The sequence below is a fragment of the Triticum urartu genome, chromosome 1A (assembly GCF_056163025.1).
Source record: "Triticum urartu cultivar PI428250 chromosome 1A, HENAU_Tu73, whole genome shotgun sequence".
In the NCBI taxonomy this organism is placed as follows: Eukaryota; Viridiplantae; Streptophyta; class Magnoliopsida; order Poales; family Poaceae; genus Triticum; species Triticum urartu.
The window spans coordinates 100,778,190-100,850,278 of NC_141873.1; the positions used below are offsets into that span (position 1 = coordinate 100,778,190).

The window sequence follows — 72,089 nt, forward strand, 5'->3', positions numbered from 1 at the left end:
ACCGGTCAACAGGGAGAGAAGGGTTGAATTCTGACCGGTTTTAAGAGTTGGGGTTGTAATTTAGATGGTATTCGAGTTCGGGGTTGTAAATTAGACAAGGGCAAGAGTTCGGGGTTGAAATATGCACTTCTCTCTTATTTTTATGTCAATATGAACTTTTGTCTTGAATCTTTCGGATTTGGATATTCATACCACAATGAAGAAGAATTACATTAAAATTATGCCAAGTAGCACTCCGCATCAAAAATTCTGTTTTTATCATTTACCTACTCGAGGATGAGCAGGAATTAAGCTTGGGGATGCTTGATACGTCTCCAACGTATCTATAATTTTTTTGATTGCTTCATGCTATATTATCTACTGTTTTGGACATTACTGGGCTTTATTATCCACTTTTATATTATTTTTGGGACTAACCTATTAACCGGAGGCCTAGCCCAGATTGTTGTTTTTTGCCTATTTTAGGGTTTCGAAGAAAAGGAATATCAAACGGAGTCCAAACGGAATGAAACCTTCGGGAACGTGATTTTCTCAATGAACAAGACCCAGGAGACTTGGACCCTACATCAAGCAACCAACAGGGAGGCCACGAGGTAGGGGGGCGCGCCAACCCCCCTCCCCCAGGAACGCCCTCCACCCTCGTGAGCCCCCTGTTGCTCCACCGACATACTCCTTCCTCCTATATATACCTACGTACCCCCAAACAATCAGATACGGAGCCAAAAGCCTAATTCCACCACCGTAATTTTCTGTATCCATGAGATCCCATCTTGGGGCCTGTTCCGGAGCTCCGCTGGAGGGGGTATCCATCATGGAGGGCTTCTACATCAACACCATAGCCTCTCCGATGAAGTGTGAGTAGTTTACCTCAGACCTTCGGGTCCATAGTTATTAGCTAGATGGCTTCTTCTCTCTTTTTGGATATCAATACAATGTTCTCCCCCTCTCTTGTGGAGATCTATTCGATGTAATCTTCTTTTTGCGGTGTGTTTGTTGAGACCGATGAATTGTGGGTTTATGATCAAGACTATCTATGAACAATATTTGAATCTTCTCTGAATTCTTTTATGTATGATTGGTTATCTTTGCAAGTCTCTTTGAATTATCAGTTTGGTTTGGCCTACTAGATTGATCTTTCTTGCAATGGGAGAAGTGCTTAGCTTTGGGTTCAATCTTGCGGTGTCCTTTCCCAGTGACAGTAGGGGCAGCAAGGCACGTATTGTATTGTTGCCATCGAGGATAACAAGATGGGGTTTTTATCATATTGCATGAATTTATCCCTCTACATCATGTCATCTTGCTTAAGGCGTTACTCTGTTTTCTTGAACTTAATACTCTAGATGCATGCTGGATAGCGGTTGATGAGTGGAGTAATAGTAGTAGATGCAGGCAGGAGTCAGTCTACTTGTCTTGGACGTGATGCCTATATACATGATCATACCTAGATATTCTCATAACTATGCTCAATTCTGTCAATTTCTCAACAGTAATTCGTTCACCCACCGTAAAATACTTATGCTCTTGAGAGAAGCCACTAGTGAAACATATGGCCCTCGGGTCTATCTTCATCATATTAATCTTCCAATACTTAGTTATTTCCTTTGCTTTTATTTTACTTTGCATATTTATCACAAATATACCAAAAAAATATTATCTTATCATATCTATCAGATCTCACTCTCATAAGTGACCGTGAAGGGATTGACAACCCCTTATCGCGTTGGTTGTGAGGAGTTATTTGTTTTGTGCAGGTACTAGGGACTTCGCGCATGACCTCCTACTGGATTGATACCTTGGTTCTCAAAAACTGAGGGAAATACTTACGCTACTTTGCTGCATCATCCTTTCCTCTTCAAGGAAACCCAACACAGTGCTCAAGAGGTAGCAGGAAGCGCCATATAATTGCTTTACTCTATCGCTATGCGATAGCAATAGTTGCAAAAGCAATAGTTGGCGAGACAACCATGTGACGACATGTTGATAGAGATCAAGATGATGGAGATCATGGTGTCATGCTGGTGACGATGGATATCATGACGGTACTTTGGAGATGGAGATCAAAGGCAGAAGATGATGATGGCCATATCATGTCACATATTTTGATTGCATGTGATGTTTATCTTTTCTGCATCTTATTTTGCTTGGTACGATGGTAGCATTATAAGATGATCCCTCACTAAATTTCAAGGTATAAGTGTTCTCCCTAAGTATGCACCATTCCGACAGTTCGTCGTGCCGAGACACCACGTGCTGATCGGGTGCGATAAGCTCTACGTTCACATACAATGGGTGCAAGCCAGTTTTGCACACGCAGAATACTCGGGTTGACGAGCCTAGCATATGAAGATATGGCCTCGGAACACTGAGACCGAAAGGTCGAACGTGAATCATATAGTAGATATGATCAACATAGTGATGTTCACCATTGAAAACTACTCCATCTCACGTGATGATCGGACATGGTTTAGTTGATATGGATCACATGATCATTTAGATGACTAGAGGGATGTCTATCTAAGTGGGAGTTCTTATTGTTGGAAATATGCCCTAGAGGCAATAATAAAATGGTTATTATTATATTTCTTTGTTCATGATAATTGTCTATTATTCATGCTATAATTGTGTTATCCGGAAATCGTAATACATGTGTGAATACATAGACCACAACACGTCCCTAGTGAGCCTATAGTAGACTAGCTCGTTGATCAAAAGATAGTCATGGTTTCCTGACTATGGACATTGGATGTCATTGATAAGGGGATCACATCATTAGGAGAATGATGTGATGGACAAGACCCAATCCTAAGCTTAGCTCAAAGATCGTGTAGTTCGTTTGTTGTAGCTTTTCTGAATGTCAAGTATCATTTCCTTAGACCATGAGATTGTGCAACTCCTGGATACCGTAGGAGTGCCTTGGGTGTACCAAACGTCACAACATAACTGGGTGACTATAAAGGTACATTACAGGTATCTCCGAAAGTGTCTGTTGGGTTGGCACGAATCGAGACTGGGATTTGTCACTCCGTATGACGGAGAGGTATCTCTAGGCCCACTCGGTAATGCATCATCATAATGAGCTCAATGTGACCAAGTGGTTGATCACGGGATCATGCATTACGGCACGAGTAAAGTGACTTGCCGGTAACGAGATTGAACTAGGTATTGGGATACCGACGATCGAGTCTCGGGCAAGTAACATACCGATTAACAAAGGGAATTGTATACGGATTGATTGAATCCTCAACATCGTGGTTCATCCGATGAGATCATCATGGAGCATGTGGGATCCAACATGGGTATCTAGATCCCGCTATTGGTTATTGACCGGAGAAGTGTCTCGGTCATGTCTGCATGTCTCCCGGACCCGTAGGGTCTACACACTTAAGGTTCGGTGATGCTAGGGTTGTAGAGATATTAGCATACGGTAACCCGAAAGTTGTTCGGAGTCCCGGATGAGATCCCGGACGTCATGAGGAGTTCCATAATGGTCCGAGGTGAAGATTTATATATAGGAAGTCAAGTTTCGGCCATCGGGAAAGTTTCGGGAGTAATCGGTATTGTACCGGGGCCACCGGAAGGGTCCCAGAGGTCCACCGGGTGGGGCCACCTATCCCGGAGGGCCCCATGGGCTGAAGTGGGAGGGGAACCATCCCCTAGTGGGCTGGTACGCCCCCCTTGGGCCTCCCCCTGCGCCTAGGGTTGGAAACCCTAGGGGTGGGGGGCGCCACCCTTACCTTGGGGGGCAAGGCACCCCCTTGGCCGCCGCCCCCCTAGGAGATTGGATCTCCTAGGGCCGGCGCCCCCCCTAGGCACCCTATATATAGTGGGGGGAGGGATGGCAGCCGCACACAAGCCCCTGGCCTCTCCCTCTCCCTCCTGTGACACTCCTCCGTCTCCCTGCGCTTGGCGAAGCCCTGCCGAGATCACTGTTGCTTCCACCACCACGCCGTCGTGCTGCTGGATCTTCATCAACCTCTCCTTCCCCCTTGCTGGATCAAGTTGGAGGAGACGTCTTCCCAACCGTACGTGTGTTGAACGCGGAGGTGTCGTCCGTTCGGCACTAGGTCATCGGTGATTTGGATCACGTCGAGTACGACTCCATCAACCCCGTTCTCTTGAACACTTCCGCACGCGATCTACAAGGGTATGTAGATGCACTCCTCTCTCCCTCGTTGCTAGATGACTCCATAGATTGATCTTGGTGATGCATAGAAAATTTTAAAAATTCTGCTACGTTCCCCAACAGTGGCATCATGAGCTAGGTCTATGCGTAGTTACTATGCACGAGTAGAACACAAAGAAGTTGTGGGCGTCGATATTGTCAATTTACTTGTCGTTACTAGTCTTATCTTGATTCGGCCGCATCGTGGGATGAAGCAGCCCGGACCGACCTTACACGTATGCTTACATGAGACTGGTTCCACCGACTGACATGCACTAGTTGCATAAGGTGGCTGGCGGGTGTCTGTCTCTCCCACTTTAGTCGGATCGGATTCGATGAACAGGGTCCTTATGAAGGGTAAATAGAAATTGGCAATTCACGTTGTGGTTTTGGCGTAGGTAAGAAACGTTCTTGCTAGAAACCTATAGAAGCCACGTAAAAAACTTGCAACAACAATTAGAGGACGTCTAACTTGTTTTTGCAGCAAGTGTTTTGTGATGTGATATGGCCAAAGGATGTGATGAATGATATATGTGATGTATGAGATGATCATGTTCTTGTAATAGGAATCACGACTTGCATGTCGATGAGTATGACAACCGGCAGGAGCCATAGGAGTTGTCTTTATTTATTTATGACCTGCATGTCAACATAAACGTCATGTAATTACTTTACTTTATTGCTAAAGCATTAGCCATAGTAGTAGAAGTAATAGATGACGAGACAACTTCAAGAAGACATGATGATGGAGATCATGGTGTCATGCCGGTGACAACGATGATCATGGAGCCCCGAAGATGGAGATCAAAAGGAGCAAATGATATTGGCCATATCATGTCACTATTTGATTGCATGTGATGTTTATCATGTTTTACATCTTATTTGCTTAGAACGACGGTAGCTTAAATAAGATGATCCCTCGTAATAATTTCAGGAAAGTGTTCCCCCTAACTGTGCACCGTTGCGAAGGTTCGTTGTTTCGAAGCACCATGTGATGATCGGGTGTGATAGATTCTAACGTTCAAATACAACGGGTGTAAGCCAGATTTACACACGCAATACACTTAGGTTGACTTGACGAGCCTAGCATGTACAGACATGGCCTCGGAACACGGAAGACCGAAAGGTCGAGCATGAGTCGTATAGAAGATACGATCAACATGAAGATGTTCACCGATGTTGGCTAGTCCGTCTCACGTGATGATCGGACACGGCCTAGTTAACTCGGATCATGTTTCACTTAGATGACTGGAGGGATGTCTATCTGAGTGGGAGTTCATTGAATAATTTGATTAGATGAACTTAATTATCATGAACTTAGTCTAAAATCTTTACAATATGTCTTGTAGATCAAATGGCCCACGTTGTCCTCAACTTCAACGCGTTCCTAGAGAAAACCAAGCTGAAAGACGATGGCAGCAACTATACGGACTGGGTTCGGAACCTGAGGATCATCCTCATAGCTGCCAAGAAAGATTATGTCCTAGAAGCACCGCTAGGTGATGCACCTGTCCCAGAGAACCAAGACGTTATGAACGCTTGGCAGTCACGTGCTAATGATTACTCCCTCATTCAGTGCGGCATGCTTTACAGCTTAGAACCGGGGCTCCAAAAGCGTTTTGAGAGACACGGAGCATATGAGATGTTCGAAGAGCTTAAAATGGTTTTTCAAGCTCATGCCCGGGTCGAGAGATCTGAAGTCTCCGACAAGTTCTTCAGCTGTAAGATGGAGGAAAATAGTTCTATCAGTGAGCACATACTCAGAATGTCTGGGTTGCATAGCCGCTTGACTCAGCTGGGAGTTAATCTCCCGGATGACGCGGTCATTGACAGAATCCTTCAGTCGCTTCCACCAAGCTACAAGAGCTTTGTGATGAACTTCAATATGCAGGGGATGGAAAAGACCATTCCTGAGGTGTATTCAATGCTGAAATCAGCAGAGGTGGAAATCAAAAAGGAATATCAAGTGTTGATGGTGAATAAAACCACTAAGTTCAAGAAAGGCAAGGGTAAGAAGAACTTCAAGAAGGAAGGCAAGGGAGTTGCCGCACCCGGTAAGCAAGCTGCTGGGAAGAAGCCAAAGAGTGGACCCAAGCCCGAGACTGAGTGTTTTTCTTGCAAGGGAAGTGGTCACTGGAAGCGGAACTGCCCCAAATACTTAGTGGACAAGAAGGCCGGCAACACTAAAGGTATATGTGATATACATGTAATTGATGTGTACCTTACCAGTACTCGTAGTAGATCCTGGGTATTTGATACCGGTGTGGTTGCTCACATTTGTAACTGAAAGCAGGAGCTGCGGAATAAGCGGAGACTGACGAAGGACGAGGTGACGATGCGCGTCGGGAATGGTTCCAAGGTCGATGTGATCGCCGTCGGCACGCTGCCTCTACATTTACCTACGGGATTAGTTTTAAACCTCAATAATTGTTATTTAGTGCCAGCTTTGAGCATGAGCATTGTATCAGGATCTCGTTTAATTCGAGATGGCTACTCATTTAAATCCGAGAATAATGGTTGTTCTATTTATATGAGAGATATGTTTTATGGTCATGCTCCGATGGTGAATGGTTTATTCTTAATGAATCTCGAGCGTAATGCTACACATATTCATAGTGTGAATACTAAAAGATGTAAGGTTGATAATGATAGTCCCACATACTTGTGGCACTGCCGCCTTGGTCACATAGGTGTCAAACGCATGAAGAAGCTCCATGCAGAAGGACTTTTAGAGTCTCTTGATTATGAATCATTTGACACGTGTGAACCATGCCTCATGGGTAAAATGACCAAGACTCCGTTCTCAGGAACAATGGAGCGAGCAACCAACTTATTGGAAATCATACATACTGATGTGTGCGGTCCAATGAGTGTTGAGGCTCGCGGTGGCTATCATTATGTTCTCACCCTCACTGATGACTTGAGTAGATATGGGTATGTCTACTTAATGAAACACAAGTCTGAGACCTTTGAAAAGTTCAAGGAATTTCAGAGTGAGGTTGAGAATCAACGTGACAAGAAAATCAAGTTCTTGCGATCAGATCGTGGTGGAGAATACTTGATTCACGAATTTGGCACACACTTAAGAAAATGTGGAATAGGTTCACAACTCACGTCGCCTGGAACACCTCAGCGTAATGGTGTGTCCGAATGTCGTAATCGCACTCTATTGGATAAGGTGCGATCTATGATGTCTCTTACCGATTTACAGCTGTCATTTTGGGGCTTTGCTTTAGAGACTGCCGCATTCACTTTAGATAGGGCTCCGTCGAAATTCGTTGAGACGACACCGTATGAATTATGGTTTGGGAAGAAACCTAAGCTGTCGTTTCTAAAAGTTTGGGGATGCGATGCTTATGTCAAGAAACTTCAACCTGAAAATCTCGAACCCAAGTCGGAAAAATGCGTCTTCATAGGATATCCTAAAGAAACTGTTGGGTATACCTTCTACCTCAGATCCGAAGGCAAGATCTTTGTTGCCAAGAATGGGTCCTTTCTAGAGAAAGAGTTTCTCTCGAAAGAAATAAGTGGGAGGAAAGTAGAACTTGATGAAATATTACCTCTTGAACCGGTAAGTGGCGCAGCTCAAGAAAATGTTCCCGAGGTGCCTGCACCGACTAGAGAGGAAGTTAATAATGATGATCATGAAACTTCAGATCAAGTTACTACTGAACTTTGTAGGTCCACAAGGACACGTTCCGCACCAGAGTGGTACGGCAACCCTGTCTTGGAAATCATGTTGTTAGACAGCGGTGAACCTTCGAACTATGAAGAAGCGATGGCGGGCCCAAATTCCGACAAATGGCTGGAAGCCATGAAATCCGAGATAGGATCCATGTATGAAAACGAAGTATGGACTTTGACTGACTTGCCCGATGATCGGCGAGCCATAGAAAATAAATGGATCTTTAAGAAGAAGACAGATGCGGATGGTAATGTGACCATCTATAAAGCTCAGCTTGTCGCAAAGGGTTATCAACAAGTTCAAGGGGTTGACTATGATGAGACTTTTTCACCCATAGCGAAGCTGAAGTCCGTCCGAATCATGTTGGCAATTGTCGCATTCTATGATTATGAGATATGGCAAATGGACGTCAAAACGGCATTCCTTAATGGTTTCCTTAAGGAAGAATTGCATATGATGCAGCCGGAAGGTTTTGTTGATCCTAAGAATGCTGACAAGGTGTGCAAGCTCCAACGCTCGATTTATGGGCTGGTGCAAGCATCTCGGAGTTGGAACATTCGTTTTGATGAGATGATCAAAGCATTTGGGTTTACGCAGACTTATGGAGAAGTCTGCATTTACAAGAAAGTGAGTGGGAGCTCTGTAGCATTTCTCATATTGTATGTGGATGACATACTGTTGATGGGAAATGATATAGAATTCTTGGAAAGCATAAAGGCCTACTTGAACAAGTGTTTTTCAATGAAGGACCTTGGAGAAGCTGCTTATATATTAGGCATCAAGATCTATAGAGATAGATCGATACGCCTCATTGGTCTTTCACATAGTACGTACCTTGACAAGATATTAAAGAAGCTCAAAATGGATCAGTCAAAGAAGGGGTTCTTGCCTGTATTGCAAGGTACGAGATTGAGCACGGCTCAATGCCCGACCACGGCAGAAGATAGAGAAAAGATGAGTGTCATCCCCTATGCCTCGGCCATAAGGTCTATCATGTATGCTATGCTGTGTACCAGACCTGATGTAAACCTTGCCGTAAGTTTTGTAGGAAGGTACCGAAGTAATCCCGGCATGGAACACTGGACAGCGGTCAAGAATATCCTGAAGTACCTGAAAAGGACTAAGGACATGTTTCTCGTGTATGGAGGTGATGAAGAGCTCGTCGTAAAGGGTTACGTCGATGCTAGCTTCAACACAGATCTGGATGACTCTAAGTCACAAACCGGATACGTGTATATTTTGAATGGTGGGGCAGTAAGCTGGTGCAGTTGCAAGCAAAGCGTTATGGCGGGATCTACATGTGAAGCGGAGTACATGGCAGCCTTGGAGGCAGCACAAGAAGTAGTCTGGGTGAAGGAGTTCATTACCGACCTAGGAGTCATACTCAATGGGTCGGGCTCGATGACTCTCTTCTGTGACAACACTGGAGCTATTGCCCTTGCCAAGGAGCCCAGGTTTCATAGGAAGACCAGGCATATCAAGCGTCGCTTCAACTCCATTCGTGAAAGTGTTCAAAATGGAGACATAGAGATTTGTAAAGTACATACGGACCTGAATGTGGCAGATTCGTTGACTAAACCTCTCCCTAGAGCAAAACATGATCAACACCAGAACTGCATGGGTGTTCGATTCATCACAATGTAACTAGACTATTGACTCTAGTGCAAGTGGGAGACTGTTGGAAATATGCCCTAGAGGCAATAATAAAATGGTCACTATTATATTTCTTTGTTCATGATAATTGTCTATTATTCATGCTATAATTGTGTTATCCGGAAATTGTAATACATGTGTGAATACATAGACCACAACACGTCCCTAGTGAGCCTCTAGTAGACTAGCTCGTTGATCAAAAGATAGTCATGGTTTCCTGACTATGGACATTGGATGTCATCGATAACGGGATCACATCATTAGGAGAATGATGTGATGGACAAGACCCAATCCTAAGCTTAGCTCAAAGATCGTGTAGTTTGTTTGTTGTAGCTTTTCTGAATGTCAAGAATCATTTCCTTAGACCATGAGATTGTGCAACTCCCGGATACCATAGGAGTGCCTTGGGTGTACCAAACGTCACAACGTAACTGGGTGACTATAAAGGTACATTACAGGTATCTCCGAAAGTGTCTGTTGGGTTGGCACGAATCGAGACTGGGATTTGTCACTCCGTATGACGGAGAGGTATCTCTGGGCCCACTCGGTAATGCATCATCATAATGAGCTCAATATGACCAAGTGGTTGATCACGGGATCATGCATTACGACACGAGTAAAGTGACTTGCCGGTAATGAGATTGAACTAGGTATTGGGATACCGACGATCGAGTCTCGGGCAAGTAACGTACCGATTGACAAAGGGAATTGTATATGGATTGATTGAATCCTCGACATCGTGGTTCATCCGATGAGATCATCGTGGAGCATGTGAGAGCCAACATGGGTATCCAGATCCCGCTGTTGGTTATTGACCGGGGAAGCGTCTCGGTCATGTCTGCATGTCTCCCGAACCCGTAGGGTCTACACACTTAAGGTTCAGTGACGCTAGGGTTGTAGAGATATTAGCATACGGTAACCCTGAAAGTTGTTCGGAGTCCCGGATGAGATTTCGGATGTCACGAGGAGTTACGTAATGGTCCGGAGGTGAAGATTTATATATAGGAAGTCAAGTTTCGGCCATCGGGTAAGTTTCGGGGGTAATCGGTATTGTACCGGGACCACTGGAAGGGTCTCGGGGGTCCACCGGGTGGGGCCACCTATCCCGGAGGGCCCCATGGGCTGAAGTGGGAGGGGAACCAGCCCCTAGTGGGCTGGTGCGCCCCCCTTGGGCCTCCCCCTGCGCCTAGGGTTGGAAACCCTAGGGGTGGGGGCGCCACCCTTGCCTTGGGGGGCAAGGCACCCCCTTGGCCGCTGCCCCCCTAGGAGATTGGATCTCCTAGGGCCGGCGCCCCCCCCTAGGCACCCTATATATAGTGGGGGGGAGGGAGGGCAGCCGCACCCAAGCCCCTGGCCTCTCCCTCTCCCTCCCGTGACACTCCTCCGTCTCCCTGCGCTTGGCGAAGCCCTGCCGAGATCACCATTGCTTCCACCACCACGCCGTCGTGCTGCTGGATCTTCATCAACCTCTCCTTCCCCCTTGCTGGATCAAGTTGCAGGATACGTCTTCTCAACTGTACGTGTGTTGAACGCGGAGGTGCCGTTCGTTCGGCACTAGGTCATCGGTGATTTGGATCACGTCGAGTACGACTCCATCAACCCCGTTCTCTTGAACGCTTCCGCACGCGATCTACAAGGGTATGTAGATGCACTCCTCTCTCCCTCGTTGCTAGATGACTCCATAGATTGATCTTGGTGATGCGTAGAAAATTTTAAAATTCTACTACGTTCCCCAACACTTATGTAATATGATTAATTGAACTTTAATTTATCATGAACTTAGTCCTGATAGTATTTGCATAACTATGTTGTAGATCAATAGCTCGCGATGTAGCTCCCCGTTTATTTTTGATATGTTCCTAGAGAGAAATAAGTTGAAAGATGATAGTAGAAATGATGCGGACCTGGTCCATGATCTGAGGATTATCCTCATAGCTGCACAGAAGAATTATGTCCTTGATGCACCGCTAGGTGACAGACCTATTGCAGGAGTAGATGCAGACGTTATGAACGTTTGACAAGCTCGGTATGATGACTACTTGATAGTTTAGTGCACCATGCTTTACGTCTTAGAACCGAAACTTCAAAAATGTTTTGAACGACATGGAGCATATGAGATGTTCGAAGAGTTTAAATTGGTATTTGAGACTCATGCCTATGTTAATAGGTATGAGACCTCTGACTTAGTACTTTGCCTACAAGATGGAGGAGAATAGCTCAGCTAGTGAGCATGTGCTCGGAATGTCTGAGTACTACAATCACTTGAATCAAGTGGGAGTTAATCTTCCAGATAAGATAGTGATTGACAGAGTTCTCTAGTCACTATCACCGAGTTACTAGAACTTCGTGATGAACTATAATATGCAAGGGATAACGGAAACGATTCCCAAGCTCTTCGCGATGCTGAAATCAGCGAAGGTAGAAATCAAGAAAAAGCATCAAGTGTTGATGATTGACAAGACCACTAGTTTCAAGTAAAAGGGCAAAGAAAAGAAAGGGAACTTCAAGAAGAATGGCAAGCAAGTTACCACTCCCGTGAAAAAGCCCAAAGCTAGACCTAACCATGTAACTTAGTGCTTCTACTGCAAAGAGAATGGTCACTGGAAGCAGAACTACCCCAAATACTTGGCGGATAAGAAGGATGGCAAAGTGAATAAAAGTATATTTGATATACACGTTATTGTTGTGTACTTTACTAGTGTTTATAGCAACCCCTTGGTATTTGATACTGGCTCAGTTTCTAAGAGTAGTAACTCGAAACAGGAGTTGAAAATAAATAGAGACTAGTTAAGGGCGAGGTGACGATGTGTGTTGTAAGTGATTCCAAGGTTGATATGATCACCATCACACACTCCCTTTACCTTAAGGATTAGTGTTGAACCTAAAATAAATGTTATTTGGTGTTTTCGTTGAGCATGAATATGATTGGCTCATGTTTATTGCAATACGGTTATTCATTTAAGTCAAAGAATAATTGTTGTTCTATTTACATGAATAAAACCTTCTATGGTCATACACTTAATATAAATGGTATATTGAATCTCGATTGTAGTGATACACATATTCATAATATTGATGCCAAAAGATGCAAAGTTGATAATGATAGTGCAACATACTTGTGGCACTGCTGTTTAGGTCATATTGATGTAAGGAGCATGAGGAAACTCCATGTGGATGGACTTTTGGAATCACTTGATTATGAATCATTTGATGCTTGCGAACCATGCCTCATGGGCAAGATGACTGATACTCCGTTCTTTGGAACAATGGAGCGAGCCACCGACTTATTGGAAATAATACATACCGATGTATGCGGTCCGATGAGTATTGAGGCTCGCGGCGGGTATCGTTATTTCCTGAACTTCACAGATGATTTGAGAAGATATGGGTATATCTACTTGATGAAACACAAGTCTGAAACATTTGAAAAGTTCAAGGAATTTCAGAGTGAAGTGGAGAATCATCGTAACAAGAAAATAAAGTTTCTACGATCTGATCGCAGAGACGAATATTTGAGTTATGAGTTTGGCCTTCAATTAAAACAATGTGGAATAGTTTCTCAACGCACGCCACCTAGAACACCATAGCATAATGGTGTTTCCGAACGTCGTAACCATACTTTATTAGATATGGTGCGATCTATGATATCTCTTACTAATTTACCACTATCGTTTTGGGGTTATGCATTAGAGACAACTGCATTCATGTTAAATAGGGCACCATATAAATCCGTTGAGATGACACCGTATGAACTGTGGTTTGGAAAGAAACCTAAGATGTCATTTCTTAAAGTTTAGGGCTGTGATGCTTATGTGAAAAAGCTTCAACCTGATAAGCTCGAACCCAAATCAGAGAAATGTGTCTTCATAGGTTACCCAAAGGAGACTGTTGGGTACACCTTCTATCACAGATCCGAAGGCAATATATTTGTTGCTAAGAATGGATCCTTTCTAGAGAAGGAGTTTCTCTCGAAATAAGTGAGTGGGAGGAAAGTAGAACTTGATGAGATCAATTTACTACCGAACCTCATAGGTCAACCAGAGTACGGTCCGCACCAGAGTGGTACGGTAATCCTGTTCTAGAAGTCATGTTAGTAAACCATGATGAACCTATGAACTATGAGGAAGCGATGATGAGCCCAGATTCCGCGAAATAGCTAGAGGCCATGAAATCTGAGATAGGATCCATGTATGAAAACAAAGTATGGACTTTGGTTGACTTGCCCGATGATCGGCAAGCCATGGAGAATAAATGGATCTTCAAGAGGAAGACGGACACTGATGGTAGTGTTACTATCTACAAAGCTCGACTTGTCGCAAAATGTTTTCAACAAGTTCAAGGTGTTGACTACGATGAGATTATCTCAATCGTAGCGATGCTTAAGTCTGTCCGAATCATGTTAGCAATTGCTGCATTTTATGAAATCTGGCAAATGAATGTCAAAACTGAATTCCTTAATGGATTTCTTAAAGAAGAGTTGTATATGATGCAACCAGAAGGTTTTGACGATCCTAAAGGTGCTAACAAAGTTTGCAAAGCTCCAGCGATCCATCTATGGACTGGTGCAAGCATCTCGGGGTTGGAATATATGCTTTGATGAGTTGATCAAAGCATATAGTTTTATACAGACTTGCGTGAAGCCTGTATTTATAAGAAAGTGAGTGGGTGCACTACAACCTTTCTGATAAGTATATGTGAATGACATATTGTTAATCTAAAATTATGTAGAATTTTCTGGGAAGTATAAAGGAGTGTTTGAAAGGAGTTTTTCAAAGAAAGACCTCGGTGAAGCTGCTTACATATTGAGCATCAAGATCTATAGAGATAGATCAAGACGCTTGATAAGTTTTTTCAATGAGTACATACCTTGACAAGATTTTGAAGTAGTTCAAAATGGAATAGTCAAAGAAGGAGTTCTTGCCTGTGTTGCAAGGTGTGAAGTTTAGTAAGACTCAAAGCCTGACCACGGCAGAAGATAGAGAGAGAATGAAAGTCATTCCCTATGCCTCAGCCATAGGTTCTACAAAGTATGCCATGATGTGTACTAGACCTATTGTATACCCTGCCCTGAGTTTGGCAAGGGAATACAATAGTGATCTAGGAGTAGATCACTAGAAATTGGTCAAAATTATCCTTAGAGGACTAAGGAAATATTTCTTGGGTATGGAGGTGATAAAGAGTTCATTGTAAAGAGTTATGTCGATGCAAGCTTTAACACCGATCTGGATGACTCTGAGTCTTGATCTGGATACATATTCAAAGTGGGAGCATATAGCTAGAGTAGCTCCGTGCAGAGCATTGTAGACATAGAAATTTGCAAAATACATACGGATCTGTATGTGATAGACCCATGACTAAACTTCTCTCACAAGCAAAACATGATCACACCATTGTACTCTTTGGGTGTTAATCACATGGCGATGTGAACTAAATTATTGACTCTAGTAAACCCTTTGGGTGTTGGTCACATGGTGATGTGAACTATTGGTGTTAAATCACATGGCGATGTGAACTAGATTATTGACTCTAGTAAACCCTTTGGGTGTTGGTCACATGGTGATGTGAACTATTGGTGTTAAATCACATGGCGATGTGAACTAGATTATTGACTCTAGTGCAAGTGGGAGATTGAAGGAAATATGCCCTAGAGGCAATAATAAAGTTGTTATTTCTATTTCCTTATATCATGATAAATGTTCATTATTCATGCTAGAATTGTATTAACCAGAAACTTGGTAAATCTCTGAATACATAGACAAAACAGAGCGTCCCTAGTATGCCTCTACTTGACTAGCTCGTTAATCAAAGATGGTTAAGTTTCCTGACCATAGACATGTGTTGTCATTTGATGAACGGGGTCACATCATTAGTGAATGATGTGATGGGCAAGACCCATCCGTTAGCTTAGCATAATGATCGTTTAGTTTTATTGCTATTGCTTTCTTCATGACTTATACATGTTCCTCTAACTATAACATTATGCAACTCCCGAATACCATAGGAACACCTTGTGTGCTATCAAACGTCACAACATAACTGGGTGATTATAAAGATGCTCTACATGTGTCTCCAATGGTGTTTGTTGAGTTGGCATAGATCGAGATTAGGATTTGTCACTCCGAGTATCGGAGAGGTATCTCTGGGCCCTCTCGGTAATGCACATCACTATAAGCCTTGCAAGCAATGTGACTAATGAGTTAGTTGCAGGATGATGCATTACGGAAAGAGTAAAGAGACTTGGCGGTAACGATATTGAACTAGGTATGATGATACCGACGATCGAATCTTGGGCAAGTAACATACTGATGACAAAGGGAACAACATATGTTGTTATGCGGTTTGACTGATAAAGATCTTCGTAGAATATGTAGGAGCCAATATAAGCATCCAGGTTCCGCTATTGTTTATTGACCGGAGATATGTCTCGGTCATGTCTACATAGTTCTCGAACCCGTAGGGTCCGCACACTTAACGTTCGATGACGATTTGTATTGTGAGTTATGTGATTTGATGACCAAAGTTTGTTCGGAGTCCCGGATGAGATCACGAACATGACGGGGAGTCTCAAAATGGTCGAGAGGTACAGATTCATATATAGGACGATAGTATTTGGACACCAGAAGTGTTCCGGGTGATACCGGGTCACCGGAAGTGGTTCTGGGCAACCCCCGGCAAAGATATGGGCTTAATGGGCCAAGTAAGGGAACACACCAGCCACGTGGGAGAAAGGGAAAGGAGAGGAGGAAAAGGAAAGTATGAAGTAGGACTCCTACTTCCTTCCCCTCCCCCCTCCTTCATTTCCCCCTTGTCCAAATATGGTAAGGGGGGCGAAATGGACTATGGGCTCAAGTAGGATTCCTCCTACTTGGGCGCGCCCTAGGCTGCCTCCCTCCCTCTCCCTCCTTTATATACGTGGGTAGGGCACCCTTAGAACACACATCAATTGTTCCTAGACGTGTGCGGTGCCCCCCTCCACAGTTACACACCTCCGTCATATCGTCGTAGTGCTTAGGCGAAGCCCTGCGCCGGTAACTTCATCATCACCGTCGCCACGCCGTCGTGCCGACGAAACTCTCCCTCGGCATCAACTAGATCAAGAGATCAAGGGACGTCATCGAGTTGAACGTGTGTTGAACACGGAGGTGACGTACGTTCAGTGCTTGGATAGGTTGGATCACGAAGACGTTCGACTACATCAAGCGTGTTACTAAACGCTTCCGCTTTCGGTCTATGAGGGTACGTGGACACACTCTCCCCTCTTGTTGCTATGTATCTGCTAGATAGATCTTGCGTGATCGTAGGTAAATATTTGGAAATACTACGTTCCCCAACATGAACATGGGTGGGAACCATCCCCCCTAGTGGGCTGGTGCGCCCCCCCCCCCCCAAGGGGCCCAAGGTGCCTAGGGTTAAAACCCTAGGGGTGGGGGCGCCCCCCCCCCACCACCAACAACAACTTGGGGGACAAGCACCCCCTTGGCCACCGCCCCCCTTCCCCCCTCTAGATGCATCTAGGGGGCCGGCCCCCTCTCCCCTTCACCCTATAAATAGTGGGGGTGGGAGGGCCACTGCACTGTAGCGCCCAAGATGCGATTCTATCCCAATCACGTGATGAATTCATGATTAGGGCACAACCGCATATCGAGCGCATAGAAAGGTGGATATCATTACAACATACCATGTACTGAATAGATGATAATACAAGATAAAGACTTACACTCGCCACAAGTTACAACATGAATACAACAGTTCATCAATACATAGCAATCATCATATAGAAGAGCAGGATCCGACTACGGATGAAATCAAACAAAAGAGAAGAACGACATCCACCCCGCTAATCCCAGGCTCCCCGACCCGGAACCGATTCCCTTGATCGAAGAAGAAGAAGAAGAAGAAGAAGAACTCCAAAAGCAATCAAGCATCGCTCTCACATCATGAGCATCGCATTACCTGTACTTGCAACTGTTGTTGTAGTAATCTGTGAGCCACGAGGACTCGGCAATCCCATTACCATGGGTATCAAGACTAGCAAAGCTTAATGGGTATGGAAGGGATAAGTGGTGAGGTGGCAGCAGCGGCTAAGCAAAGTATGGTGGCTAACTCATGAGTACAAGAGAAAGATGAGAAACTACGCAACGGTCGCAAACTAGTAATGATTAAGAAGTGATCCTAAACTACTTACGTTCAAACATAACCCAACCGTGTTCTCTTCTTGAACGCACCCAAAAAGAGACAATCACGGTTACACACGCGGTTGGTGTATATTAGTTGAGTTCAGTTCAAGTCCACTACAACCGAATATTAACAATTCCCATCTGCCACATAACCGCGAGCACGGCTCTCGAATGTTTAAACCCTGCAAGGGTGTCCCAACTTAGCGATCCGCGGAGACAATCCTCCATTGCGGGACCCTCCGATCAGACTCGGAAACCCGGTGCACAAGACATTTCGACAATGGTAAAACAAATCCAGCAAGACCTCCCGATGCACTGACCTAGCCTGATAGGAGTTGCGCGATCTTGTTCTTAGGGTACACCGGATGGGTCAGCCTACAGGTATATACCAAATACCTCGGGTTTCCCCGAGGCGGCCCCGTAGTCTACCCGGTTTGGACCAACACCCATGAGGAGCACTGGCCCGGCGGTTGATTAAGAGTCCATGGGTGCTAGCCGGTCCCTATGCAAATTTTTAGTTGTTATTAGGCAAATGGTAAAACCAATGTTGGGCCTTGCTGGAAGAGTTTTATTCAAAGCGAACTCTCAAGAGGGGCCCATAAACCCTCATCGTGTTAGGTACGCAAAATCAAGGAACATAACACCGGTATGACGGAAACTAGGGCGGCAAGAGTGGAACAAAACACCAGGAAAAAGGCCGAGCCTTCCACCCTTTACCAAGTATATATGTGCATTAATTAAATAAGAGATATTGTGATATCCCATCATATCCATGTCCCTTCATGGAACAACCCGCAACTGCACCTGCAACTAGAAACGCTATAAGAGGGTCTGACCACACGGTAACATAGCCAAACAACGGTTTGCTAGGATGGTGGAAAAGGTTACATGCTATCATGGCAATTTGGGAGGCTTGATAAACAAGTGGTAGGAAGTGCGACGTAGCGATAGAATTGAGACAACTAGCATAGCAATGATAGTAGTGATATCTAGGGTAATCGTCATCTTGCCTGAAATCCCGCTAGGAAGAAGACCGAATCCATGAAGTAGACGAACCAATGTAGTCGAACGGATCCTCACAATCGCAACGTAACTCGAACTGTCAAGGAGAAGCGCAACCGGAAAGAAGAAAACAACAAAGTAAACAAACAAGCATAAACATGGCACGATGCACAATCAAGTATGATGCATGTCCGGTTTAAACAGGCATGACATGGCAAAGTGCAACAAACAATACTACAAGTTAAATGGAGCTCAATATGCAACGAGTTGCATATTGACGAAACACCACATTCCAATATTTAGTTCACTCCCGTTTAAGCTACTCATCAATATTAAATATTGTTACACATGGCAAGAGGTGAAACATAATTAAACTAACTATCTAGGCAAGTTTAAATGAGGCCGGAACAACAAACAAGAATTCCATAAAATCCCCATGTGCATATTTTGGATTTGGTACTGTTCTGCCCTAAACACAATTTTATTGTTGTTAAACAGGAAAATAAAGTGCACCATGTTAATCTATGCATTTTTTACCCCATTTACATATATAGTTTATTTAATTCAGAGCTACAATTAATTAGTTATGAAATGAACCATTTTAACATGCTATTTATGCAAATTAATGCAAACAACATTTTAAACATGGATGAATGTAGCATATTATGAAAATAGATGAAATTCTAAGCATTTTACATGTTTACATCATTTTAAACCAATGCACGGTTATTTAGTTGTAAGCAATGCAAGTAAAATGGCATTTCTGTAATATGCATGCATTGGTTATTATAGAAAATTCATCGGACGGTAAAAAAAATAGGCACAGGGCGAAACTACTGGGTCTAGCCCACAACACCGAGGGGAAATCGACTTGGCGTCCTCACCTCGGGCCCTCACAGGCCGGTCGAGGAGGCGGCCCGCTAGCGAGCAGAGGCAGGCCGGCTCGTTCGGGCGGAGCTGGGCCGTGGAGCTGGGCCAGGGCGCTGGATGCGGCCTAGGCGCGAGACATAGTGGCTGGCCTGGCGTGCTGGTTGTAAGGACCGCCTTTCCAATAAAACATTTATTGAAAAGCCGACCTTTGTGTTGACCAGTACAGAAGAATTCTTCTTACTGGCAGACAAAACCTTCATACAGAAATCCAGCAGAACTAAATATTATACATGGTTGAGCTGAGGATGCTCAAAAATTTATTACAAGCACGCCTATATTATACATAGAGGCGGATATGACACAAGGGTATGGTGACATAACTACTGACTCGGAATAAAGGTGGTGGTGGATATGTCACAGTGAGAGAGTGACATGACTCTGAAAGCTTACAGCTCATCAAGCGTCGGAGTGAGGCTTGATGATTTTTATTCGGGTGGCGGAAGCGTGTATAATACAAGTGAACAACTCCAGGGTCGCACGTGACTGACTGGGACTCCTCTAGGCGTCGGACTCGCTATCGAACTCTTCATCCATAAGATCGCCTTCGTCAACATCTGGCCAAATCAACAAGCCAGGTGAGTACTTTGAATGTACTCACAAGACAGTTCGGACATAAGATATAACAAATGTAAATATGATGCACATGAGCAGGTTAGTATGCACAATCAAATAATAGATTTGCACTGCACGATAAATAAAAGGAAGTCAGGCGGTAGTCCTCCCGAAATCCCAATAAAATAACAGAAGACCGATCGGGTGTCTGAAGCGACGCCTCGAAAGGTAATAGTAAATTAGCATGCCGCAGTCGGGCGTCGAGGCGACACCACATAAAGGGCTTATATTGAAAAGTAAATAACAGAACGTCCCACAGTCGGACGTCTAAGCAACATCTCTTAAAGGGCTTATATTGAAAAGTAAATAACAGAACGTGCCACACTCGGAAGTCTAAGCGACATCTCGAAAAGGGCTTATAATGAAAATAAATCACAAATATGCCACAGTCGGACGTCTGAGCGACATCACATAAAGGGCTTATAGTTTATCATTCGAATTTTAAATAGCTCATGAATTTAAATCATCACAAGGAAATACTCAGCATATAATAATAAACTGGTTAGTCCATTCACATAAATAACCTTCAGCCGAGTTTACCACTCTCGGCTTTATGTTTATACTCCGGGGGCTGCCTCTGGGGTTGACACTGAGATTTGCCACTGAGACTAACACTGATACAAAGATGATGTCCAAGTCCTTGCTCGTGGACATGGATACTCGGATGGTTTTGACTCTGCAGAGTTTGTACTCTTTACCACAACCAACGGATTTCGGTAGTCACAAGGACTAGTTCCGTTTACGGTGTTTTAGAAGAAACATCTAACTAGTACACACCCATTCCACATTCCGTTGCCAGGGATCACCCTCGGCGACGTTCAAGAAAAACCTTAAGACGGGGAGGCTACAACCTCGAATAGCATGGGATCAAATTTATATCGCGCGCTCTAAGGGGTGCCCCCCTCTCGGTCCCAACCGGAAACACCCATGCCCCCTGACCGGATGACTGGCTTTAATCCAGGGCCATGGAACCCTCCTCGCGGTCTCTCTGTTTGGTGTGTACCACGAAAGAGGTTTGCAACTTACTAACCCGCACCCTTTGCAGAAAACATGTGGCAGCACGAAGGGGAAATGAACGGGATCGAGACTTGACCCACGTTAAAACTGGAGTTCACGGTTGACATAAAACTGGCATGCTTCAACAATACCAGCCTGCAACCCATCATGTCACCACATGATCGTGTTATCTTATCATCATAAGAACACATCCAACTTCGAAGCTCACTTGTAGCTTGTCTTGCATGCACATAACATTCGCAAATGCTTATATAAACATGCCATGAGAAAAACTCCTCAAGAAAACATGCAAAACACTCATCATATCAAAGGTTCAAACATGCTTGCCTGGTTCGGAGAAGTCGGAGTCTAGCTCGGCGAAGTACGCGTCTCCTTTACCTCCTCCGGTATCTACGTATTAAAATAAATCGGATACTACATAAATACCGTGCGTGCACAAAAAGTATCCCAAATATTTTTCAAATAAATATGACAAAAAACTAGACAGAAAAATAAAGATGACAGAAAAAGTTTCAAGTTAAAATCATCTTTTGTTTAAAAGTTATAAGGGTTTTGGTCTAGGGACCTTTTTGTAATGAAATAGAAAGTTTCCAGGGTTCACTTCATAAAAACAGAAAACGTTTCAGTCTAGAATATGTCAGTCCAGAGGGGAGACGTATTTTGCCCGAAGGCGGTTTCAGAAAACGTTTCAAAAAAAAGAAAAAGCTGACGGGGAGGTCCCACCCGTCGGGTTTGAAAACCAGAACAGGGCATTGGCGCCCGAGGGCCGCGGTGGTCGCCAGCGGCGATCCACGGCGAGGCAAGGGGATCGGAGGGTACCAACGTGTTCACCGTGTTCTTCCACACCTGTGGGTGGTGGAGTTGAGCGTCAGTGAGAACCACGTCGACGGCGGCCCCAACTCCGGTGGACAATGGTTCGGGTGAGGTTGATTCTCTCCAAGCAGAGCTGCAAGCTTAAAATTGGAGCGTGGGTTAGAAGTGTGGGTGCACTAGGAGGCTACGGGCAGAGTTAGGGAGGCGTGGGTGCCCTCACTAGCGCGGATCGTGCCGGAGCCCGAAGCGAATCGGGGCGGCCGGAGACGGAGAAGAAGACCCCCCTGGAGGTCCTCCTAGTGGCTGGGCGTGGCTCTGGAGAGGTGTAGGGGTGATGCCTGGTCGAGATCGAGCTCGAGGCCCCCTTTTATAGCCGGCCCGAGGCGGTGCCCGAGAACGGGATAACTGCGGCGATGGCTACGGCTGTGCAGACGTTGAACTGGCCATTTAGGGGATTGGGCAGCTTAGTGATGATCCACTGGCTCCACTCAAACGCTAACCTTGGTGGGATTTGGCCTGCTCCGCGGTTTCGATGGAACGGCGCCTCGCGGTCCCGTCGGCGGCAGAGAGCATGCTCTGTGCTTGCCAGGCCACGGCGACGGTGCCGCAGTCGTGCATAGAGGAGGGGGTGGACACGCGGAGGGCTCTGGTGGCTGAGGTGCTGCCGGACGGCGCTGAAAGGCAGGGCCGGCCTCTGTTGGCCGCCACGGGTGGCTCTACCACCGCAGAAGACGCCGGAGCTAGCGAGCCACGTCACCGCCGACGCCCGCGCCCAGCCAAGCGAGTGTGCGGCGCACTAGATAAGGAGGGGCAGCAGTGAGCATTGATCCAAGGAGGCTACTGGCGAGATTGTCAACGGGTTCTGACGAAATGACACTGTCGACTGAACCCAGACACTGAATCTCTGAACTTTTCCTGAATTCAGACAGAAACAGTGCATGCCAGGTGTTCGATGAAATGTTTTTGTCATGTGGGAAATTTTTCTGGAGCTGATCTTCGGTGAGGTGGACTCTTGGTGTATCTGGAAGGTGTATGAATTATCTCAGAATTTTTGAAAAAGGAAAAATATGGATTTCACCAAAAATGGCATTTCTGGTCCAAACTTGCAGTGGGAAAAATTTGAAATTTTTGAACTGAGGACAAGTGGATCTTGATGGATCTAGGTTGGAGGTACTAAGGACTAGTCAGAGGAGTTTGTTTGGAGTTAAAACTCAAAAGGAAACTTGTAGTTCCTTTGCAAATCACCTAGGTCCAAAACAAATCACAGAAATAGTTTTGAGGTTAAAATAAATTGAATAGAAAACAAAAATGGCTTGAACCTTGCTGGAGGTGGGGTCTTGCCTTAATCTAAGGCAGGGATGGGTTTTGGAATGCTATGTCAAAATGTGACATGGCAAAAGAGGAAATTTTGAATGGGGAAAAGAATAACCCATAATCCCTAGGGTTTCTTTTTAATAGAAGGAAATTCAGAAAATAAATTTGAGTAGAGTCAAGACAACATGAAAAGTTCTCAAGACCAAAAATCAAGGTTGAGAAGAGTACCAAAATATTTGTCATAAAAGTTTTGAGAGGGAGAGGGTTTAAGAAAAAATTTAAATAGCCTCCTCCAAATCAAATAAAGATTTTGATAAAAACCAAATCAAAATTTTTGGAGTGTCACAACACCTACCCCCTTAGGAAAAATCTCGTCCCCGAGATTTCAGCTGATCCTCAAATAGGTGTGGGTATTCTGCCCGGAGAGAGTCCTCTCTTTCCCATGTCGCTTCATCCTCAGTGTGATTGCTCCACTAAACCTTGAAGAACTTAATTGTTTTCTGACGGGTCCTCCTTTCAGACTCCTCTAATACCTTTATTGGACGTTCCCTGTAGGTGAGGTCTGGTTGCACGTCAATGTTCTCATGTGACACTTTCTTCTCTGGTTTGCTTACACATCTCATCAACTGTGAGACGTGGAACACCCGTGGACGTCTGACAGCTCCTTGGGTAGGTCTAGCTGGTAGGCTACAGTGCCTCTTCATGCAACCACACAGAAGGGTCCAATAAATCTTGGTGCTAGCTTTCCTTTAACCTTGAACCGTTGCAGGCCCCTCATAGGGGATACTCGTAGGTACACATATTCACCGGGTTCAAAGCTGACTTCACGATGCTTCTGATCGTAGTAACTCTTTTGTCGGCTTTGAGCTATCTTGAGTCGGTCCCTGATGATCCTAACTTTCTCTTCATCTTCCTTGAGCATGTCTGGGCCGAAGATACGGCTGTCTCCTGTTTCCGACCAATTTAATGGAGTACGACACCTCCGCCCATACAGGGCTTCAAAAGGTGCCATTTGTAGGCTGGATTGATAACTGTTGTTGTATGCAAACTCGGCATATGGCAGGCTTTCTTCCCAACTGGTTCCATAGGTGAGGACACATGCTCTTAGCATGTCCTCTAGAATTTGGTTCACGCGTTCAGTTTGTCCATCAGTTTGGGGGTGGTATGCTGTACTGAATGCTAGCTGAGTTCCCAGAGCCTGTTGTAAATGATCCCAGAATTTCGAGACGAATTGAGTGCCTCTTTCGGATATTATAGTCTTTGGAACTCCATGCAGACAAACTATACGGGAGAGATAAATCTTGGCAAGCTTCTGAGTGGTGTGGGTTGTCTTCACTGGGATGAAATGTGCCACCTTGGTTAATCTATCGGTGATGATCCATATGGCATCATTTCCATATTGTGACCGAGGTAGTCCGACAATGAAATCCATCCCAATTTCGTCCCATTTCCACTCAGGTATCCTGTTTGGCTGTAGTAGTCCGGCTGGTTTTTGGTGCTCGGCTTTTATGCGTTGACAAGAATCGCAACATGCAATGAAGGTGGCTATATCCCTCTTATACCGTGCCACCAAAATCTTTCCTGAATGTCCTTATACATTTTGGTTCCTCCAGGGTGGATTGAATATGGAGCGGCGTGGCCTTCGGTTAGGATTTGCTGTTTGAGGTCCTCTATATTTGGCACGCAAAGTCTGTCTCCGTACCATAATATTCCCTCATCGTCTACGACGAATTCCGAGGCCTTGCCCATGCTCACTTTTCTTTTTATGCCTTCGATGCTGGGGTATCCATGCTGAGCTTTCTTAATCTGCTCCACAAGGGTGGGGTGTATTTCCAAATTTGACACAGTGCCCTCCGTGACCATCACCAAGTTGAGTTTGGTGAACTCCTGTTGAAATTCAGGTCTCAAGTTATGTGGGTGGTCGTTGCCCGAGCTGGGGTTTCGACTAAGAGCATCTGCCACTACATTCACTTTTCCTGGATGGTAGTGGATGCCAACATCATAATCTTTCACTAATTCCAACCAGCGTCGTTGTCGTAAATTGAGCTCTGGCTGTGTGAAAATATATTTGAGACTTTTGTGGTCCGTATATATTTCACAACGATTTCCAAGCAAAAAGTGTCTCCACTCTTTGAGTGCATGAATGACTGCTGCCAATTCTAAGTCATGAGTGGGATAATTTTCTTCATGATTTCGAAGTTGTCTGGAAGCGTATGCGACTACTTTGCCTTCTTGCATTAGCACGCATCCGAGGCCTTTCCGAGATGCATCACAATACACTTCAAAACTTTTGTGTATGTCTGGTATAACCAATACTGGTGCTGTTGTTAATTTCTTCTTCAGTTCTTGGTAAATTTTCTCGCAAGCTTCAGTCCATACAAATTTCTTATCCTTCTTGAGTAACTATGTCATTGGCTTTGCTATGGTGGAGAACCCCTCAATAAACCTTCGGTAGTATCCAGCCATTCCCAGAAAACTGCGGACATCCGTTACGTTGGCTGGTGGTTTCCAGCCAAGTACAGCCTTGACTTTTTCTGGGTCCACGGCAACGCCTTCTTGGGTCAATATGTGGCCTAGAAAGCCGACCTGTCTTAACCAAAATTCACATTTGCTGAATTTGGTGTATAATTGGTGCTTCCTTAATTCTCCCATTACAATCCTGAGATGTTCTGCATGCTCTTCTGGTGTCTTAGAGTATACCAGAATATCGTCAATGAACACCACAACAAATTTGTCCATAAATTTCATAAACACTTTGTTCATGAGGTGGACAAAATATGCGGGGGCGTTTGTTAGTCCAAATGGCATTACTGTAAATTCATATAGTCCGTATCTGGAGGTGAATGCTGTGTTGGGGATATCTCCTGTCCGGACTTTTAATTGATGATATCCTGACCTTAAATCAATTTTTGAGAAAACTTTGGCTTGTGCGAGCTGGTCAAATAAATCATTTATCTGTGGCATCGGATATTTATTTTTGACGGTGACCATATTGAGTGCTCGATAGTCTATGCATAATGTCAGTGTCCCATCCTTTTTCTTGGTAAATAATACTGGCGAACCCCAAGGTGAGGAGTTGGCTCGTATAAATCCTTTGTCCAGCAATTCTTTTATTTGCTCCTTTAATTCTACCAACTCGGAGGGTGCCATCCTATAGGGTTTCTTGTAGATGGGGGTGGTTCCAGGTGCTAGTTCAATGCTGAACTCTATTTCCCGGTCTGGCGGCATGCCTGGTAGTTCTTCGGGAAATACGTCAGGGAATTCACACACCACTGGAACTTTGCTTAACTCTGAGGTGTCCACCTTGTTCAATCTTGGTGGTCGTGATCCTGGTCTTTCTTGGGCTGCGACTTTTATTGTCTTCCCGTGATGATGAGTGAGGATTACATTCCGATTGAAGCAATCGATAAATCCTTTGTTGGTGGTTAACCAATCCATCCCTAGGATAACCTCCAGCCCTTTATTTTCCAATACGATGAGGTTTGCTTGAAACTTTAGCCCTCTGAGCTCAATAATTACACCTTGGCAGTAACTCTGAGTGATTTGCTTATTCCCGGGGGACTTGATGATCATGGATTTTTCCAAAGGGAGTATCGAGAAATCATGTTGCAAAGCAAAATTCTTCGAAATGAACGAGTGAGAAGCTCCAGAATCAAACAAAACCGTGGCAGGTATTGTGTTGACAGGGAACGTACCGAGTATGATATCTGGGGCATTTTTCGCTTCCTCCTTGGTCACATGGTTCAGGTGACCCTTCTTGTGATTGTTGTTGGGGTTGAAGTTGTTACGCTTGGGTGCTGAATTGTTCCCATTGTTGTTCGGCTTTGGGGCCGAGTTTCTTGGCTTTGGGCACTGTTTAGCATAGTGTCCTTCCTCCCCACAAGCATAGCAAGTGACGCCTGGGTGATACGTAAAATCCTTGTCCCTTGCGTGAAATTTTTTGATTGGCCGCGGAACATTGGTTGTGGGTCGGTTTGCTCCAATCTTCTGAGGGTCAGTCTTGTGCCGGTTGTTGCGAGCATGAGTAACCTGGTCCCTTTTCCGCTTGTGAAATTCCTCCAAGCTGTGGCACTCATTTTCCAATGTAATGGCCTTGTCCAGAAGCGTTTTGAAGTCTGGAAAGGTGTATATGACCAGCTGGCATTTAAGGGCTGGTGCCAGACCATCCAGAAACTTCTCCATCTTTTTGTTCTTCGTCATATGTTCTTCGTTGGTATAACGAGATAATAGGGTAAACTGACTATTGTAGTCAGTCACTGTCATGCTTCTCTGCTTGAGGTCATCAAATTCCCTTTTCTTGATCTTCATAATGCTTATGGGAATGTGCGCCCCACGAAATCCTTCTTTAAAATCTTCCCAGGTGATATTGTTTTCATTGGGGTGCATGTGTAGGAAATTCTCCCACCATGACGCGGCTGCTCCTGTGAGATAGTGAGGTGCATAAAGTACCTTCTCACGGTCTGAACACTAAGCAATAATCAACTTCCTCTCAATGTCTCGAAGCCAATCATCGGCCTCAAGAGGTTTATTAGTGTGAGAGAACGTTGGGGGACGTGTCTTCTGTAATTCAGACAATTTAGAGTGCTGCTGATATGGCTCACGATGATTCCCCATATTGATAACATGGTTCATCATTTCTTGATGCTGCTGCTAGCTTTGCTCATAAAGGAGGCATACTTGAGAAAATGTTGTTTCACTGCCCTGCTGACTTGACTGTCCCTGTGTGAAATTGTTGCTAGTCTGGGCACCATAATTTTCTTCCGGCGGGTTTGGCATGGAACGCGTCCAGGGACGAGGCATTTTTCACTCTGGGGTAATTTTGCAAACTCATGAGAAAATTGAGTCATAAAAATAAATAATTTTGTAAAGGCGGAAATTTTAAGAATTCTCAGATTTTTCAAGATAAAACTCGATTGCGCATGGAGAAGGACCGCTTAGTACATATCTTACACGCAAGCCGTAATTATACAATACATCACTCAGGATGTGCGTACACATTCCTGACATGTCATTTAGGCTAGTGCACTTCTTCGAGATCCTACATGATGCGCACACAAACTACTACTCACCAAACATATGTACATATAAACATATCATACAAGCTGGCACATCACACTGCTGCTAGGCGTGCTCAGTCGGAGATGGTGAAGACCTCCTTTGGCCTGCCGAGGGTAAGACCCAGTGGTGCTGGAGACTCAACCTCTTCCTCAATGATAGGCTCCAGGCGCGAAGTACTGGGTTGTGGAGCTGGCGCGGGTGTGGCAGGTGGTGCGGCTCGGACTGGAGTGGGAGCAATGACCTGGTCAAACTCCTCAGTGGTAGGCAGGAGGCGAGCGGTGGCTAAGATGGCCGGTGTATAGGATGCTGAGGACGAGACGAACGTCAGTGGTGGTGCCATATGGAGGAGCTCCCTCCTGTTGGCAGAGCAGCCATGGATGGAATCCATACGAGTAGCTATGAGGTCGTCCACGAGGTTGTCGAAAGCTGCCTCAAGTGCCTTGAGGTACTCAACAAGCATCTCAATAGCCTCATCTCTTTCTCCCCTGGCACAAGCGAATGCATAGTGGCAAGTGTATGGCGCGTGGCAGGGAAGGTAGCGGTAGCGACGAGTCTTCATTGAAGGAAGAACATCCCGGAGACGAGCTATTGCCTCGCGGGCAGCCATCTGCATGGCATGCCTCTCCGTAGGCATGGCCCTCCCGACGAACCAGAAGCGGCGGAACTCGGCGCGTCCTCCCTTGAACTGAATTGCGGCCTGGTACATGGACAAACTGTCGCTGAGCTTGTGCCGGTAGAGTGTGAACTCCGGACGGACTGATGGCCCGATCGCGATCTTGGTGATGGAGATGAGGAGCTTGATAAACCCCTCAGGAACATTGGCGAACACCTGTGACTCACAAACGTTGCCCGCCATCTACAAAAGTAGACAAAATCCCGAATAGTCAAATCATAAATTTATGATGACCAACAGAAAATTGCTACAATATGCAGAATAATAAAATAAGCTAATAACCGATTAGCGATCGCACCTAGTGGCTTCCTACAGTCAGCCTGGCTCTGATACCAAGTTTGTCAGGACCGCCTTTCCAATAAAACATTTATTGAAAAGCCGACCTTTGTGTTGACCAGTACAAAAGAATTCTTCTTACTGGCAGACAAAACCTTCATACAGAAATCCAGCAGAACTAAATATTACACATGGTTGAGCTGAGGATGCTCAACAATTTATTACAAGCACGCCTATATTATAAATAGAGGCGGATATGACACAAGGGTATGGTGACATAACTACTGACTCGAAATAAAGGTGGTGGTAGATATGTCACAGTGAGGGAGTGACATGACTCTGAAAGCTTACAGCTCATCAAGCGTCGGAGTGAGGCTTGATGATTTTTATTCGGGTGGCGGAAGCGTGTATAATACAAGTGAACAACTCTAGGGTCGCACGTGACTAACTGGGACTCCTCTAGGCGTCGGACTCGCTATCGAACTCTTCATCCATAAGATCGCCTTTGTCAACATCTGGCCAAATCAACAAGTCAGGTGAGTACTTTGAATGTACTCGCAAGACAGTTCGGACATAAGATATAACAAATGTAAACATGATGCACATGAGCAGGTTAGTATGCACAATCAAATAATAGATTTGTAATGCACGATAAATAAAAGGAAGTCAGGCGGTAGTCCTCCCGAAATCCCAATAAAATAACAGAAGACCGATCGGGTGTCTGAAGCGACGCCTCGAAAGGTAATAGTAAATTAACATGCCGTAGTCGGGCGTCGAGGCGACACCACATAAAGGGCTTATATTGAAAAGTAAATAACAGAACGTGCCACAGTCGGACGTCTAAGCGACATCTCATAAAGGGCTTATATTGAAAAGTAAATAACAGAACGTGCCACAGTCGGACGTCTAAGCGACATCTCGAAAAGGGCTTATAATGAAAATAAATCACAAAGATGCCACAGTCGGACGTCTGAGCGACATCACATAAAGGGCTTATAGTTTATCATTCGAATTTTAAATAGCTCATGAATTTAAATCATCGCAAGGAAATACTCAGCGTATAATAATAAACTGGTTAGTCCATTCACATAAATAACCTTCAGCCGAGTTTACCACTCTCGGTTTTATGTTTATACTCCGGGGGCTGCCTCTGGGGTTGACACTGAGATTTGCCACTGAGACTAAAACTGATACAGAGATGATGTCCAAGTCCTTGCTCGTGGACATGGATACTCGGATGGTTTTGACTCTGCAGAGTTTGTACTCTTTACCACAGCAACGGATTTCGGTAGTCACAAGGACTAGTTCCGTTTACGGTGTTTTAGAAGAAACACGTCTAACCAGTACACACCCATTCCACATTCCGTTGCCAGGGATCACCCTCGGCGACGTTCAAGAAAAACCTTAAGACGGGGAGGCTACAACCTCGAATAGCATGGGATCAAATTTATATCGCGCGCTCTAAGGGGTGCCCCCCTCTCGGTCCCAACCGGAAACACCCATGCCCCCTGACCGGATGACTGGCTTTAATCCAGGGCCATGGAACCCTCATCACGGTCTCTCTGTTTGGTGTGTACTAGGAAAGAGGTTTGCAACTTACTAAACCGCACCCTTCGCAGAAAACATGTGGCAGCACGAAGGGGAAACGAACGGGATCGAGACTTGACCCACGTTAAAACTGGAGTTCACGGTTGACATAAAACTGGCATGCTTCAACAATACCAGCCTACAACCCATCATGTCACCACATGATCGTGTTATCTTATCATCATAAGAACACATCCAACTTCGAAGCTCACTTGTAGCTTGTCTTGCATGCACATAACATTCGCAAATGCTTATATAAACATGCCATGAGAAAAACTACTCAAGCAAACATGCGAAACACTCATCATATAAAAGGTTCAAACATGCTTGCCTGGTTCGGAGAAGTCGGAGTCTAGTTCGGCGAAGTACGCGTCTCCTTTACCTCCTCCGGTATCTACGTATTAAAGAAAATCAGATACTACACAAATACCGTGCGTGCACAAAAAGTATCCCAAATATTTTTCAAATAAATATGACAAAAAACTAGACAGAAAAATAAAGATGACAGAAAAAGTTTCAAGTTAAAATCATCTTTTGTTTAAAAGTTATAAGGGTTTTAGTATAGGTACCTTTCTGTAATGAAACAGAAAGTTTCCAGGGTTCACTTCATAAAAACAGAAAACGTTTCAGTCTAGAATACGTCAGTCCAGAGGGGAGACGTATTTTGCCCGAAGGCATTTTCAGAAAACGTTTCAAAAAAAAGAAAAAGCTGACGGGGAGGTCCCACCCGTCGGGTTTGAAAACCGGAATAGGGCACTGGCGCCCGAGGGCCGCCCGGTGGTCGCCGGCGGCGATCCACGGCGACGCAAGGGGATCGGAGGGTACCAACGTGTTCACCGTGTTCTTCCGCACCTGTGGGTGGTGGAGTTGAGCGTCGGCGAGCACCACGTCGACGGCGGCCCCAACTCCGGCGGACGGTGGTTCGGGTGAGGTTGATTCTCTCCAAGCAGAGCTGCAAGCTTCAAATTGGAGCGTGGGTTAGAAGTGTGGATGCACTAGGAGGCTACGGGCAGCATTAGGGAGGCGTGGGTGCCCTCACTGGCACGGATCGTGCCGGAGCCCGAAGCGGATCGGGGCGGCCGGAGACGGAGAAGAAGACCCCCTCGAGGTCCTCCTAGTGGCTGGGCGTGGCTCTGGAGAGGTGTAGGGGTGATGCCTGGTCGAAATCGAGCTCGAGGCCCCCTTTTATAGCCGGCCCGAGGCGGTGCCCGAGAACGGGATAACTCCGGCGATGGCTACGGCTGTGCAGAGGTTGAACTGGCCATTTAGGGGATTGGGCAGCTTAGTGATGATCCACTGGCTCCACTCAAACGCTAACCTTGGTGGGATTTGGCCTGCTCCGCGGTTTCGATGGAACGGCGCCTCGCGGTCCCGTCGGCGGCAGAGAGCACGCTCTGTGCTTGCCAGGCCACGGCGACGGTGCCGCAGTCGTGCACAGAGGAGGGGGTGGACACGCGGAGGGCTCTGGTGGCTGGGGCGGTGTCGGACGGCGCCGAAAGGCAGGGCCGGCCTCTGTTGTCCGCCACGGGTGGCTCTGCCACCGCAGAAGACACCGGAGCTGGCGAGCCACGTCGCCACCGACGCCCGCACCCGGCCAAGCGAGTGTGTGGCGCACTGGATAAGGAGGGGGGGCAGTGAGCATTAATCCAAGGAGGCTACTGGCGAGATTGTCAACGGGTTCTGACGAAATGACACTGTTGACTGAACCCAGACACTGAATCTCTGAACTTTTCCTGAATTCAGACAGAAACAGTGCATGCCAGGTGTTCGATGAAATGTTTTTGTCATGTGGGAAATTTTTCTGGAGCTGATCTTCGGTGAGGTGGCCTCTTGGTGTATCTGGAAGCTGCATGAATTATCTCAGAATTTTTGAAAAAGGAAAAATATGGATTTCACCGAAAATGGCATTTCTGGTCCAAACTTGCAGTGGGAAAAATTTGAAATTTTTGAACTGAGGACAAGTGGATCTTGATGGATCTAGGTTGGAGGTACTAAGGACTAGTCAGAGGAGTTTTTTTGGAGTTAAAACTCAAAAGGAAACTTGTAGTTCCTTTGCAAATCACCTAGGTCCAGAACAAATCACAGAAATAGTTTTGAGGTTAAAATAAATTGAATAGAAAACAAAAATGGCTTGAAACTTGCGGGAGGTGGGGTCTTGCCTTGATCTAAGGCAGGGATGGGTTTTGGAATGCTATGTCAAAATGTGACATGGCAAAAGAGGAAATTTTGAATGGGGAAAAGAATAACCCATAATCCCTAGGGTTTCTTTTTAATAGAAGGAAATTCAGAAAATAAATTTGAGTAGAGTCAAGACAACATGAAAAGTTCTCAAGACCAAAAATCAAGGTTGAGAAGAGTACCAAAATATTTGTCATAAAAGTTTTGAGAGGGAGAGGGTTTAATAAAAAATTTAAATAGCCTCCTCCAAATAAAATAAAGATTTTGATCAAAACCAAATCAAAATTTTTGGAGTGTCACACTGGTGCGGCCTAGGCAGGCGTCGGCGCAGGTCAACGCGAGGCAGGGGAAGCGACGAGGCTGCACCGAACGAGGTGGAGCAAGCTCGATGGAGGGGCACCAGCGATAGCGCGATTCCAATGACGAAGGGCTCTAGGACGACGCGGCAGTGGCGGATCCAGGCGCGGGGAGCCCGTTCCCGGCCAGACCTGGCGGCTAGACGACAGGGTCGAGGCGGAGCTTGAGCATGGCGGCCATGGGGGTACCTGCGCAACCGGGACAGAGAGAGTGGTTGATCATGAAAGAGAGGGAGGCAACCAAAGGGAGAGAGACGGCGAGGGGCGGCACAACCTGGTCTCCAGCAAGGAAGCCGGCGAGAGGTGCAAGGCGGTTGGGTCACGGGTGCACATGTGGTTGCCTCCATTGGAGGAGCTCGGGAGGCTGTGGGAGCTCCCTGGCGGCGGCGATTGACCCGGGCCCGAGCGGGCCTGGATCTGGGCTTGGAGGGCCTGCGTGTGGAGAGGTGGGATGTGGCGACTGAGGGGGTGGAGGAGGCTGGCGGTGGCGCAGATTTCGAGGATGAGGGTAGGGTTTCCAAATATGGAGGCCTAGGCCTTCTTTTTATAGCATGGAGGGCTAGGTTTGTTGTCTGAGGGGGCTTCGAAGTCATCCGATCGCAATCTGACAGTCAGGAAAATGGGTTAGGGGAGTCCAACGAAGAAACTACATATACTTGCAGGATGTTAGGTGTTGATCTGGACCCATCTAAAATGACTGTGCGGGTCAGGTCCGGGGGAGTTTCGGACACGCACGCAAGGTTGCGAAGGGGGGTCCATGGCTGTGCAGATAGGTAAGGCGATCAAACAAGAGGGAAACGAGAACCCGGTTGGTCTGAGAAAAGTCAACGGAGAAGGGGGAATGCAGCAACTACTAACATATGCAAGCTTTAAAACAATGACGGCAACGAGTGTCGATGCAATGCGAATGATGCGATGTTGAATGCAACAAACAAATGGAACACACGGCGACCACGAAATACATGGAAGGCGTCTGGAGCGTCGGTCTTGGGGCGTCACACGTACCTCAGCCCCTGGCGCAGCCCTTCCCCCTCCTACACCTCCTCCTCCTCTATTGAGTTTGGCGAAGCTCTGTCGGAGAACCACGAGCTCCACCACCACGCCATCGTGCTGTCGGAGTTCTCCCTCAACTTCTCCTCTTCCCTTGCTGGATCAAGAAGGAGGAGACGTCCCCGGGCTGTACGTGTGTTGAACGCGGAGGCGCCGTCCATTCGGCGCTAGATGGATCTGCTGCGATTTGAATCGCCGCGAGTACGACTCCATCAACCGTGTTCCTTGCAACGCTTCCGTTTAGCGATCTTCAAGGGTATGAAGATGCACTCCCTCTCTCTCATTGCTACCATCTCCTAGATTGATCTTGGTGACACGTAAGAAAATTTTAAATTATTACTACATTCCCCAACAGAGAGCGCCATGGAGAAGGTGAGGTGGGTGGCATCCGTTTTTAAAGGAGAGGGCTTCAATGATAAATGTCCCGCTACGGCGGGAAACCGAGTGGGAAAGGGGTCGGCAGGAAAAAGGAAGGGTGCATCGTGGGGTGATGTTTTTGTGTTGGGACCATGTGTTGGAGATAACATGACAGATAGTCCGGACAACCATGCATATTTCTCCCCACATATGGGCTAGATTTGAGGGAGCCCGGATTAACCACATAATTTTAGAGAGGCCGTTGGGCACCCATTTGATGTTCGAACTTGACCGGACGTATGAAGGAGAAATGAGCATGAGTTTTGATCTTGGAGACTACCTTAATTATTTGTTTGATTCATTTATATGCATTATAGTCTGTAGCAACGCACGGGCATTCTACTAGCAGGGCCACCACATGCAACATGCTAAATTAGCCTGAAACACAAGATGTCTGTTACACAATTAGTCCTACCATTTATTTGTTTGTTTTGTTTTCTTGGTATCTGAAAAATGAGAGTGGTATTACTCTTATAAAAATTGTTGGAGTACCCGCCTCTTGGGGCACCTCGCGTCGTTGTCTGCCTGGCACCTTCCTTACTGCCTGATTGAGCATGGGCGGCCTAAGGTTCCACGCGCGAAGATGCCTCATCTGGCGGCCCTTGCCTTGCCCTACGTGTGTCGTTTCATGGGGTAGAGGTGTTTGTCGCATGAGGAGCTAGCCCAGTTATATGTGTGCGTGCCAGCTCATGTGCTGGTTTTGGCAACTGATGTTTGGCCACCAGGCAGAGGCGGTCGTCTTTCTTGGACCTCACCCGACTATCCCACCTAACACCCGTATGGTTGTTTGGGTCGGTGCGTTGGGAATGTTGCGGAGCGAACCAATGAATCAACGCTCACCACATCACTACGTGCTTCAGAACATCCACACCACCACCGACCTGGTGCTCCATCACAAGATTTGGCTCCAAGAAAATAGTTCCAATGAAGTAATGACACCATGGGTGCCACCATCAGACATGATTTTCACCGGGAGACAATATCTTAAGGTTAAGAGTGATGTCAAATCCCCTCGGTGACGCCTCCAACAAGAAAAATCACACCCAATGACATCATTCGCCACCAGTCCCGACCATAGTCGAGCATGACTTTCGTCGGGAGAATCGAGCACCTATGTGGGGAATGACGTCCCAACACACCACCACCACACCGAAGCCAGCACAAGCGTTGTACCGTAAATCACTGGCTGGAGCACAAGGCCTAGATCGACGCCACCGCAGTCCGACATCTCATCGGGAGTCACCACACAGCCATCAAGCAACGCAACCACCAATAATTATCACTACCTTCAGCCTTGTTTATTAGTCTCAATTGTATTTTGGGTCAAACTTTGACCTTTGATTTAACTACTAAAAGTAAGTTTTATACTGCAAAAAATGTACCACTGAAAATCTCTTTCTAATACGAATCCAACAATGTAAATTTTGTGACATACAACTTATATTTTGTTAGTTAAATATACGGTCAAAATTTGATACAAATACGAAGGGGGCCAGTAAACCTAAACAGAGGTAGTATATGGAAATTATGGAATAGAGGGAGTATTTGTTATATTCTAGATGTTTATTACTCCCTACGTGCCAAAATATTTGTCATGGCTAAAACCACAACAAGTATTTTGGAACGGAGAGAGTATACGAAAATATATTTATTATATGAAAATATAATGGAACGAATGGACAATATATTTTCAGATAATTTGAACCAAGTACTATATGGTATTGTTTCATGATGCATCTAATGGTATTTTTTTTGTGTTATAAATTTTGATAAATTTTAATCCTAATTTAGTGGAAGTTTACAAATTTTAACTTTAAAAGAATGAAATGCACACTATATTTTCAGGATGAAAGGAGTATGTGTCACACACACAAATACATACACATAGTTGCAACAGAGGAGGAATATCATCATGCAATATTAGAGATGGCTTTGCTACGACAACCGGAAAAATGCTTTGCGTGAACACCAAATCTCTAAGCATAATTTCCATTATACTTAGACTAAAAAGGCAGGAGAAAAGTAATGAAAGGTGACTAGCTAGAATAATTGAGAATGAGGGTAATAAGCTATAGGAATGAAATACCATGACTAGCAAAGCCGAGTGAGAAAAACAAAAAAGATGAAAACCTGAGTAAAAATAATGAATAACAGATCCAGGACTGGTAGAACGAAACTGTGAATAAATGAACAACGAACAAATAGAGTGATGACTCAACAAGGAGAATGAAGAAAGAGACAGACTCAAGAAAGAGAATGAGTCTTGTTCCCAGTTTTGACAGAGAAGTGAAGAGAAGTACCATTTCCAGCCCAGAGAGAAGATAGATGAAACAAAGTGCACACTGCCCTTCCAAAACGATGTATTAGATGAAGTAGAAACACTCTGACATCTGGAATCTTTAAGTGCACGTGTGCTGAAAAGCGTTTATTTCCTGAACTCTGACATCTTGGAAGCGGTGCTGGGAAGCCACCCGAGCCAGGTTTGGCGCACCATCATAGAGGGAAGAGATATATTGAAACAATGTTTGGATTAGGGGGTGAATGTTGGAGTAATCCAAACATATGGTGATTAGATTAGGTAAATTGAGTTAGTACTAGATGAAGCAGCTTGTGCTACGTGTGCTTGTCCGAGCGAGTTTTGGTTAGTCTTGTAAGCGTCAGTCCTGTTAGGAGTCCAGTCGTTGTATTAGAGTAGGACTAGGCTGAGTCCGGTTAGCTTTGTTAGTATGTGTCCGTGTAGATTAGGAATTTTGAGTTCAGGTCGGTGACGTGGAGTCAGGTCCAGCATCTATATATAGATGGGCAGGTGCGTGAGATTTGTAACCGTGAAAAGTACACAGAGAAAAGAGGAGAAAAGCAATAAAGAGGAATTTAGAGGGTATGAGACGTACCCTTGGCTATCAGTTTCGTGTGCGCGTGTGTTCGTGCAATTTTATGTGATCGATTCTGAGGATGAATTTCCAACAATCTGAAATCTTTAAGTGCACGTGTGCTGAAAAGCGTTTATTTCCTGAACTCTAACATCTTGGAAGCGGTGCTGGGAAGCCACCCGAGCCAGGTTTGGCGCGCCATCATAGAGGGAAGAGATATATTGAAACAATGTCTGATCAAGCGGATTGGCAATGGTGCAGATACAAATATATGGACGCAAAACTGGTTACCTAGAGAGAAGATGATGCAGCCATATAGATGCATCACACCGAACCCTCCCACTATGGTTTCCGAGCTCATTACCAGTGTGACCGCGTCCTGGAATAAACAGCTTATCCAAACAACTTTTATGCCGATGGATGCACAGGTTATACTTGGGATACCCTTGTGCACACGGAATGTCGATGAGTTTTGGTCTTGGCACTACGAAAAGCATGGGTCTTTTTCTGTGAAATCAGCATATAACATGCTCGTCGCTACAAGGAACCAAAGAGAGGCATGGCTTGAGGAAGTCCCAGGATCATCCAGCTCCAGGGCCGAGGAGGAGGTTTGGAAAACCTTGTGGAAAACTGCAGTGCCGGGCAAAGTACGGATGTTTTTATAGAGATTGTCGAAACACTCACTTCCGACAAATGATGTTCGCGCTCACCGTCATATGGCCGACTCTCCACAGTGCGGCCTGTGCGGAGTCCGTGACTCCTGGCGCCATTCACTCTTGAAATGCACGTCGTCTAGAAGTGTTTGGGCTCTCATGGATGAGGAGACTACACATAAAATCATAGAAACATCAGAGCCCAAGGCAAAGCAGTGGTTATTCACACTAATGGAGTTGCTATCTCATGAGGATTTTGTGTTGGTTGCCGTAACTTTATGGACCATATGGCACTCCAGGCGTAAGGCGATTCATGAAGCTATATTCCAAAGTCCCCATACGACTCATGGTTTCATCACAAGGTTTATAGCTGACCTTGGTATTGTTAATGAGAAAAACGAAAGAGGGGCGGCGACAGTCGTCACACACGTTCAGGCGCATACACGGCCAAGGAACCCACCAATAGGACATTTCACGATACATGTGGATGCGGGAGTGGCAGGTAGAAGGGGAGGATCAGTTGCGGATGTTTGCAGAGATGAAGAAGAAAATTACATGGGTAGCTCAGCCCTTGTTGTCGAAGGGGTCACGGACCCAGCCTCCCTTGAAGCGATGGCATGTCGGGAGGCCTTGGCCCTTGCAGAGGATCTTGGAATCCAAAACCTGGTGGTGACTTCGGATTGCCAACAGGTGGTATCTGACATCAATAAAAATGCTAGGAGAACGTATGGAGCGACTGTTAGCGAGATTAATCTGAGAGCACCTCCTTTGCACTGTACTTTTGTGTTTGAGAGTCGTGTTGTCAATGTTGAAGCACATCGTTTAGTCAAGTTTTCTTTTTCTAGAGGTTCAAGACGCCATGTTTGGTTTGGTGCTTCTCATGATATCAGATGTATCCCACTTTATGTGGATTTTCATGAATAAAGTTGGGTTTTACCCTAAAAGAAGATGAAGTAGAAAGAAAAACGTTGCACGTAACAAGAAAAATACCTTGTAAACAATCCACTCCGAGTGCCATTCTAGTCTAGAGTAACCTGAGAAAACAAATCCACTTAAAATGCGGATTACGATTAATTAACGATTTGTGACAGTGCAATTATGCGATCCATATAAGCAGACGAGGAGCACGATTTTGCTTAACGCGAGATTATTAGCTGGCTAATTCGATTCCATCCGACCATGGACCTCCGCTGGTCCGTCGAGGTCAAGGGCGGCGAGACCCTGAGATCAGCGCCCGTGCTGAACGGCCGCCGCGGCGTCGTCACCCACGTGTCCCTCGTCCACCCGCCGCCGAGCGCAGCTGGCGGCGGACAGCGCGTCGAAGTCGTGGAAGCCTACGTCAAGACCGTCGACGGCACCCTCGAGCTCGCGTCGCTGTCGTCCGAGAGGCCGCGCGCGGAGCTGCCGCGACCGGTGCTGGTGATGGGCCTCGATCTCTTCTGCTCTCGCGTGAGGCGACAGGGCGGCGACCCCACTGGTGATGTGGCGGTCGCCGTTCGGTTTGAGGGTCTCTTCAACGACGGTTACGTTCTTCCTCCGCCGTTGGAGGACGAAGAGGATCATATGCTGTGGTCGTCGGAGGATGACGACGATGACGACAGCGGGGCCGAGGACGACGAGTCGGTGGGTTCGGATTCGGAAGACTACGACGAAGATGACAGCAGCGGCGAGGAGGAGGAGAGCGACGACGAGGTTGACGGACAAGAGGCCATGGAGAGCAGCGCCCACAATGACATGCTGCTACAGATGGTACACCCCAGCAAGTTCGTCCTCGAGGGAGGTTCGGCGCCGCGGTTCGCCGCCGCTGGGAAGACGGCCGGCTTCATGCAGGTCGCCGCCACGGAGAGGCAAGACGAAGCCGACCTCATGCAGATCCTCGTGCTCTTCCGCTACACCCGCTTCTCGCCATCATCGTGCGGCGTGGAAGCGCGCAGGAGCACGAAAGAGCACCAGCTCCGGTTCATAGCCACAGGCGAACACACGGCGAGGTCGCTGGAGTGGGCCGGATCGTCGCTGGGCCTGCTGATATACCCCCATGGCTTCAGGAAGAAGCTCCAGGAGCTATGGTCCAGCTTGGCGTCGAAGGTGAGCGTCCCGCCGGGAGCAAGACGCGTCGAGGTGTTCGTCGACGTTGGCCTCCTCCGGCGAGCGGACTACACGCTAGCGAGCATGCGGCACATGTGCGCCGCGCTGGAGGGCATGGTGGCGAAGCCGTGGCCCGGGCGCTTCACCGGCATGGAGCTGCACTTGCCAGAGCCGGTGCGGTGCACCAGGGACGCCGACGAGCGGCCGGCAAAGCAGAGGAAGGTCGTTGCAGCCGGGCAGGAGTGCTGCACGGACGTCGGTGAGCAGCCGGCGAACCGAAGGAGGGTTGTTGCCGCCGGGGAGGATTGCCCCGTCTGCTGGCAGCTGCTGGAGGGCGACGACCTCGCCGCGTGGCCGGGCTGCGGCAAGCCCCACGTCTTCCATGGCGCGTGCCTGGAGCAAGTCCTCAAGATGAGCGAGACGTGCCCGCTTTGCAGGCGCAACCTGTACATCGAGCCCAAGATGGTAGCCGCCAGCTACACCTAGTACGGGAGTCGCATGGTTGTACTGAAAAGTATGTACAGTGTATCAATCTCTTGTAACTATAGTTTGCTCGAATGTTCTTCAGATTTGTTTTTGTTTCTCTGAAGGATAGCATTCATTCACCTGATTGACGATGTATTCACGAGTTCATATATCCATGGATTACGTCCTGTGTATTTGTGTATTAATTAGTGTCATATATCCATGGATGGCAAGGGGAAAGAACATGTGTGTTCTGTGGCAAACATGAAACAGTAGATCACTTGTTCTTTACATGTTCTGCAGCAGCTCTAATTTGGAGTCTTATGCAATGTACTTTTGGTCTAAAAAAGACTCCCTCTAATATTGAGGAGTGTCTGGGACCTTGGATTAAAACTTTTTCCAAAGAATATAAAAAAACTTGTGTTAGTTGGTGTTTCTGCCCTGTTCTAGACACTATGGAAGTGCAGAGATGGGGTGATTTTTGTTAAACGCGGTCCTTTATGGTCCGATTCATTAAAAAAGGTCGAAGAGAATAGCCAGGTTAATTAATGAAAAACCGAGTGAAAATCGTTACAACACGCCCGAAAAACAAGGCACACAGGGTGACCTGGCAACCCACACAAGAACGCACACACGCCGCCAGAGAGAAAAGCATCGTCGAGGTTGCAACCCGGTGTCATCGTCATCACACCTCCGCGAGGGCGACTCCGACTCCACCATCGACGACCAGCGAAGAAGCCCTCACCACAAACAAGCATCGAGGCCTGCGCCGGTCGATGCCAAACAGTCAGCCACACACACCGGCGACTAGGCAGCTCCGACTCTGTCGACGAGCATTGCAGGAGAAAAGCGTTGGGCTTGCGCCGAGCCAGCGCCAGAGCGGCGACCCCTCGAACACGCCGGAAGAGACCGACTACCAAGACCCATCAGCAAGCCAGCTCCACTCGAAGCCACATCGTTGCCACACAAGAAGCCGCGCAGAACAATCACATCGCCGGACGAACACCTGCCGACCGCGATGTCGCGAGCGTCCAGCCCATGGAGCGTGCAAACGGGATCCAAAGTTCTTCCACGCGACGCCCCAAAGAGGGAAGCGACGATGTCGACGCCGTCGCCCGACCCAACTGGGTCTTAGGCTTTCGCCCGAAGAACTGGATCCAAGGGTGCGTGAAGGGTGGACTCCACGGCGGCGCCTCCAAGGAGGTGAAACGACGTCCATAGACGCCGACGCTGTCGGCCGGCAAGAGCGCGGCAAAGCTTTCGCCCGGAGCAACACCCACACCCCCACGCATAGCACCTCCGCTGACCCGCACACCTCCCACGAAGCCATCGCGCCATGGCCAAGCAGGAGCCACCACAATCCTCGCCGCCAGCCAGATGCCGACGAGCCGAACATGGCCGAAACAAGCCAGATCCAGCAACCCACTGCCGCTGCAGCGCCACAGAAGAGCCCCTAGCAGGGAGGGAGGGCCGCCACCCCACCCCAACTCACCGGACGAGCTACCAGATCAGCAGCCGGCCGGCCGAAGCCCCAGCCTGAACCACCACGGCACCTAGCCGGAGAAGACGCTGCAGGAGGCCTCCAAGACGCGCAACAGAGGAGCCGAGCCTCCCTCCACCGTCCGCGCCAGCCGCCGCCCGCGGATCCCAGATCGGATCGGGACCGAACAGGCCCGACGACCGCGACCTCGCGCACCGCGACGGTGCGCCCACCACCGCGACCAGACGCCGCGCCGCACGCCGAAGACCGCCTCCACTGCGAGCAAGGACGCTGCCCCGGAGCCGAACGCCGGATAGCCGCCACCCACACGCGAGATCCCCTCCTCCCGAGCGAGCAACAGCCAGAGAGCACCCCGCCGCCGACGGCTCCGCGCAGGCTTTGCCTGCCGGAGGCCACCAGCGACGGCGAGGAGGAGAGGGGCTGGTGAGGGGAGGCTGCGGGAGGGACGGGGGTCGCCGCCCGTGTCGCCCCGGGGAGGGAGCGGCGCGGGGGCAGAAGCTCTCCTAAAGATTGCTTTATGGGGTGATTTTGGATAAGAAAAACTTTATTGATCCAATGACACTAATCAAGATAGTGTGCCACTAGATTATGGATTGATCTATTTTGCAGATAAAAGAGCAACGAAGAAGGGTAATGTAGTTGGGCACAAAACTGCTAGAATGGATCGCAATTGAGGTGTATAGAGCTTCACAAGGATGAAGATTCAATGTGGTGCTTCTGGAATAAAGAGATCTTCATCTGAAGCTTGGTATTCATGCCCTGGCGCCTGTGCTAGTATACTAGTAGAAAAGGGGGCAAAGGTCCAGGCCGGGTCAGCCCATTAGTCCCGGTTCAGTCCAGAACCGGGACCAATGGGGGCATTGGACCCGGTTCGTGAGCCCAGGGGGCCGGCTGGGCCACGTGGGCCATTGGTCCCGGTTCGTCTGGACCTTTTGTTCCCGGTTGGTGTGACGAACCGGGACCAATGGGCCTCGCTCCTGGCCCACCATCATTGGTCCCGGTTGGTGGCTTGAACCGGGACCAAAGGCTCCCCTTTAGTCCCGGTTCATGCCACCAACCGGGACCAATGAGGTGCCTATATATACCCCCTCGCGTAAGAGCAGAGCACACTGCTCTGTTTTTTCTGGCCGAGGGGGAGAGGGCTTGGTGGTGCTCTAGCTCACCTCCTATGCACACAAGGTGTTCGATGAAATGCCCGAGCCACACTACTTAAGCTTTCTTCTCTGCAAGTTGCATTTTCCTCAATATTTATCTAGGTTTAGCGGTCCGTCACGCCTCGTCCCCGTCTTCACCGCCGTCGATCACCCGCGCCGAGCTCATCGCCGGCACCACCGTGGTGAGCCTCTTGTTCTTATCTTCTTTCTGAAAGGAAAAAAATATTCTTACTTGTATGTTTACATAGATACTTGTATTATTTTCTTAGTTTTATTATTGCATCTTATATAGTGCGATGGTTTTGGTATCCGCCCCCGTCGGCCCTCGTCCTGTCTATGATTCGGATGTGGTATATATATTATCTTTATAACTATTGGTTCATTTATTGTTTATGAAAATTACGCCGACCAACGTGACATAGATTTTATTTATGTAGGATGTATGTGAATCGGAAATTCCAACCGACCCTATTGTCGAGAGGTTAAATTTAGTTGAAGAAGAAAACAATTTGTTGAAGGAAAAAATAAAAAAATGAGGAGGAGAAGATGATATTGGAGTTGCATGTTGCGGATGTCGTCGATGATCACAAGATCAAGATGGATGCAATGCGCTTGAAGATTAGAAAGATTAGAAAATATGTCATTCATACCGAGGCTTGGTATCATTATGCCGTTGGATCAATTGTTACCTTGATTGCGATTATGATCGCATTTGTTTTTGCATTGAAATGTTTTACATAGTTTCAATGTATGGTTTAATTAATTAGATGCTCTGGAGAGCTATATGTTGTTAGATGAGAACTATGTATATACTTTGGTTTAATGTGATGATGAACTTCTATTAATTTGGACACTTAATTATATATAATGCACGCAGATGAACCGGCAATGGATGTACGGTGACAGACACACCTCCGAATACATTAAGGGCGTGCATGAGTTTCTCGATGCGGCTGAGGCAAACAAGCAGAATGGTTTTATGTGTTGTCCATGCACTGAATGTGGGAATACGAGGTCTTACTCTAACCGGAAAATCCTTCACTCCCACCTGCTTTACAAGGGTTTCATGCCACACTATAATGTTTGGACGAGGCATGGAGAAATAGGGGTTATGATGGAAGATGGCGAAGAAGAAGAGTACGATGACAACTATGTGCCCCCTGAATACGGTGATGCTGCAACGGGGGGAGCTGGTGAAGATCAAGAGGAACCAGACGATGTGCCCAATGATGCTGCAATAGGTGAAGCTGCTGAAGATCAAGAGGAACCAGACGATGTGCCCGATGATGATGATCTCCGCCGGGTCATTGTCAATGCAAGGACGCAATGCGAAAGTCAAAAGGAGAAGCTGAAGTTCGATCGCATGTTAGAGGATCAAAAAAAAGGGTCGTACCCCAATTGCGAAGATGACAACACAAAGCTCGGTACCGTACTGGAATTGCTCTAGTGGAAGGCAGAGAATGTTGTGGCTGACAAAGGATCTGAGAAGCTACTGAAAATATTGAAAAAGAAGCTTCCAAAGGATAACGAATTGCCCGACAGTACATACACAGCAAAGAAGGTCGTATGCCCTCTAGGATTGGAGGTGGAGAAGATACATGCATGCCCTAGTGACTGCATCCTCTACCGCGGTGCATAAAAGGATCTGAACGCATGCCCGGTATGCGGTGCATTACGGTATAAGATCAGACGAGATGACCCTGGTGATGTTGACGGCGAGCCCCCCAGGAAGAGGGTTCCTGCGAAGGTGATGTGGTATGCTCCTATAATACCACGGTTGAAACGTCTGTTCAGAAACGAAGAGCATGCCAAGTTGATACGATGGCACGGTGAGGACCGTAAGAAAGACGGGAAGTTGAGAGCACCTGCTGACGGGTCGCAGTGGAGAAAAATCGAGAGAAAGTACTGGGATGAGTTTGCAAAGGACCCAAGGAACGTATGGTTTGCTTTAAGCGCGGATGGCATTAATCCTTTCGGGGATTAGAACAGCAATCACAGCACCTGGCCCGTGACTCTATGTATGTATAACCTTCCTCCTTGGATGTGCATGAAGCGGAAGTTCATTATGATGCCAGTTCTCATCCAAGGCCCTAAGCAACCCGGCAAGGACATTGATGTGTACCTAAGGCCATTAGTTGAAGAACTTTTACAGCTGTGGAATGGAAACGGTGTACGTACGTGGGATGAGCACAGACAGGAGGAATTTAACCTAAAGGCATTGCTGTTCGTGACCATCAACGATTGGCCCGCTCTTAGTAACCTTTCAGGACAGACAAACAAAGGATACCACGCATGCACGCACTGTTTAGATGACACTGAAAGTATATACCTGGACAAATGCAGAAAGAATGTGTACCTGGGCCATCATCGATTTCTTCCGACCAACCATCAATGTCGAAAGAAAGGCAAGCATTTCAAAGGCGAGGCAGACCACCGGAAGAAGCCCGCCATGCGTACTGGTGATCACGTACTCGCTATGGTCAATGATTTACACGTAATATTTGGAAAGGGTCCCGGCGGACTAGCTGTTCCGAATGATGCTGAGGGACACGCACCCATGTGGAAGAAGAAATCTATATTTTGGGACCTACCCTACTGGAAAGACCTAGAGGTCCGCTCTTCAATCGACGTGATGCACGTGACGAAGAACCTTTGCGTGAACCTGCTAGGCTTCTTGGGCGTGTATGGGAAGACAAAAGATACACCTGAGGCACGGGAGGACCTACAACGTTTGCACGAAAAAGACGGCATGCCTCCGAAGCAGTATAAAGGTCCTGCCAGCTACACTCTTACGAAAGAAGAGAAAGAAATCTTCTTTGAATGCCTGCTCAGTATGAAGGTCATGACTGGCTTCTCGTCGAATATAAAGGGAATAATAAATATGTCAGAGAAAAAGTTTCAGAACCTAAAGTCTCATGACTGCCACGTGATTATGACGCAACTGCTTCCAGTTGCATTGAGGGGGCTTCTACCGGAAAACGTCCGATTAGCCATTGTGAAGCTATGTGCATTCCTCAATGCAATCTCTCAGAAGGTGATCGATCCAGAAATCGTACCAAGGCTAAAGAGTGATGTGGCGTAATGTCTTATCAGTTTCGAGCTGGTGTTCCCACCATCCTTCTTCAATATCATGACGCACGTCCTAGTTCATCTAGTCGACGAGATTATCATTCTGGGGCCCGTATTTCTACACAATATATTCCCCTTTGAGAGGTTCATGGGAGTCCTAAAGAAATATGTCTGTAACCACACTAGGCCAGAAGGAAGCATCTCCATGGGCCATCAAACAGAGGATGTTATCGGGTTTTGTGTTGACTTCATTCCTAGCCTTAAGAAGATAGGTCTCCCTAAATCGCGGTATGAGGAGAGACTGGCTGGAAAAGGCACTCTTGGAAGTGACTCAATAATATGCAGGGACGGATATTCTTGGTCTCAAGCACACTACACAGTTCTACAGAACTCTATCTTGGTGACCCCGTATGTTGATGAACACAAGAACAGTCTGCGCTCCAAACACCCGGAGCAGTGCGACGACTGGATTACATGTGAACACATCAGGACTTTCAGCAGTTGGTTGGAAACACGTCTCAGAGGTGACAACACTTTGTGTTGAGCTGTACTTGTTGTCCAGGGGACCATCTTTGACTGTATTGACTTACAAAGGATATGAGATAATGAGAATACATTTTACACGATCGCCCAAGATCAAAAGAGCACCAACCAAAAAAGCGGTGTCCGCTTTGATGCAGCAACCGAGAGCGGAAAGGACACATATTATGGTTACATAGTGGACATATGGGAACTTGACTACGGACATGATTTTAAGGTCCCTTTGTTTAAGTGCGAATGGGTCAATCTGTCAGGAGGCGGGGTACAGGTAGACCCACAGTACGGAATGACAACAGTGGATCTGAAAAATCTTGGGTACACTGACGAATCGTTCGTCCTAGCCAATGATGTGACACAGGTTATCTATGTGAAGGACATGTCTACCAAATTGAGAAAATGAAAAGATAAGGAAGCGAATACATCATACGATGAGCCAAAGCGCCACATAATTCTTTCAGGAAAAAGGGACATCCTGGGAGTGGAGGGCAAGACAGACATGTCTAAAGATTATGAAAAGTTTCATGAAATTCATCCCTTCAATGTCAAGGCTGACCCAAGCATCCTGATAAACGATGAAGATTATCCATGGTTACGGCACAATAAGCAAATGACACAAGCGAAGAAAAAGTAAAGACTTTCTCCCGCAACTATTATGATGATACCATGCCAACTTTGTAACACACGAGTATGCTATGCCAACTTTTTCAGAGTTCATTTGAAAACTATGAATTTAGGTCGAATTTTCTCTATAGGTGCATCTATGTTCATTTTTTAGTAAAGTTAATCACAAATTTGTGATTCACATAAATTTCAAAGAATTCAAATTTTAACTATTCAAATTTGAAAACTAATGGCATTAACAGAAAGTTTATAATTTTTCTAAAACTAATGGTACTAACAAAAAGTATATAATTTTGTTGACCTAAAAGCAAAAAAGAAATAAAAAATAAAGCAAAAAACAAAACAAAATAAATAATGCAGAAAACAAAACAAAAAATCTGGAAAAAAATAAAAATAGCAACAATAAGTATTTTTTGTAAATAGAAACAAAATAAAATAAATAAAGCAACAAAGAAAACAAAAAAACTAATAAAGTGTTTCCAAATTTGAAAACTAATGGCACTAACAGAAAGTTTATAATTTTTCTAAAACTAAAAGCAAAAAGAATTAAAAAAATAAAGCAAAAAACAAAAGAAAATAAATAATGCAGAAAACAAAACAAAAAAACTGGAAAAAAATAGCAACAATAAGTATTTTGTTGTAAGTAGAAACAAAATAAAATAAATAAAGCAACAAAGAAAAAAACAAAAAAAGTGTTTTCAAATTTGAAAACTAATGGCACTAACAGAAAGTTCATAATTTTTCTAAAACTAAAAGCAAAAAAGAATTAAAAAATAAATAAATAACAAAAGAAAATAAATAATGCAGAAAACAAAACAAAAAAACTAGAAAAAAATAGCAACAATAAGTTTTTTTGTAAGTAGAAACAAAATAAAATAAATAAAGCAACAAAGAAAAAAAAAAGTGCCACCTACTAGGCCCCCACGGCCTGAATACGACTAGAAACCCTACCATGGGTCAGGATTCAGGCCCGTAGGAGGCCCTGTAGGCCCACAGGCACACAGCGCAGGGTTAGGCCCGAAAGCCTGCATTTGAGAGGAGCTCGAGAGGGAAGGCGCAGTAGCGCTTATAAACCACTCTCGAGCTCTCTCAGCTAGCGAGGTGGGACTAAAGTTTTGGCGCGGGGTAGCACAAGGCCTTTGGTCCTGGTTGGTGCCAGCAACTGGGACTAAAGGGGGCATTGGTCTCGGTTCGTGGCACAAACCGGGACCAATGCCCCCCTTTAGTCCCAATTGGTGCCACCAACCGAGACCAAAGGCCGCCACTTCCCGCCCTTTGGGCTGCTGAAAAGAGGCATTTGGTCCCGGTTGGTGACACCAACCGGGACTAAAGGGGGGCATTGGTCCCGATTTGAGCCACGAACCGGGACCAATGCCTTTGCTATATAAGCAACACTTGGGAAATTTTCAGATTTCCCTTGCTAGTTGCCCCCGACGACGCCGACCTCCTCGACGCCGCCAGGCTGCCCCGACGCCGCCCGCCACCCCCGCCGTCGCCGTCGCCCGCACCCGTCGTCGCCGTCGCCCGCGCCCTCGCTGGCCGTCGCCCACGCCCGTCGTCGCCGTCGCCCGCGCCCTCGCCGGCCGTCACCTGCGCCCGTCATCGCCGTCGCCCTCGCCGGCCGTCGCCCGCGCACGTCGTCGCCGTCGCCCGCGCTCGTCGTCGCCGTCGCCCGCGCTCGTCGTCACCGTCGCCCGCGCCCTCGCCGGCCGTCCCCTGCCCCGACGCGTCGCCGCCTCTGTGAGCACCGCGCGTCTGCCGCCCCCGCCGCCGCTGTGCAATTTTTTTTAATTATACATGCTTTTTTACATGTTTTTAGATTTTCATATATATATGTATGTATGTATTTTTTAGATATATGTTTTTTATGTATTTGATGTATATTCATATGTGTATATATGTATGTATTTTTTCAATTGTAATGATGTTTTAAAAATACATATATGCAAAAGTTAGATTTTTAGTTAGAAAAGTTTTATCTATATATGTTCTCTGATTTAGTACATTTTAGGTTAGTTTCATTTTAAAAAAAGTTTTATATATTTAGGAAGAAGGAATAGAAGGAAGAAGAAGGAAGAAAAGGTTTTATATATGAGGGTCGAGAGGGGGTCGACGGTCACCGAGGGGTCGAGGGTCGAGAGGGGGTCTAGGGTCGCCGAGGGGTCGAGGGTCGTCGAACAAGAGAGGAAGAAGAGGATAAAAAAGAAGAGGAAGAAGAAAAAAAGAGGAGAAGAAAGAATAGAGGAGTTCTTCTCCTCTATTCTTTCTTCTCCTCTTTTTTTTCTTCTTCTTCCTCTTTTTTTTATCGGGAACGAGGGTCGTCGAGGGTCGCCGAACATGAGAGGAAGAAGAGGATAAAAAAAGAAGAGGAAGAAGAAGAAAAAAGAGGAGAAGAAAGAACAGAAGAGAGAACTCTTCTATTCTTTCTTCTACTCTTTTTTTTTCTTCTGCTTCCTCTTTTTTTATCGGGAACGAGGGTCGTCGAGGGTCGCCGAGGGGTCGAGGGTCGAGAGGGGGTCGACGGTCGCCGAGGGGTCGACGGTCGAGAGGGGGTCGACGGTCGCCGAGGGGTCAAGGGTCGAGAAGGGGTCTAGGGTCGCCGAGGGGTCGAGGGTCGTCGAACATGAGAGGAAGAAGAGGATAAAAAGGAAGAGGAAGAAGAAAAAAAGAGGAGAAAAAAGAATAGACGAGAAGATCTCCTCTATTCTTTCTTCTCCTCTTTTTTTTCTTCTTCTTCCTCTTTTTTTATCGGGAACGAGGGTCGTCGAGGGTCGCCGAGCGGTAGAGGAAACCCTAAATAGCAAGTATCGTCGATGTGACACGGGCTTCGACACCGACGGCCACATGTATCTCACACCGACGATACTTGCTATTTAGGGTTTCCTCTACCGCTCGGCGACCCTCGATGACCCTCGTTCCCGATAAAAAAAGAGGAAAAAGAAGAAGAATAGAGGAGTTCTTCTCCTCTATTCTTTCTTCTCCTCCTTTTTTTCTTCTTCCTCTTCTTTTTTTTATCCTTGAAGCATTGTCGAGGCCACCCCAAACCCTACAGAAGCAGCGTCGAGGCCACCCCAAACCCTAGAGAAGCAGCATCGAGGCCACTAATTAATATTAGTTCTACGTTTGCCACTAATATATCCATATGTCATGTTTGAATAATAATTGCCATGTTGTAAATATTTGTAGAAACTATGGACACCGCCCGAGACGAAGTACAAGAAGAGTTGTTGGGGGACATAATCGCACGAGGAAGTGATGCCGTCTGCTCGTTGTTTCTCAACGAGACTGATGGTCTGGAAGCAGCTGGCTATGATTATGATGGCTCCGGTGACCTAATGCCGGTGCAAGAAGGAGACCGTGAGGACGGCTCCGGTGACCCAATGCCGGTGCAAGAAGGAGACCGTGATGACGTCTCCGGTGACCGAACCGAGTCCGGCCAGGTATATATATTAGTTAAGCTTGTGCTAACTAGCTAATTGATGCATTCATTGTTTTGGTATGTACACATATTAATTAAGTCTTTGTTCTTTTTTCTAGCCCTCCGGATCGATCACAACTTCGGTAAAGAGACGAGGCCCGAAGAAAAAGTTGAGCTCGGATGAAAGGTTTGAGATCATAGCAATCGCGCCCGACGGCCAACCGATTGAACCCATCCGGACAAAGAGCGCATTTGTTGCCCAGTGTGGGGTTCTGGTTAGGGACAAGATCCCGATCAGCATCCAGCAATGGTTAAAGCCGGCTACAGAAGACCCTGAGGTGTCTTATGTCAATGATATGCAGAAAAATGATCTTTGGACTGAGCTGAAGTCAAATTTCACCCTACCGCCAGAGGATGATCCGGAGAAGCCAGTTAAAGAGCAATTAATCAAGTCTTTTGCTCTTAAGAGGATGGCAGAACTATTCAGGAGGTGAAAGAAAGAGCTGAATAAGTTTGTCAAAAATAAAGAGACACCAGAATTCAAGGGAAGATATGAGAAGATCAGAGATCACTGGCCCGCATTTGTGGCCCACAAGACATCGGAAAAGAGTAAGAAGATGTCGGCGACAAACAAGAAAAATGCTGCGAAGAAGAAGCATCACCATCGCACGGGGTCAGGTGGCTACCTCGCAGCCCGGCCTAAGTGGGCCAAGACTGAGAATGATCTAGTTGATAAAGGGATCGAACCAGAGACAATTAACTGGCCAGACCGTTGCCGGACTTGGTTCTTCGGGGCTGGCGGAACCTTGGACCCTGTATCAGGGAAGTGCATTTGGACGGACGAGCAAATGGAAATACCAGTCAAGAGGCTTAAGCACTATATCGAAGCAGCGCAGCAAGGGACGTTCGTTCCAGACAGAGAGAACGACGAGCTCACAATGGCCCTCGGGAATCCTGAGCACCCTGGACGGACACGAGGCACGCCAGGCTCCATTCCGTGGAAGGCTGGGTTTCCGGACGCAGGCGGTTACAAATGCCACGAGAGGAGGAAGAAAGTGGAGCAGCCCCAATTGTAGGCGCTGCACGCTAGGGTACAAGCGATAGAGGAACGAGAAGCAAATCGCAGCAAACGAACTGCCGAAGCTTCCCCCGAAGCTACCCCGCCATCTCAGCGGAGAAGCAGCGTGGCTTCCACCGAGCTGCTTCAGCCGGAGCATGTCTTGACGGCTCCTGCCAGCTATCCCGTGGATGCTATCACGGAGTCTCAAAATTGCCACCTTATGACACAATGGTTTAATATGAAGGTCAAGGCGGCTGTTGGCTCTATTTTTCCTACTGAAACCGGCGCAACTTTGTTGGGGAACGTAGTAATTTCAAAAAAAATACTACGCACACGCAAGATCATGGTGATGCATAGCAACGAGAGGGGAGAGTGTTGTCTACGTACCCTCGTAGACCGGAAGCGGAAGCGTTAGCACAACGCGGTTGATGTAGTCGTACGTCTTCACGGCCCGACCGATCAAGCACCGAAACTACGGCAACTCCGAGTTCTAGCACACGTTCAGCTCGATGACGATCCCCGGACTCCGATCCAGCAAAGTGTCGGGGATGAGTTCCGTCAGCACGACGGCGTGGTGACGATCTTGATGTTCTACGTCGCAGGGCTTCGCCTAAGCACCGCTACAATATTATCGAGGATTATGGTGGAGGGGGGCACCGCACACGGCTAAGAGATCAATGATCAATTGTTGTGTCTATGGGGTGCCCCCCTGCCCCGTATATAAAGGAGTGGAGGAGGGGGCCGGCCAAGGAGGGTGGCGCGCCCTAGGGTGGAGGGGGCGCCACAGGGAGTAGGACTCCCCTTTTTCCTATTAGGAGTAGGAGAGGGAAGGAAGAGGAAGGAGGGAGGAAGGAAAGGGGGGTCGGCCCCCCTCCCAATTCGGATTGGGCTTGGGGGGGCGCCCCTCCCTTGCTCCTTTCCCCTCCTTTCCACTAAGGCCCAATAAGGCCCATATACCTCCCGGGGGGTTCCGATAACCTCCCGATGATCCGGTATTGTCCCAATCTCACCCGGAACCTTTCCGGTGTCCAAATATAGTCGTCCAATATATCGATCTTTATGTCTCGACCATTTTGAGACTCCTCGTCAAGTCCGTGAACACATCCGGGACTCCGAACAACCTTCGGTACATCAAAATATATAAACTCATAATGAAACTGTTATCGTAACGTTAAGCGTGCGGGCCCTACGGGTTCGAGAACAATGTAGACATGACCGAGACACGTCTCCGGTCAATAACCAATAGCGGAACCTGGATGCTCATATTGGTTCCTACATATTCTACGAAGATCTTTATCGGTCAGACCGCATAACAACATACATTTGTTCCCTTTGTCATCGGTATGTTACTTGCCCGAGATTCGATCATCGGTATCTCAATGCCTAGTTCAATCTCGTTACCGGCAAGTCTCTTTACTCATTCTGTAATACATCATCTTGCAACTAACTTATTAGTTGCTTTGCTTGCAAGGCTTAAGTGATGTGCATTATCAAGAGGGCCCAGAGATACCTCTCCGACAATCGGAGTTACAAATCCTAATCTCGAAATATGCCAACCCAACATGTACCTTTGGAGACATCTGTAGAGCACCTTTATAATCACCCAGTTACGTTGTGACGTTTGGTAGCATATAAAGTGTTCCTCCGGTAAACGGGAGTTGCATAATCTCATAGTCATAGGAACATGTATAAGTCATGAAGAAAGCAATAGCAACATACTAAACGATCGGGTGCTAAGCTAATGGAATGGGTCATGTCAATCACATCATTCTCCTAATGATGTGATCCCGTTAATCAAATGACAACTCGTGTCTATGGTTAGGAAACATAACCATCTTCGATTAACGAGCTAGTCAAGTAGAGGCATACTAGTGACACTTTGTTTGTCTATGTATTCACACAAGTATTATGTTTTTGGTTAATACAATTCTAGCATGAATAATAAACATTTATCATGATATAAGGAAATAAATAATAACTTTATTATTGCCTCTAGGGCATATTTCCTTCAATCTCCCACTTGCACTAGAGTCAATAATCTAGATTACACAGTGATGATTCTAACACCCATGGAGCCTTGGTGCTGATCATGTTTTGCTCGTGGAAGAGGCTTAGTCAATGGGTCTGCTACATTCAGATCCGTATGTATCTTGCAAATCTCTATGTCTCCCACCTGGACTAGATCCTGGATGGAATTGAAGCGTCTCTTGATGTGCTTGGTTCTCTTGTGAAATCTAGATTCCTTTGCCAAGGAAATTGCACCAGTATTGTCACAAAAGATTTTCATTGGACCCGATGCACTAGGTATGACACCTAGATCGGATATGAACTCCTTCATCCAGACTCCTTCGTTTGCTGCTTCCGAAGCAGCTATGTACTCCGCTTCACATGTAGATCCCGCCACGACGCTTTGTTTAGAACTACACCAACTGACAGCTCCACCGTTTAATGTAAATACGTATCCGGTTTGCGATTTAGAATTGTCCGGATGAGTGTCAAAGCTTGCATCAACGTAACCATTTACGATGAGCTCTTTGTCACCTCCATATACGAGAAACATATCCTTAGTCCTTTTCAGGTATTTCAGGATGTTCTTGACCGCTGTCCAATGATTCACTCCTGGATTACTTTGGTACCTCACTGCTAGACTTATAGCAAGGCACACATCAGGTCTGGTACACAGCATTGCATATATGATAGAGCCTATGCTAAAGCATAGGGAACATCTTTCATTTTCTCTCTATCTTCTGCAGTGGTCGGGCATTGAGTCTTACTCAACTTCACACCTTGTAACACAGGCAAGAATCTTTTCTTTGCTTGATCCATTTTGAACTTCTTCAAAACTTTGTCAAGGTATGTGCTTTGTGAAAGTCCAATTAAGTGTCTTGATCTATCTCTATAGATCTTAATGCCCAATATGTAAGTAGCTTCACCGAGGTCTTTCATTGAAACACTCTTATACAAGTATCCCTTTATGCTATCCAGAAATTCTATATCATTTCCGATTAGCAATATGTGATCCACATATAATATCAGAAATGCTACAGAGCTCCCACTCACTTTCTTGTAAATACGGGCTTCTCCAAAAGTCTGTATAAAACCAGATGCTTTGATCACACTATCAAAGCGTTTATTCCAACTCCGAGATGCTTGCACCAGTCCATAAATGGATCGCTGGAGCTTGCACACTTTGTTAGCTCCCTTTGGATCGACAAAAACCTTTGGCTGCATCATATACAACTCTTCTTCCAGAAATCCATTCAGGAATGCAGTTTTGACATCCATCTGCCAAATTTCATAATCATAAAATGCGGCAATTGCTAACATGATTCGGACAGACTTAAGCATCGCTACGGGTGAGAAGGTCTCATCGTAGTCAATCCCTTGAACTTGTCGAAAACCTTTTGCGACAAGTCGAGCTTTGTAGACAGTAACATTACCGTCAGTGTCAGTCTTCTTCTTGAAGATCCATTTATTCTCAATTGTTTGCCGATCATTGGGCAAGTCAACCAAAGTCCACACTTTGTTCTCATACATGGATCCCATATCAGGTTTCATGGCTTCAAGCCATTTTGCGGAATCTGGGCTCACCATCGCTTCTTCATAGTTCATAGGTTCATCATGATCTAGTAGCGTGACTTCCAGAACAGGATTACCGTACCACTCTGGTGCGGATCTTACTCTGGTTGATCTACGAGGTTCAGTAGTAACTTGTTCTGAAGTTTCATGATCATCATCATTAGCTTCCTCACTAGTTTGTATAGGTGTCACAGAAACCGGTTTCTGTGATGTGCTACTTTCCAATAAGGGAGCAGGTACAGTTACCTCATCAAGTTCTACTTTCCTCCCACTCATTTCTTTCGAGAGAAACTCCTTCTCTAGAAAGGATCCATTCTTAGCAACAAATGTCTTGCCTTCGGATCTGTGATAGAAGGTGTACCCAACTGTCTCCTTCGGGTATCCTATGAAGACACATTTCTCCGATTTGGGTTCGAGCTTATCAGGTTGAAGCTTTTTCACATAAGCATCGCAGCCCCAGACTTCCAGAAACGACAACTTTGGTTTCTTGCCAAACCATAGTTCATAAGGTGTCGTCTCAACGGAATTTGATGGTGCCCTATTTAACGTGAATGCGGCCGTCTCTAAAGCATAACCCCAAAATGATAGCGGTAAATCTGTAAGAGACATCATAGATCGCACCATATCAAGTAAAATACGATTACGACGTTCGGACACACCATTACGCTGTGGTGTTCCGTGTGGCGTGAGTTGTGAAACTATTCCACATTGTTTCAAATGTAAACCAAACTCGTAACTCAAATATTCTCCTCCACGATCAGATCGTAGAAACTTTATTTTCTTGTTACGATGATTTTCAACTTCACTCTGAAATTCATTGAACTTTTCAAATGTTTCAGACTTATGTTTCATTAAGTAGATATACCCATATCTGCTTAAATCATCTGTGAAGGTGAGGAAATAACGATATCCGCCACGAGCTTCAACATTCATTGGACCACATACATCTGTATGTATGATTTCTAACAAATATGTTGCTCTCTCCATAGTACCGGAGAATGGCGTTTTAGTCATCTTGCCCATGAGGCACGGTTCACAAGTACCAAGTGATTCATAATCAAGTGGTTCCAAAAGCCCATCAGTATGGAGTTTCTTCATGTGCTTTACACCGATATGACCTAAACGGCAGTGCCACAAATAAGTTGCACTATCATTATCAACTCTGCATCTTTTGGCTTCAACATTATGAATATGTGTATCACTACTATCGAGATTCATCAAAAACAGACCACTCTTCAAGGGTGCATGACCATAAAAGATATTACTCATATAAATAGAACAACCATTATTCTCTGATTTAAATGAATAACCGTCTCGCATCAAACAAGATCCAGATATAATGTTCATGCTCAACGCTGGCGCCAAATAACAATTATTTAGGTCTAATACTAATCCCGATGGTAGATGTAGAGGTAGCATGCCGACCGCGATCACATCGACTTTGGAACCATTTCCCACGCGCATCGTCACCTCGTCCTTTGCTAGTGTTTGCTTAATCCTAGTCCCTGTTTCGAGTTGCAAATATTAGCAACAGAACCAGTATCAAATACCCAGGTGCTACTGCGAGCTCTAGTAAGGTACACATCAATAACATGTATATCACATATACCTTTGTTCACCTTGCCATCCTTCTTATCCGCCAAATACTTGGGGCAGTTCCGCTTCTAGTGTAACACCCCGGATGTAACTTTCCCTATTTCTACTCCAACTCTTGCCATTTCCGGCGTTAAGTTATATTTATTTCTCGGGTTCAGGTCTTTGTCTCCTGTGTTGTTTTCTTTTTCATGCATCTCATATCATGTCGTCATGTGCATTGCATTTGCATACGTGTTCATCTCATGCATTCGAGCATTTTCCCCGTTGTCCGTTTTGCATTCCGGCGCTTCGTTCTCCTCCGGTGGCCATTTCTAGCTTTCTTTCGTGTGTGGGGATTAAACATTTCCGGATTGGACCGAGACTTGCCAAGCGGCCTTGGTTTACCACCGGTAGACCGCCTGTCAAGTTTCGTATCATTTGGACTTTGTTTGATACTCCAACGGTTAACCGAGGTACCGAAAAGGCCTCGTGTGTGTTGCAGCCCAACACCCCTCCATTTTGGCCCAAAACCCACCAAACTCTGCTCCATGTCCTAGAGCGTTCAATCACGATCGCGTGGCCGAAAACCGCGCCTCATTTGGACTCCCCTAGCTCCTCCTATGCCTATATATACACCCCCCATTTTCGGATCTCTCCTCCCCCCGAAACCCTAGCCAAAAAAAAAGATCTCGGGCGAGCCGGACAACGTCCGACCCCCCCGGACACTTCGCCGCCGCCTACTGGGGCGCGCCACGTGGCGCGGGCGCCCCACTTCGCCGCCTCTCAGCCACCGGGCCGGGAGGCCCGTTCCCGGCCCCCGCGGCCCGAAGTCGCCGCCGCCAGCCTCGCCTACCCCGCCGCCCGCGCCGCCTTCGCCCCCTCCGCGATCGGCCGCCGCCCGCAGCCGAGTCAAGTGCCGGCCGCCCCGTTCCTCGTCGCCGGCGAGAGTAGAACCCGACGCCGGCCGCCTCGAAGATCGCGCCGCCCCACCGCGCCAAGTCGCCGTCGCGGCCGGGCCCCCGCCTCCGCCGGCCGCCTCGTCGCCGGCCGCTCCGCCCGGCCGCTCCGCCCGCGTCGCCGCCGCCGTCAGCTACAGTGCCGTCGCCGCCTCGGGAACCGCGCCCCGATCTGGATCTGAGGAGAGACTAGGGTTGACCCCTCTTTTTTTTACTAAGTCCTCAGAATTTTTACTCCATATGCTCCTGTTTGAGGCCCCGTAACTTTGCATTCGTAGCTCAGATTTGGACATATAGTATATCAAAATGTTCGTCTCGACGATTATATCATTTCATTCCATTGCATCATTTTCATTTGAGCTCATCTTGATGCCCAAAATGCTGTTAGAAGGAGGCTTTGTGAGTTAATTGTCAGATCTGCTAGTTCATCTTAGACTTTTGTCATTTTTGCCATGATTATTGTGTGCATGCTATGCCTGTGAGTCCTTCATATGTTTTGTTAAGGATTTTGTCTTATTTCCAGAGGTGCAACCCATGCATTTTTAGGATGTGTGTGGTGACTTGTGCAAGCTTGCAAAGTAAGGCACCCGGTAAATCTGTTTTCAGGGACTTAGTTGTTTTCACTAAGTCTGGGATATTTTAGTTCATGATGCCATATGTTCAGCTTGTTTCCTAGTGATCTGTGCCTCTTTTGAGGATGATCAGTAAAGGAGTTTTGTTAATCATGTTATGCTCTATCCATACATGTCTTTGTTTGAAAATTATGGAGCACCCTAGCTTGAGTCAATCGAGCTCTACTTTTGCTTCATGGTGAATCTGGGCAGATCGTCAACTCGTTTGCGATTTTGCCGATGCTATTGTAGTTGATCCGTGCATGCTATGCCATTATTCTTGCCATGTCTAGCTTGTATTTTGTGCCTTATTAATGGATGTATGCTTGCCTTGCCATGACTTGCACCGTAGTGAGTGCATCGTGCTCGTTTACATGCCTTCGGGAGTTATATTTCAGCATGTCTCAGTTTTCACTAAGTCTGAAAACTGATTATGTTTTTTCTATGTTCGTGTGCCCGTTAGTATATTTTGTGATCCCTTTTGGCCCCAGGTCACTTTGGGTCTTTTGTTAAGCTTGTTGAGTAGCTCCATGCCATGTTCTTCTTTGTCATAATCAGGTCATGTATCATGTTGTTTTGCTGCTCCGAAGAGGGCTTCGTGATCTGAAATTTCAGACAAGTGTTAATTTCACTAAGTCTGGAATCTGTTTTGCATTTGCGTTTTTGTCATGCTTGTTTGAACCTCATAATGGATGAATTGGCCGTGGCTCAGTGCTAGTCTTTTGTTAAGCATCTTGTGTGCATCCCTGCCATGTATTTTGTTGTCATGTTTGGTGGCTGTAGCATGTTCATCTCATTGAATTTAGATGCCTACTTGCTGTAAATCGCAGACCGGTGTCATATCTTAAAACGCTTGCCATTTCCAAACCGTAACTCCGATTCCAATGATCTTTATATCGTTTTCAAGTGATTTCATCTCATATTTCCAGTGGCACCCTTGGAATTCCAAGTTGGGGCCAGGTTCATGCATTTCCTGTCATATCTTGCATTTTGCATCCCGCATCGCATCCCGCATAGCATGTCATCATTTCATCTTATTGCTTGGTCTTGCACGTGGTTGATTGTATTCTTGTTGCTTGTTTGTCTTGTTTGGGTAGAGCCGGGAGACGAGTTCGCTATCGAGGAGCCTGTTGAGTTTGCTTGTGAGGATCCAGTCAACTCTGACAACTGTGCAGGCAAGATGATCATACCCTCGAAATCACTACTATCTTTGCTATGCTAGTTTGCTCGCTCTTTGCTATGCCAATGCTACGATGCCAACCATTTGCTTGTCAGCCTCCCAATTGCCATGTTGAACCTCTAACCCACCATGTCCTAGAAAACCATTGATTGGCTATGTTACCGCTTTGCTCAGCCCCTCTTATAGCGTTGCTAGTTGCAGGTGAAGACTGGAAGCCGTTCCTTGTTGGAACATTTACTTACTTGTTGGGATATCATTATATTGCTATGTTATCTTAATGCATCTATATACTTGGTAAAGGGTGGAAGGCTCGGCCTCTCGCCTAGTGTTTTGTTCCACTCTTGCCGCGCTAGTTTCCGTCATATCGGTGTTATGTTCCCGGATTTTGCGTTCCTTACGCGGTTGGGTTATAATGGGAACCCCTTGATAGTTCGCCTTGATTAAAGCTTTTCCAGCAATGCCCAACATTGGATTTACCATTCGCCACCTAGCCTCTTTTTCCCTTGGGTTACCGGAGCCCAAGGGTCATCTTATTTTAAACCCCCCCCCCCGGGCCAGTGCTCCTCTGAGTGTTGGTCCGACCGAGTAGACTGCGGGGCCACCTCGGGGTAACTTGAGGGTTGGTTTTACTCGTAGGATGTCTCATCTGAGTGTGCCCTGAGAAAGAGATATGTGCAGCTCCTATCGGGATTTGTCGGCACATTCGGGCGGTGTTGCTGGTCTTGTTTTAACCTGTCGAATTGTCTTGTTGTACCGGGTTACCGAGCCTGATCGGTGTGTCTCGGGTGGAGGTCTATTCCTTCGTTGACCGTGAGAGCTTGTCATGGGCTAAGTTGGGACTCCCCTGCAGGGATTGAACTTTCGAAAGCCGTGCCCGCGGTTATGGGCAGATGGGAATTTGTTAATGTCCGCTTGTAGATAACTTGAACCTTCATTAAATAAAATGAATCAACTGAGTGTGTTGCCGTGATGGACTCTTCTCGGCGGAGTCCGGAAAGTGGACACGGTGTTGGAGTAATGCTTGCGCAGGTTGTTCCTCTAGCTTCTCGCTCGTGCTTTGCCTCCTCTTCTCTCTCTCTTTTGCGAATAAGTTAGCCACCATATATGCTAGTCGCTTGCTGCAGCTCCACTTATATTTGCCTTACCCAATCCTATAAGCTTAAATAGTGTTGATCGCGAGGGTGCGAGATTGCTGAGTCCCTGTGGCTCACAGATACTATAACTCCAGATGCAGGTCCAGGTGATTCCGCTCCAGGTGATGAGTACGAGCTCAAGTGGGAGTCCGACGAGGACTCTCAGCGATACTACGTGTCTTTTCCTGATGATCAGTAGTGGTGCCTAGTTGGGGTTTGATTCAGGGCCTTGTCGCATGTTGGGTTTTCTTCTATTTTGGCGCCGTAGTCGGGCCCTGAGTGTTTGCACGATGGATGTTATTTATGTACTCTGATGTGACGTGGCGAGTGTAAGCCAACTATGTATCTCCCCCTTTTATTATATATTACATGGGATGTTGTAATGATTGCCTGACTTGTGACATTGCTTTCAATGCGGTTATGTCTCTAAGTCGTGCCTCGACACGTGGGAGCTATAGCCGCATCGAGGGCGTGACAAGTTGGTAATCAGAGCCTTCCCCGACCTTAGGAGCCCCATTGCTTGATCGTTTTTAGAGGCTGAGTTGTGTCTAGAAAAATGTTTTGAGTCACTTAGGAATTATATATCAGAGAGTTTAGGAATTCTTTTTACTTCCCAGTCTCCTCATCGCTCTGGTAAGGCATCCTGACGTAGAGTTTTAACTCTTCTCTTCTCAAATTTCACTAAAAAAAATTTAGGATCACGCGAGTATCTTGGAATCGTTCCGATGGCTTATGATGAGAACATTGTCTTGGTGCCTCCTGTCGGGGGTTTAGTGGAAGTGTCCCGGGGAGTTGAGCTCTAAGGTGTTGTCATCATAATTTTATCGTTGTAATTCTGGAATACTTGAGATATGTTCGCCGACATCGAAAATCTCTTTTATGCAGTTCGTTGGTGAGATAACCTCGACGCCACCCAGTACTGGGGCGGGAGTTCGGGAGTATCGCCATAACTTGTATAACGGATGCTTTTCGAAGGTTGAGGTAGATGGTTTCCGAAGTTTTCTTGGTTATGTGTTGAAGGATGGATACAGCTGGATGTAGGATTTGCTAGTTTGGGTGAGATATTATGATTCCCCTGTATCCCCAACACCTGATTGCATAACCGGAAAGGTTCGGGAGTTTCATAGGTGGGAATTCTAGTAGCTCTAGTTCTTCTTCCACGGATATTGGTTTCAGATTGGGATTTCTTACCGATTATTCGTTCTTGATCCGTACTTTGTTGATTTTTTTCACTACCTTAATTCTACGTGGCTTCTCAATTTATGGATATGTGACCACTTCAAGAGGAATGCATTCGTTCATTTTGTCCGGATGTGAAGACTATATGTTGCAATTTTCATTCCGTTGGATTCAGCTTCAATATTTATCTATCATGTGCTAATGGTGGTCAACCTCTTCAGGATGGCTCCCACTAAGAGCACCAGTCAGAACCAGAATCAAGATCCGCCACCCCTCCACCTCCTCCAGAGGCATGGCAAGCTGTGATGGCCGCAACCAATGCAAACACTCAGCTGATCATGCAAATTCTCCAAGAGCGCAATCAAGGCAGTCAAGGGAATCAAGGCAGCAATCAGATTCACTTTTCTACACTCAACCAGTTCCTTGCTAATGGGCCAAAGACTTTCAGCAATTGTGTTGAGGCAACCGATGCTGACGATTGGCTTGTGGATCTGTGTAAGCATTTCGAGTGCAGTAACGTCAGGCCTGAGGACTTTGTCAAGTTCGCTTCCTTCCAACTCAAAGATCAAGCTACAGAATGGTTCCAGCAGTACAAGGATTCCAGAGGTGGACGTGTTATCACTTGGGATGATTTCCGTCAAGATTTCCGAGCTCATCATATTCCGCAGAGCGTGGTTGAAAGCAAGCGTGAAGAATTCCGCAATCTGAAGCAAGGCTTTTTGTCTGTCTATGACTACAACAAATTGTTCCAGAAGCTTGCCCGCTTTGCCAAGCAGGACGTGCCTGATGAGAAGAGCATGATATATCAGTTCAGGGGTGGTCTTAGAGAAGATATTCAGCTCGCTCTTGTTCTCTTCGAGCCCTTGAGATACGATGAGTTCTACAACATGGCACTGAAGCAAGAGGCTGCTCAGTTGAGGTGTGATGCTTCCAGGAAGCGAGTCAGAGATGTTACTCCTTCTTCCTCTACTCAAGTGGCCAAGCAGCAGAAGTTTTGGCTTCCTCCTCCTCCATTCCGTCAGCCGTATCAGCAGAAGAGCAAAGGTGGCAGTGGTTCTTCCCACCCACCCAACCCAGGCTTTCAGAACAAGAATTCGTCTCAAGCTCCAAGATCGAGTGCTCCGTATCACCGTCCGCTTTCAGAGGTCACGTGCAACAAGTGCCAACAGAAGGGTCACTATGCCAACAAGTGTCTCAACCAGAGGCGTCTTCCTCCTCCTCCTCCTGTGAGATCGGCAAGTACAGCTATGGTCAAGAATAACCCCAAGCATGCCAAGGTCAATTTGATGAATGCAGCTCAGGCAGAGGACTCGTCAGATGTGATCATGGGTAACCTTCCTGTTAATGATATTCCTGCAAAAGTTCTATTTGACACTGGTGCATCGCATTCCTTTTTGTCATGCCCTTTTGCATCGAAGCACAATGTTGATACCGAGATTATGCCCAAAGTCATGCAAGTTGTTTCTCCCGGCAAGCTTTTGACTTCTAGTTTGGTTGCTCCCGATGTCTCTATCACGTTGGGCGATTACAAGTTTCTCTCTTCTCCGGTTGTTCTTGGTAACTCGGATATTGATCTTATTCTCGGAATGGATTGGCTTTCTAAGCACAAGGCACATCTTGATTGTGCTGCCAGGCAGATTCAATTGACTCATTCGTCTGAGGATGTAATTGTCTTTGCCACTCGGGATAATACTATCCGTCTGTTTTCTCTCAATGAGAAGGGTGAATTGGATGCCATCTCTCAAATTCCAGTCGTTTGCGAATATCAAGACGTCTTTCCAGAAGAGCTCCCAGGAATGCCTCCGCACCGGCCAGTTGAATTCGTTATTGAACTTGAGCCTGGCACGGTACCTATGTGCAAACGTCCTTACAAGCTCGGACCTGAAGAGTTGAAGGAGCTGAAGAAGCAACTCGATGAGCAAGAAAGAATGGGTCTCATCCGGCCTAGTTCTTCTCCATGGGGTTGTGGTGTTCTTTTTGTGAAGAAGAAGGATGGAACGGACCGACTTTGTGTTGATTACCGTCCAGTGAACAAGAAGACCATCAAGAACAAATACCCACTTCCCAACATCAATGAGCTGTTCGAACAACTCAAAGGTGCCCAAGTATTCTCCAAGCTTGATCTCCGTATGGGTTATCACCAGATTCGCATTCGTGAAGAACATATTCCCAAGACAGCATTCAGAACAAGCTTTGGTTCATATGAATACACTGTCATGTCTTTTGGCCTCGCTAACGCTCCTCCGACATTCTCTCGTATGATGAATTTCATCTTCAACGCCTACACCAATGACTTCGTTTTGGTCTATCTCGACGACATTCTGGTATTCTCGAAGAACAAGGAAGATCATGCCAAGCACTTGCGTTTGGTTCTTGATAAGCTCAGAGAACATCAGTTCTACGCCAAGTTCTCCAAGTGTGAATTTTGGCTCGATGAGGTTCTTTATCTTGGTCATATCATCTCTGCCAAGGGCATTTCCATGAATCCTGAGAAGGTGTCTGCAATTGTGAATTGGGAACCTCCTCAGAATGTGAAACAACTCCGCAGTTTTCTCGGTCTCGCAAGCTATTGTCGAAGATACGTTGAAAACTTTTCTAAGATCGCGAAGCCTCTCTCAAATCTTCTTCAGAAGCACGTCAAGTACGTTTGGTCTCCAGAGTGTGATATTGCTTTCAACACTTTGAAAGAGAAATTGATCACCGCTCCAGTTCTGACTCCGCCTGATGAATCCAAGCCGTACGAGGTCTTTTGTGATGCCTCTCTCCAAGGTCTTGGCGCAGTATTGATGCAAGAGAAGAAAGTGGTTGCTTATACATCTCGACAGCTGAAGCCTAATGAGAAGAACTACCCCACTCATGATCTCGAGTTGGCGGCAGTTGTGCATGCTCTTTTGACTTGGAGACATCTTCTATTGGGAAGAAAAGTGGACATTTACACTGATCACAAGAGTCTCAAGTACATCTTCACTCAGCCTAATCTCAACCTCAGGCAAACTCGATGGGTCGAAATGATTCAAGAGTATAATCCGAGTTTCGAGTATACTCCAGGCAAGGCTAATGTGATTGCTGACGCTTTGAGCAGAAAGGCCTACTGCAACAGTCTGATTCTCAAGCCTTATCAACCCGAGCTTTGTGAAGCTTTCCGTAAACTTAATCTGCAAGTTGTTCCTCAAGGGTTCCTCGCCAACCTTCAAGTCTCTCCTACCTTAGAAGACCAGATTCGCCAAGCCCAGCTTCTTGACGCTATGGTGAAAAAGGTGAAGATTGGGATTGCCAAGAGTCAGTCCAAGTACAAGTGCTACCGCCTTGATGACAAGGACACTCTCTTCTTCGAGGATCGTATTGTTGTGCCCAAAGGTGAACTTCGTAAAGTGATCATGAACGAGGCTCACAATTCTCTCCTCTCCATCCACCCTGGGAGCACGAAGATGTATCAGGACCTTAAGCAAGCTTATTGGTGGACTCGAATGAAGCGCGAGATCGCTCAATTCATGAATGAATGTGATGTCTGCAGAAGAGTGAAGGCAGAACACCAAAGGCCAGCTGGTCTCCTCCAACCTCTTGCCATTCCAGAATGGAAGTTTGACCACATTGAAATGGACTTCGTGACTGGGTTTCCAAAGTCCAAGCGTGGCAATGATGCTATATTTGTTGTCATCGACAAACTCACCAAAGTGGCTCACTTTCTGCCTATCAAAGAGTCGATCACTGCAGCTCAATTGGCGGAACTCTATACCTCTTGCATTGTCTCTCTGCACGATATTCCTCAAGTGATATCTTCAGACCGTGGCAGCATCTTTACCTCGAAGTTTTGGGATTCTTTCCAGAAGGCCATGGGCACCAACATCCACTTCAGCACAGCTTTCCATCCTCAAACAAGCGGTCAAGTCGAGCGTGTCAACCAGATTCTTGAAGACATGCTCAGGGCTTGTGTGATCTCCTTCGGCATGAAGTGGGAGGATTGTCTTCCTTATGCTGAATTCTCATACAACAACAGTTTTCAAGCAAGTTCGGGCAAGGCCCCATTTGAAATTCTGTATGGCAGGAAGTGTCGTACCCCTCTCAACTGGTCTGAAACCGGTGAACGTCAGCTGCTGGGTAATGACTTAATCATAGAAGCAAAAGAAATGTGCAAAGTCATTCATGATAACCTCAAAGCAGCCCAATCCCGCCAGAAGAGCTACTATGATAGTAAGCACCGTGATTTGGCTTTCGAGATCGGAGATCATGTTTACCTCCGTGTCTCTCCTATGAAAGGTACTCGTCGCTTCAGTATCAAAGGGAAGCTTGCCCCTAGATACGTGGGACCTTTCAAGATTGTCAGCAAGAGAGGCGACCTCGCCTATCAACTCGAGCTTCCTTCAAACTTTGCAAATATTCACGACGTGTTCCATGTCTCTCAGCTTCAAAAGTGCTTCAAGACTCCTGACCGCACAGTCAACTTCGAGGACATTGAGCTCCAAGAAGATCTCTCTTATCGTGAGCACCCAGTTGCTATTCTTGAAGAGACTGAACGCAAGACTCGCAACAAGTCAATCAAATTTCTCAAAATCAAGTGGTCACACCATTCCGACCGTGAAGCTACCTGGGAACGTGAAGATCACCTCCGTTCTGAGTACCCGGAGTTCTTTCAGTCCTAGATCTCGGGATGAGATCTTTTCGTAGTGGTGGAGTGTTGTAACACCCCGGATGTAACTTTCCCTATTTGTACTCCAACTCTTGCCATTTCCGGCGTTAAGTTATATTTATTTCTCAGGTTCAGGTCTTTGTCTCCGTGTGTTGTTTTCTTTTTCATGCATCTCATATCATGTCGTCATGTGCATTGCATTTGCATACGTGTTCATCTCATGCATTCGAGCATTTTCCCCGTTGTCCGTTTTGCATTCCGGCGCTTCGTTCTCCTCTGGTGGCCATTTCTAGCTTTCTTTCGTGTGTGGGGATTAAACATTTCCGGATTGGACCGAGACTTGCCAAGCGGCCTTGGTTTACCATCGGTAGACCGCCTGTCAAGTTTCGTATCATTTGGACTTTGTTTGATACTCCAACGGTTAACCGAGGTACCGAAAAGGCCTCGTGTGTGTTGCAGCCCAACACACCTCCATTTTGGCCCAAAACCCACCAAACTCTGCTCCATGTCCTAGAGCGTTTGATCACGATCGTGTGGCCGAAAACCGTGCCTCATTTTGACTCCCCTAGCTCCTCCTATGCCTATATATACACCCCCCGTTTTCGGATCTCTCCTCCCCCCGAAACCCTAGCCAAAAAAAAAAAGATCTCGGGCGAGCCGGACAACGTCCGACCCTCCCGGACACTTCGCCGCCGCCTACCGGGGCGCGCCACGTGGCGCGGGCGCCCCACTTCGCCGCCTCTCAGCCGCCGGCCCGGGAGGCCCGTTCCCGGCCCCCGCGGCCCGAAGTCGCCGCCGCCAGCCTCGCCTACCCCGCCGCCCACGCCGCCTTCGCCCCCTCCGCGACCGGCCGCCGCCCGCAGCCGAGTCCGGCGCCGGCCGCCCCGTTCCTCGTCGCCGGCGAGAGTAGAGCCCGACGCCGGCCGCCTCGAAGATCGCGCCGCCCCACCGCGCCAAGTCGCCGCCGCGGCCGGGACCCCGCCTCCGCCGGCCGCCTCGTCGCCGGCCGCTCCGCCCGCGCCGCCGCCGCCGTCAGCTACAGTGCCGCCGCCACCTCAGGAACCGCGCCCCGATCTGGATCTGAGGAGAGACTAGGGTTGACCCCTCTTTTTTTTACTAGTCCTTAGAATTTTTACTCCATATGCTCCTATTCGAGGCCCCGTAACTTTGCATCCGCAGCTCCGATTTGGACATATAGTATATCAAAATGTTCGTCTCGATGAGTAAATTAGTTCATTCCATTGCATCATTTTCATTTGAGCTCATCTTGATGCCCAAAATGCTGTTAGAAGGAGGCTTCGTGAGTTAATTGTCAGATCTGCTAGTTCATCTTAGACTTTTGTCATTTTTGCCATGATTATTGTGTGCATGCTATGCCTGTGAGTCCTTCATATGTTTTGTTAAGGATTTTGTCTTATTTCCAGAGGTGCAACCCATGCATTTTTAGGATGTGTGTGGTGACTTGTGCAAGCTTGCAAAGTAAGGCACCCGGTAAATCTGTTTTCAGGGACTTAGTTGTTTTCACTAAGTCTGGGATATTTTAGTTCATGATGCCATATGTTCAGCTTGTTTCCTAGTGATCTGTGCCTCTTTTGAGGATGATCAGTAAAGGAGTTTTGTTAATCATGTTATGCTCTATCCATCCATGTCTTTGTTTGCAAATTATGGAGCACCCTAGCTTGAGTCAATCGAGCTCTACTTTTGCTTCGTGGTGAATCTGGGCAGATCGTCAACTCGTTTGCGATTTTGCCGATGCTATTGTAGTTGATCCGTGCATGCTATGCCATTGTTCTTGCCATGTCTAGCTTGTATTTTGTGCCTTCTTAATGGATGTATGCTTGCCTTGCCATGACTTGCACCGTAGTGAGTGCATCGTGCTCGTTTACATGCCTTCGGGAGTTATATTTCAGCATGTCTCAGTTTTCACTAAGTCTGAAAACTGATTATGTTTTTTCTATGTTCGTGTGCCCGTTAGTATATTTTGTGATCCCTTTTGGCCCCAGGTCACTTTGGGTCTTTTGTTAAGCTTGTTGAGTAGCTCCATGCCATGTTCTTCTTTGTCATAATCAGGTCATGTATCATGTTGTTTTGCTGCTCCGAAGAGGGCTTCGTGATCTGAAATTTCAGACAAGTGTTAATTTCACTAAGTCTGGAATCTGTTTTGCATTTGCGTTTTTGTCATGCTTGTTTGAACCTCATAATGGATGAATTGGCCGTGGCTCAGTGCTAGTCTTTTGTTAAGCATCTTGTGTGCATCCCTGCCATGTATTTTGTTGTCATGTTTGGTGGCTGTAGCATGTTCATCTCATTGAATTTAGATGCCTACTTGCTGTAAATCGCAGACCGGTGTCATATCTTAAAACGCTTGCCATTTCCAAACCGTAACTCCGATTCCAATGATCTTTATATCGTTTTCAAGTGATTTCATCTCATATTTCCAGTGGCACCCTTGGAATTCCAAGTTGGGGCCAGGTTCATGCATTTCCTGTCATATCTTGCATTTTGCATCCCGCATCGCATCCCGCATAGCATGTCATCATTTCATCTTATTGCTTGGTCTTGCACGTGGTTGATTGTATTCTTGTTGCTTGTTTGTCTTGTTTGGGTAGAGCCAGGAGACGACTTCGCTACCGAGGAGCCCGTTGAGTTTGCTTGTGAGGATCCAGTCAACTCTGACAACTGTGCAGGCAAGATGATCATACCCTCGAAATCACTACTATCTTTGCTATGCTAGTTTGCTCGCTCTTTGCTATGCCAATGCTACGATGCCTACCATTTGCTTGTCAGCCTCCCAATTGCCATGTTGAACCTCTAACCCACCATGTCCTAGCAAACCATTGATTGGCTATGTTACCGCTTTGCTCAGCCCCTCTTATAGCGTTGCTAGTTGCAGGTGAAGACTGGAAGCCGTTCCTTGTTGGAACATTTACTTACTTGTTGGGATATCATTATATTGCTATGTTATCTTAATGCATCTATATACTTGGTAAAGGGTGGAAGGCTCGGCCTCTCGCCTAGTGTTTTGTTCCACTCTTGCCGCGCTAGTTTCCGTCATATCGGTGTTATGTTCCCGGATTTTGCGTTCCTTACGCGGTTGGGTTATAATGGGAACCCCTTGATAGTTCGCCTTGATTAAAGCTTTTCCAGCAATGCCCAACATTGGATTTACCATTCGCCACCTAGCCTCTTTTTCCCTTGGGTTACCGGAGCCCAAGGGTCATCTTATTTTAACCCCCCCCCCCTGGGCCAGTGCTCCTCTGAGTGTTGGTCCGACCGAGTAGACTGCGGGGCCACCTCGGGGCAACTTGAGGGTTGGTTTTACTCGTAGGATGTCTCATTTGAGTGTGCCCTGAGAAAGAGATATGTGCAGCTCCTATCGGGATTTGTCGGCACATTCGGGCGGTGTTGCTGGTCTTGTTTTAACCTGTCGAATTGTCTTGTTGTACCTGGTTACCGAGCCTGATCGGTGTGTCTCGGGTGGAGGTCTATTCCTTCGTTGACCGTGAGAGCTTGTCATGGGCTAAGTTGGGACTCCCCTGCAGGGATTTAACTTTCGAAAGCCGTGCCCGCGGTTATGGGCAGATGGGAATTTGTTAATGTCCGCTTGTAGATAACTTGAACCTTAATTAAATAAAATGAATCAACTGAGTGTGTTGCCGTGATGGACTCTTCTCGGCGGAGTCCGGAAAGTGGACACGGTGTTGGAGTAATGCTTGCGCAGGTTGTTCCTCTAGCTTCTCGCTCGTGCTTTGCCTCCTCTTCTCGCTCTCTTTTGCGAATAAGTTAGCCACCATATATGCTAGTCGCTTGCTGCAGCTCCACTTATATTTGCCTTACCCAATCCTATAAGCTTAAATAGTTTTGATCGCGAGGGTGCGAGATTGCTGAGTCCCTGTGGCTCACAGATACTATAACTCCAGATGCAGGTCCAGGTGATTCCGCTCCAGGTGATGAGTACGAGCTCAAGTGGGAGTCCGACGAGGACTCTCAGCGATACTACGTGTCTTTTCCTGATGATCAGTAGTGGTGCCTAGTTGGGGTTTGATTCAGGGCCTTGTCGCATGTTGGGTTTTCTTCTATTTTGGCGCCGTAGTCGGGCCCTGAGTGTTTGCACGATGGATGTTATTTATGTACTCTGATGTGACGTGGCGAGTGTAAGCCAACTATGTATCTCCCCCTTTTATTATATATTACATGGGATGTTGTAATGATTGCCTGACTTGCGACATTGCTTTCAATGCGGTTATGTCTCTAAGTCGTGCCTCGACACGTGGGAGCTATAGCCGCATCGAGGGCGTGACATCTAGTGACCAGTCTGCTTGCAGTAGAAGCACTCAGTTTCAGGCTTAGGTCCATACTTGGGTTTCTTCTCCTGAGCAGCAACTTGTTTGCTGTTTTTCTTGAAGTTCCCCTTCTTCTTCCCCTTGCCCTTTTTCTTGAAACTAGTGGTCTTGTTGACCATCAACACTTGATGCTCCTTCTTGATTTCTACCTCCGCAGCTTTTACCATTGCGAAGAGCTCGGGAATTGTCTTATCCATCCCTTGCATATTATAGTTCATCACGAAGCTCTTGTAGCTAGGTGGAAGTGATTGGAGAATTCTGTCAAATGACGCAATCATCCGGAAGATTAACTCCCAATTGAATTAAGTGATTATTATACCCAGACATTTTGAGTATATGCTCACTGACAGAACTGTTCTCCTCCATCTTGCAGCTATAGAACTTATTGGAGACTTCATATCTCTCAATCCGGGCATTTTCTTGAAATATTAACTTCAACTCCTGGAACATCTCATATGCTCCATGACGTTCAAAACGTCGTTGAAGTCCCGATTCTAAGTCGTAAAGCAT

The 72,089-nt window shown here is 46.5% G+C and overlaps 1 protein-coding gene and 1 pseudogene across 1 annotated transcript; one reads left to right on the forward strand and one right to left on the reverse strand.

Moving 5' to 3' along the window:
* Positions 1-28,475: 28,475 nt before the first annotated feature.
* Positions 28,476-29,279, reverse strand: LOC147990241 (uncharacterized; annotated as a pseudogene).
* Positions 29,280-39,662: 10,383 nt separating this feature from the next.
* Positions 39,663-41,054, forward strand: LOC125516831 (uncharacterized). Its single transcript, XM_048682131.1, has one exon. It carries the CDS (start codon positions 39,663-39,665, stop codon positions 41,052-41,054), a length of 1,392 nt encoding a protein of 463 aa, XP_048538088.1.
* The last annotated feature ends 31,035 nt before the right edge of the window (positions 41,055-72,089 follow it).

What these genes read in the sequence shown, in the direction of transcription:
- LOC125516831 (XM_048682131.1), top strand. Translation starts at nt 39,663, where the DNA reads ATGGACCTCCGCTGGTCCGTCGAGGTCAAGGGCGGCGAGACCCTGAGA.